The 60,948-nt window shown below is 33.0% G+C and overlaps 4 protein-coding genes and 2 long non-coding RNA genes across 6 annotated transcripts in view; 3 read left to right on the forward strand and 3 right to left on the reverse strand.

Moving 5' to 3' along the window:
* LOC107414482 (heavy metal-associated isoprenylated plant protein 39) overlaps positions 1-693 on the reverse strand; it is a 968-nt gene extending 275 nt beyond the window's left edge. The window contains exons 1-3 of the mRNA XM_016022610.4: positions 579-693; positions 338-416; positions 1-165 (exon numbers count right to left, since the gene is read on the reverse strand). The exon at positions 1-165 is cut by the window's left edge and continues 275 nt beyond it. Coding sequence (XP_015878096.2) covers positions 1-165; positions 338-416; positions 579-587 — 253 coding nt within the window. The 5' untranslated portion in view covers positions 588-693. The remainder of the gene's footprint in view (positions 166-337; positions 417-578) is intronic.
* Positions 694-3,320: 2,627 nt separating this feature from the next.
* LOC107414487 (heavy metal-associated isoprenylated plant protein 31) lies at positions 3,321-4,790 on the reverse strand. The gene is made up of 3 exons (XM_048470490.2): positions 4,607-4,790; positions 4,424-4,502; positions 3,321-3,803 (listed from the first exon to the last, which is right to left on the reverse strand). The coding sequence occupies exons 1-3, from the start codon at positions 4,610-4,612 to the stop codon at positions 3,475-3,477; spliced, it is 414 nt and encodes a 137-aa protein (XP_048326447.1). The 5' UTR covers positions 4,613-4,790; the 3' UTR covers positions 3,321-3,474.
* Positions 4,791-9,095: 4,305 nt separating this feature from the next.
* Positions 9,096-14,461, forward strand: LOC107414489 (uncharacterized). Its single transcript, XM_016022617.4, has 6 exons — positions 9,096-10,114; positions 11,689-12,269; positions 12,645-12,837; positions 13,424-13,488; positions 13,621-13,831; positions 13,941-14,461. The coding sequence occupies exons 1-6, from the start codon at positions 9,923-9,925 to the stop codon at positions 14,301-14,303; spliced, it is 1,605 nt and encodes a 534-aa protein (XP_015878103.3). The 5' UTR covers positions 9,096-9,922; the 3' UTR covers positions 14,304-14,461.
* Positions 13,002-13,478, reverse strand: LOC132805014 (uncharacterized). Its single transcript, XR_009640409.1, has 2 exons — positions 13,357-13,478; positions 13,002-13,295 (listed from the first exon to the last, which is right to left on the reverse strand). It is a non-coding gene; the product is annotated as an uncharacterized LOC132805014 (long non-coding RNA).
* A 17,963-nt stretch (positions 14,462-32,424) lies between the features above and the next one.
* Positions 32,425-36,730, forward strand: LOC125421400 (receptor-like protein EIX2). The gene is made up of 2 exons (XM_048470327.2): positions 32,425-35,691; positions 36,346-36,730. The coding sequence occupies exon 1, from the start codon at positions 32,511-32,513 to the stop codon at positions 35,661-35,663; it is 3,153 nt and encodes a 1,050-aa protein (XP_048326284.2). The 5' UTR covers positions 32,425-32,510; the 3' UTR covers positions 35,664-35,691; positions 36,346-36,730.
* Positions 36,731-57,831: 21,101 nt separating this feature from the next.
* On the forward strand, positions 57,832-58,812 carry LOC132804922 (uncharacterized). The gene is made up of 3 exons (XR_009640115.1): positions 57,832-58,369; positions 58,489-58,617; positions 58,699-58,812. It is a non-coding gene; the product is annotated as an uncharacterized LOC132804922 (long non-coding RNA).
* Positions 58,813-60,948: the final 2,136 nt, after the last annotated feature.

The raw sequence follows: 60,948 nt of genomic DNA on the forward strand, positions 1-60,948 counted from the left end.
TTCCCTCTGCTGGCTTTTCTTCCTTTTTCTCTTCCTTGGCTGGCCCAACTGACAGTATGTCCACTTTACCCACCTTCTTCAACTTCTTTGCTATGGCCACTGAATCCATTTGCCCTATCACTGTTAGCTTCTGATCTTTTAGATCTGCTGCTATTGAATCAACCCCTGTAAACCAAAAATCCCAATCACAAGTTATAAAATTTGCCAATAAATGTGAACAAGATCAGTATCAAATTCAAATGGCATATATAAAACTAGAGTTTAGAGGCATGGAATATTTCTAATTTTTTGAGATATTCAAAGATGTAAGGGAAAGATATTCAACAAAAATATATACCAAAGATATCAGCTGCAGCTTCAATAGCTTTCTGCTTGGTTTTGTCGTCGGTCATGGTCATGATCTTCAATACCACCTTCTGTTATGAAGTAAAAACAAAACAGAATTTCAAAAAAGAAAGGAAACAAGTGTATGTCAATTTTTTTTGGTATGTATTTTTTAATATTCATAACAAAAAATGAATCAAGAACCAGAAAATGAATGAGAAAGAGGATGTAAAAGTTGGAAAAAGTAAAAGTACCTGAGCCATTCTAAGAGAAATAAAGGAAACAGAGAAAGAGTGGGAAAGATAACTAGTTGTGGTGTTATATAATGGGGGTAGATGTGAGGTTGTTCAGGTTTTGGGTGTGTGGGGATAGATGGTACGCGTGTGAGAAGTTACATCAAACAAGCAGATAGTCAAATGGTGTATATGCCCGCATGGCACACTTTTGGGTAGTGAACAGGACAAATGTTTCATTATATATATATGGTGTATATATGGTAATTTATTAAAAAAATGAAAAAGAACATTTAAGTAGTTGGAATTTCTGTTTCCTTGTACAAATAAAGAAACAAAATTGATGAGTCAGTAAGTAAAATTTGCGACTCCATTTGGGTTGATATTGACCGTACGTTTTCGAAATTCAAGAATTCTGACCTCATGTAAATGAATAAGGTGGCGGATGGCTTTTGAGTAACGCAAGGGTGGACAAAATAGAGTCGGTGGGCATGGGTGGCCCAGTTGGCTAATCCATCCGCTGCTCATTGGAAAACAAAATACCTCAAACGGGGTGGTGGTGGTGGGGTATTCCTAGCCTTTTTAAGATTCTTTGCTTTCGAAAAGCTGTAACGGATGGCTTTCTTTCCCCACCAATATATATATATATATATATAAATGAGAAGTGGAAATAATTAGAGATAAGAAAGAATTTTGGATTTTTCAATATATTCCACTCACATGGTCAGAATACTGAATAGCCAACCCAAAGATCTTGTACATGTGAAAGTTGGATGTAGATTGTGATTAAAATTATGCAAAAATTAGATTCGATTTTCATGTGCAAAAACAAACAAAATGAGAAGGAAAAGGAAAACAAAACTCCATTCTTGCACACAACTATTCAGGTACTTCTTAAGAGATCTGGTGGTATTGTTTCTATCCCACCAAAATATATATATACATATATATATATATATATATATCCTTGTGGTAGTGATATATCTTTTTTTAGTGATATATAGTCTGATATGTAAAAAGAATAATGAAGATGAAGAGAAGATGTTAGCAGAGTAACGGTTTACGACGTGATATAGAAGGAAAAATAATGTAAAAGTTCATTACAAGTCAATTAAATGTATGTGGGATCGGTGTGTTTTTACCAAAATAACAAATATATATATATATATATATATATAGAGAGAGAGTGTGATAATAAGAAAAAGAAATCAAAAAATGAATGATGAGGTAAAGATTCGGCTTTCTTTTTCCCTTTTGACGAATAAGAAGGACGGGATGCGACACTCAATGTTTCATCAAACATCATGTTTCTTTGAAAATAAAATTTTCTAGAAGAAAAAAATAAAATAAAAAAAGTTGAAAGATGGGGCTCATAAAATGTAAAATGTTAAACTGCCATCTGAAAATTGGAATATGTCAGATGATGTAAGCATGTTTAGTATTTGCTGGTTGGAAGAGGTAAGAGGTTTAGTACTATATTTACATATCTACAAATACATGGCTTCTTATTCTTAAAATATATATATATAATTTGAAAGCACTAAAAACGACTAGATAAGATGAATAGCATATATGACATCCGTGTGAAACCATTTTTTCTATCAGATTAATTTGAGGTTTTAACAAGGGCAAAAAAATAAATAATAAATACCATATCAGCATGTGGTAAAAGAAAGTCCAAAGATGGTTGTTAAAGTACAAATTTGCCATGTAGTAGCTACTAATCAGCAAACCAGGTTACATATATTATTGTTTAGTATGGTCAAAATGATGACATTCCGGTTGAGATTATTGTATATTATTAGTTGTCACTGGATTTTGTTTAGGAAGATGAGGCAAAGTACATTTGGAGCATATTTATTACTTACCTAAGTGCAATGAAGCTTTGAGAAAGACACCTACAGAGAAAGAAGGCCTAACGCCAAAAGAAGGCATGGGATGTTTGAATTTTGGAAGGCTATAAATATATAGAGCTGGATCACATTCCATATGGATATGGTCAAAAAAGTCATGCATGGCTGCTCTCACCATTTTTCATTTTTTGTTGCGTAGGGATTCATCTTCCTTCTTCCTTCGACTTTTCTCCATTGGTCCACCCACGTTCTTTTTCTTTAAATAGCCTACTCAAATTCAAAAAAAATTAATTTAAAGTTTCTCTTTTAATCAAACATCACATCCAAAACCTAAATATAGGTTAATTATATTTTGACATCTTTAAATTTTAATATTTTGTAATTTAAATTTTTTTATTTTTAAAATTTGTAATTTAGATTTTAAAATTTTTAATTTGTTATAAATTGGTCGAATTTCCAATTTGACTAATCCATTATAAAAATAAGTTCCTTGATAAAATAATTACTAATTTTTTTTAACCAAATTGGAAATTAAATGGACTTGCTAAGAAGTGAAAAATGAAGGTATAAATTGTTATTTTTAAAAATTAAAAATCTAAATTCCAAAATTTTACAAGTCAAAAATATTAAAATGCAATTAACCTTAATATATAACTAAAAAACTATATCCACAAATATATCCAATGCATAACTTCAACAAAAACAACCTTGCATATACTCCCAAGATGATCGTCAGTTTTTTTTTCTTCTTTTTCACGTTAAGAGCGTCAACATTATAGTTTATTAATCTGAGAATTGCTTTAGCAGCGGAGACGTATATGTTATGCACATTCATGTAAAAAGTAAATAAATAACATATTCTAATACAAAGATACTTTTTCAATTAGTTTCAAATTATATAAGAATTAATAATGAAACAGATTATTAAAGAACATGTGTAATAGAACAGATTATAAAGTTTTAAACAAGGCCAAGGGAGCTCAAATAAAGAACAGAGTCGTAAGTCGCTAAAACATTGAATAAAAAATTTTTTTAAAAAAGGAAGATTAAGAAGGAATTAATGGTCACATAATAGTACAAGCATGTGGATTGTCGTCACTAAAAAGTGAAGCAATGGCTTCGTCGGAAGCCACAGCGACAGAATATACAGAGGGTGTGTGGAAGAAAGTGTGTACACCAGATGAAGCACCATTTTTGTGAGTGTCATAATATTGGTTGACAATGTAGGTAGGGTACTTGTAGAATGACGCAAAGTGAGAATATCCTGGAAATGGCCATGGCTCTGCTGCTTTACCAGCACGTTTAATTGCCTTTATCACTTTCTTTTCTTCTAAAGCGTACCCTCTCACTGTTATTTTCTGCGTCTCCATCTCTATTTCCACCTCTTCTGCACCTGGAAATAGCAATATTAAGCTTCTCGGATATAACAAAAATCAAAACGTACAAAATAATAATAATAATGAATAAAAGAAAAAGAAATAAAACAGAGCTTTTGTTTTGTCTGTACATTTATTTTTTTATTCAAGTGGTCAAAATAAAGTCATTGCAAATGGTTTCTTTTTTCACTTCTAACTTGTAGTGTCCGTTCATGCTAATTCTGGAAATAAAGAATTTTGGAAAAGGGTAAATGCCATGAGAATTCTTGAAGATTTTCTACGGAAACAAACGGAATATCCTCTTATTTTCTGTTGACACAATTTATAAAGGCCCAAAATGCTGGTCTTTCAAAATGGGTTTCCCATTTATGGCCTTACACTCCAAGACAGGCTTAAAGCCCATTCTGTAAGCCCATTTCACGAACTCTCGGGCCGCCTCCTATTAGGTGTCCGCAGACATTTGAGACATTGGTTGTGGAGAAGGGATTTCTAACGGTTAAAACATGTACGGTATGCTCAAATCTTTCAACCATACAAACAAGTTGGACAAAGCAGAATCAAAATTGTAAAGAAAAGAGTGGCGTGTATATATATGTATAGTAATAACAAACATATATATATATATATACATGCTGACCTTTGACTTTCAAAAGTGCTTTCTTCAGCTTGGAAGCACAGCCTTGGCAGTCAAGATTTGGAACTCTCACCTCCACCATCTGGAAAAACACTCAGCATTTTCAAAATCTAAATTCATTATATTTACTGCATGCATGAAATATGTGTTTCGATATATGTTTGTATAAGAGATGGAGAGACTTACAGACATAGTTTCTCCAGCGACCAAAGCTCGACAATATGAAGACTAACTAGAGAGAGAGAGAGAAAGAGCGAGCTTGCTTTCTACTTACTAGCTGGACAGCAATATATTATGTTTATAATATTAAAGAGTGGCTCTGTTTTCTGGACCAAAAGAAACAGAGAGGTCTTGCATTGGTGTCTAGAATGATAACTAAACGGTTATACTTATATTGATAGAGATGAGCTGTTTTGGGGTTTTGGAATTCGAGAAAAACATGAGAAGGAGAGGTTCACGCGTGGAATTGGAAAGAGTGACTTTTTAAAAAAAAAAAAAAAAAAAATTGCCTCCAATGTTTGTTATAATCCTCTTCTTCTTCTGCAATTTTTGTACCAAAATTTAATTACAATTTTTGGTCACGCTCTTCGTGGAATGATGAACGACACTCACAATTCAAATTCCATAATTTCATTCCCATTTCTATACGACATGTAGGACCTCTTGCTTATTAAACATACCTATATTTTTTAATTATTTCGAAACCTCCATTGCTTCATGTTTTGTCGGGTTTGCTAAAAGATTATTTTGACCTTCTATCACATCTTTTTGGTGAATTTCATTACTTGATTGTTATGTATTGGGTACGTAAAGTTATTCTAGAGGCTTAGTTACAAAAAGAGAATTAGATTCATACGAAAATATATTAAATATATAAACCAGGCATCAAAACATTTTTTTTTATTTTTTATTATGTCATGCTCATGTCTTAAACTTCGAGCTCTGAAGCGGAGTAGCTTTTGTTTTTCCTGTAATACTTTGCAGGTTGACACAGAAAAAGAAGTTCACGCTTTAAAACTGTAAAAGATTTTCAGAAAAGAAAAAAAAAAAAAAAAAAAAAAAAGGGACAAAGAACTGAATCACTTTAACGAATCTGCTTTCTTGCTGCTTTCAGGAAAAAAAAAAAAAAAAACAAACAAACAAGCTGTTAGGAAAAAAAATCTATGAATTAGTGACAGAAAGATAGTAATTAGTCAAGCGTTGGTCAGAGTATGGTTACTCTATCATGCAAAAGAAACTAACTTTTTTTTCTCCCCCTTACATACAACTAGCTAGGGTTGGTCAATAGATTAGTGGGGCCACTTAATTGAAAAGTCTTGTACATTTTACGAGCGTTGATCATGTTGACTTTCTTTTTCTTTTTTAAGTGCTGAGACCGTTGCTCAAAATTTTAAAGTTTTTGATGGTTTTATGCATTTGTGATGTTCCTGAGAAATTGCATATTAACATATCCTCTCTCTCTGCGGATTGGATATCAAATGATAGATATTCTCTTCAAAAGCTGCGAAAATTGGAAAATTGACATAAAGAAAGAGTACAAGGAAAGAAAGAAGGAAAAGAAACATGTAATTCTCGTCTGTGTTCTGTCTCTTCGAAATGGGCATCAGGAATTATTATGTCATATTTTAAAAATAAAAACAATTATTGGGATAAGAAATAGGGTCATGATTTGTTAGGCTTCTTTGCTAGCACAATGATCACGGTTATAATGATTTTAAGAGAAAAGATTTTAGCGGGGATTCAAACAATATGAGGCTTCTAAAAAAGAAGAGAAAAAATATAAAACAAATATATAAATATATATTCTGAATCAACTTAATAAAAATGTTAAGTAGCAAAAATTAATATTTTAAAGAAGAATGTTAAGGATAAATGGATAATTTGAATAGTTTAAAAAGGTAGCCGATCTTGTGGTTAAAAAATTTACCTAGCTATGCAAAAGTCATCGTAATCATCCAAAAATGGTCAAGCTAGCAATCTTATACTATAGTACTCTAGGTAGGGAGACTCCTACTCTCATTTAATATCTTCTCCTTTTTTTTTTTTTTTTAAGTCAATGATATGTATTGCAATATGCAATACTGGGGGTTAAATGGATATTGTGGCACTTAATTTGTTTAAAACAAGTTGTGGATCTGGAAGCAAAAATAAATAAATCAATAAATAAGATACACTTGTGTTCTTGAGCGATACCATAACAACCATGGTTTTACGGTTAGTTTTGCTCCATGAATTAAAATATATATATTTTTAATATCGATTAAATTCGATTATAATTGGCCTTAGTACATTGCTATATTAAATATTTAATGGACTTCCGTCGATGCAATGGAATTTGACCAGAGTTTATGATCCATTAATTATTATTATTATTATTATTGGAGTGGAGAAATTTGAATGTGGAACAAAAGGGCAATTCATTGCTTTCACCTTAGAGCTGTTTGATTGGTGCCTACTTTTATTTATTTATTTATTTTTTTGTTGACTAAAAAAATCCCTGCTATTGTTTGTTTTTGCAAAATAGTAAATCTTTAAAGGCTTCAAGCAGTGAGTTATAACTTACAATATGCATGTGACACCGCAAAAGTTGAATATTACCACAAGGGTGATTCAATTTATATTAATATTTTATGGGGTCCTTACATCCATGTCGCTCAGGAAACTGGCATATGGATGGTTGGCACTGCGCCACGTCAGTTATCTAGAAATAAAATGTTCCCGAAATTGCGCAAAATATCTACTGTTGTCTCTCGATCATGTGAAAGGCACATGATCAGGAGAATGCAGAGGCAGTCGCTGGTTTGCAATTTTCATCCACGAGTCCCATCAGATTTACACGTTAATTAATAAACGTGTGTGATTTTAATTCTTCGAGGTAGGTAAAGTATAAATAATATTCTTTTTTTAAACAATAAAAATTCAAAAATATTGACAAATTAATTAATGGAACATTGCTTGATCTGAGAAAATGCGTTTACTTTTACTTTCCGTTTACAATGTTTTAATAAATTTTACTATTTATTGTTGTCGGTGATGATAACATTTTAATTAAAATATTTAATCTTATTATTATTTTTTAAAATTTTAAAAATATAGGTTTTAATAATAACATTTGAATTATTTTTTGATATAGAAATTTTATTTATGATTTTTCATAAAAATGATAAATAGTATTTTTTTCTTTTAATGCAGCAAACTTCTTTGTAACAGTTCTAATGTTTATTTCTTTTTCAACTATAGTAACATTAATGTATAATTTGATTTTAAAAATTGAAAATATCAAAGAGAATTGAAGTTCTCCTACCATGTTATTAACAGCTTTTGAAAATATTGGAATTGCTTTCGTTTCCAGAGATTGTAAAGAAAATCTTCTTTTCCTTGCGTCTAAGGTGATTAATTGTAATTCTCCTCTGGAAGCTGAACTTAAAGTTATCGTCAGGGCAGCAAATTTAACAGCAGATTGGAAGCAAAACAAGATTTGCTGGTCTTCTGACTCTTCTTTCGTGGTCAAGGGCATCTCTGATCTGGAGGATCCTGCAGCTTGAACTACCAGAAACGATTTCAGTCTTTTTAGGTCTTATTTTGCCAATTGCAACTGGTCTATCTCTTGGAACTATAGGTCCTCCAATATCGCTGCAGCCTGGCTTTACATGACAACTTGCTGTGTCAATGTTATGGTTGTTTTGATTCTTTCCCAGGAGATCTTTTGAACATTTTGGCCACCGACATGCTTGGAGGTGGCCTCTCTTTGTAATTCCTCCTTATTTGGAGGCTTTTTGTGCCTTTGACAATGAATTTCTATTTACCAAAAAAAAGAATAGGCCCTTGATGTCCAATCCTGTTAAAAATTGGATGCTGAAACTCGTTTATTTAATTTTTTTCCCCATAAATCTTTGTTTTTGCAAACATTTCAAGCAATTAATTAGTCCATCCTAGCTTGGGTATTTGTCACACATATATATTATAAACCACAGAAAAAAGAAAGAAACAACTTGGATTTTTCTTGTGAAAAAAGAGGAAATTAATTAAACTTGGGGAAAGTATGTCCTCACAGGAAGATGGATAAGAAATGACCTTTCTTGTCCCATTTGGTTAGGCCATAGATGCGTCCATGGGTTGCCCTTTCACGATGCACTGTATCTGGTAAACAGCCTAAGCTATAAAGGTTGCTTGTTTATACATTAAAAATCTGTTTACTAACAATAAATTTGATAACTTTTATCTTGTAGATACCCAAAATATGTATTGCCCGAAAATGCATATTCTGCGATAGTAAATGCTCTTAAAATGATATTAAAAAGTCCAACCAAACGCTCATTTAATTTTGTTAATTGCTAGAAATTGACTAAAAAGTTCTATAACTTTCCAGAAGGTTTTCTTTTTCTGTTTTCAAACTTTGCTGAAGGTTTTTGAGGGGGGGAAAAAAAAGTAAAAAAAAAATTTGCCGAAGGATATGTATCAAGAATACCTAAAACCGTGGGGACATTAATTACCATGCACTTAAACGACTCAAATACTTATTTTAGCTTTTTCAATGTCGAGTTTGTTGACTATATTTTTTTTTGATATTTACTATATTTACTTTTTATTAGTCAAAAAAAAAAAAATCAAAAGCCATAATGTTTATGTAACGCATAGCATAATTTCTGCATGGTTATTGATCAATTTCTAAAAGTTGCTGGAGACGGACCAACCACACACGACCAAACCCCCAAAAATGAAACTAAACATTTGTCTAACGATTCACGCAGAAACAGCCCAAAGTGGGGACATTTCTACACTCACTCCCACTTTTGGCTCCCTTCGTTTCCTCATTTCCACCTCATACTGTTCACACCGCCAAAACCTTGACTCTCTGTAATTTCCTTCCTTTCTCTACTATTCTTATCATTCCCGACTAAAAAAATACATTTAATTAATCTAAAAACAAAAAAAGACCAAAAAGGCCAAAAGCAAAACCATACATACATACATACATACATACATACAGACAGACAGTCACAGACATGCTCACAAGATTCAACAAAACCGAAACGTTTCCTCTTGATAGTTGATACTGCTAGTCACCGCTTCTCTCTCTCTCTCTCTCTCTCTCGCCAACCCTTAAACCTCTCCTTTTCCTCCGATCCCTTAACCTTTTTCCAAATCCATCTGGCAAAACCCTGCGATCTGTTTTCCACTCATCTTTTGCTAACTTTTTTTTTTTTTTTTCTGTCCGTATATACCTTCTTTTTCTCTCTGGTTTTAGTATATTCTTATACTCTTATCCCATAAAACAGAGTAAAGAATTGCCAAATCTTGAACCAAAACCCGATTGAGGAAATTGGGATCCGATGATCCAACTGGTGGGATACGCAACAGTGACCCGGTTGATGAAAATCATTGAAATGTGATTTTCCGACAAGGCAGTCACATTTTGTCAGACAAAGTAGAAAGAAAGGCAATTGTCTTTTTTTTTTGGTGAATAAGAAAGCAATTGTCTTGGTTTTTGTCTTTGAAGAAATGAGAGAGACGAACGGCGTGCAGGGATACAAGGGGTACTTGAGATACGGGTCAGGGCTATCTTGTAATTTCACAGACAATATGTGGAAGCAAATTATGAAGTACACTGCCAAGTCCTCTGCTATCTTCTTGTTCTTATTCATCCTCCTGGTCGGCGCGTTTGTCTCCACGCGCTTACTCGGCACCACCACTGTAAGTTTTTAGTTGTTTAATTGTTATTGTTTTTATGTGCATTTAAATGTTTTTCCTCTATTTCTGGGTTATTATAATAAGTTGAGAGTTAAAAATGGAAAACTACTTAGGAGCCAGAAAAGCAGGTTTAAAAACATAATGAAATCCGACGTCGTTGCGTTAAGAAGAAGATTCCTGTCTTAACGTACGCCATGGGCGTCGGCAAACCTCTTTACTTTTTCCTGAGGAAGAGGAAGTCCTGTATGGACACGTGTTGTGCGGCGCTATTCATGCAATCATGCACGTGGGACCCGCCTTTTAGGCCCGCAATTCCTTCTTTAATTTTTTTGGGGAATTATAATAATTTTTAATTTAAAAAGGGGTAGACTTTATTTATGATGTATATAGTGTGGAAAATTAACTTACAGCTGGACAGCCTGGACTAACCTTACATCTGAAATTACATTTTTTCTTTTGCTGATTATTTTACCATTTTAGATAAAATATGTTTTACTCGAGGCTACCGCTTATTCATTGAGTTTTGTCTTCTTCTTCTTCTTCCTTAAAAATGATTTATAAAAATAAAATCATCTTACACCATTTAGAAATTTTAGGGCTTTTAGATAAAATATCTAAAACATTATCAAAGTAAACCTTTTATTACCTGAAACTACCTCTTACTCATTGAATTTAGTAAGGACAAAGATAAGAACATTATAAAATCATTTAGATAATTTAGGGATTTTAGATAAAATATCTAAAACATTATCAATGTAAGCATCTTATTTCCCGAGAGACCACCTCTTATTCATTGAAATTTATCTTCTTCTTTTTTAATTTTTTTTTTCAGGGACAAAAATGAAAGCATAGTAAATCATTTAGATATTTTAGACATTTTAGGGATTTTAGATAAAATATCTGTATCGTTATCAAAGAAAACCGCTTGTTACCCGAGACTCCACCTTTTAATCATTTAGATAAAATATCTAAAAGGGTACATTTAGATTAAGTATGTTTTTATTTTTTATTTCTTTATGTATAATGATTTATAAAAATTAAAATATATATTTGATATAAAAATAAAAATTAGTTTCGATATTTAAAAAAGAAAAAAAGAAAAAAAATTGTGCATGTGGTGTGTGCATATTTTGTGATGTCATGAAAATGAAACAGCTTCAAAATTTTGTTCCTTTAGATAATCTCTGGAAAAATGAATGCATTAATTTAATATTTTTTGAATGAACGTTTTATGTTATACAGGGCAGTATTTTTTGAATGCACGGATTTATTTTAAATGGTAAAATATTTATTTTATTTATATGGAAAAATGAATGCATTAATTTACAGTACTTTTTGAATGAACGATTTAAATTATTGACATTTTTCACATGGAGTGTCAAATCTTGAAACTTCCCGAACAGAGAGGAATTTCTTTATGCTGTGTGACTTTTTTTTTTATTTTTTATTTTTAAGTAGCATGATAAAATTTCTGACTAAAAAGTATAAATTACTTTACCAAAAAAGAGTATTGATTGCGATTAGGCATCGATACGTCGTTTTTGACTTTGCCTCTAAGATTGTGCTCTGTGTCTCAGTCTCTAGGTGGTCCAGCTTCCGGACCAGTTTTAACTACCAAAACACCCCAAGTGTCCACCTCTGAAATCCCTAAAAAGCCTCGTAAGAATATCGAAATTCCACTCAACTGTACTGCATACAACCTCACTCGAACCTGCCCTTCAAGTTACCCAACCACTGTTCTCCCGGATGAAGATCCCAACCGTCCAGCACCCCCAACTTGTCCTGACTACTTCAGATGGATCCACGAAGATCTGAGGCCTTGGACCCACACTGGCATAACAAGGGAGATGTTAGAGAGCGCCAAACGGACGGCTAACTTTAAATTGGTGATCGTAAATGGTAAAGCTTACGTGGAGAAATATCATAGGGCCTTTCAAACCAGAGACGTTTTTACCCTGTGGGGGATTCTACAGTTGCTACGGAGATACCCAGGGAAAGTGCCTGATCTGGAGCTGATGTTTGATTGCGTTGATTGGCCCGTGGTTCTATCAAGGGATTATAGTGGGCCCAATGCCACGGCTCCACCACCATTGTTTCGGTACTGTGGGGATGATAAGACGCTCGATATTGTCTTCCCTGATTGGTCATTTTGGGGCTGGTAAGGCCTAAAACCTTTCCATATCCTCCAAGTAAAGTAACATTATTAGTCTTCTGATACGTTTTGTCAAAGCTTATGATGTGAAAAATTTTCGTACAAATTATATATATATATATATATATATATATTTATTTATTTATTTTTATAACAAAATAATATAAGATTGCGGATTTTATATCTTTGTATTTTTTTAATTAGGAAATATCTTTTGGACCACAATTAAATCTTTTTGACATTTTGAATGGTACAAGTTTGGAAGCATGAATGAAGAAACACATGGAAGACAATTAAAGAAATAATAACCAATAATTTTGTAAAAAAAGTTCAAAATTCCTAAGCAAGTTAATGGTAGACGTTGATTTTCTCCTTTTCTAGGCCTGAGATCAGCATAAAGCCTTGGGAGGAATTACTGAAGGACTTGGAAGAAGGAAATAGGAGGAGAAAATGGGTGGATAGAGAACCTTACGCTTATTGGAAAGGAAATCCAGCCGTTGCTGCAACCAGGAAAGACCTTCTCAAATGTAATGTCTCAGACCAACAGGACTGGAATGCTCGTGTCTATGCGCAGGTACTATTCCTAGTTCTATTTTAATTTTTTAATGAACCACAACTTGCAATTGGACTTCAAAAAAGTTGTAACCAAAAGTTGCTGATTGGTTTGGCACCAACTTTGAGCCATTGCTTTCATTACTTCTAGTTGATGGTGGAATAATCAATAATGTTCCTGTTGAGTAAACAAAAACCATCCTGATACTTTTCCCTGTTATCCAGCTTTATTTTTTATTTTTTTTATTTCTTTTTTAACAGAAAAAAGGTATATAAAGCTGAAAAACAGGAAAAGAATATATAGTCCTTTTTCGAAAAAGCATCAGGAAAGCTGTGCAAAATATTTATACTTTTAAAATTAGTGAATCTTTTCAATTATTTTAGTTTTCATAATTTTTTTTTAGTTATATATAAAACATAGTACTTTTTATTACGAAAAAAGAAAAAAAAGAAAAAAAACATTGTACATTCTTGTTACACCTTTCTAAAAGACTAAAACAACTAAAAATTAAATTAGTAAAATTGTACATTCTTGTTACACCTTTCTAAAAGACTAAAACAACTAAAAATTAAATTAGTAAAACATATAATATTGAATGAAATTTCAGGATTGGTTACGAGAATCTAAGGAAGGGTACAAACGATCAGATTTGGCAAACCAATGCATTCATAGGTAATTTAAAATCATCCTAACTTTCAATGCTTTTCCTTTAGAACTTTTTTCTAATCTCGATTGCCATTTATCTTAATCGGTAATTTTAATCTGCTTTATTAACTAATTGTTTTACACTTCCGATTGATGAAGGTATAAGATCTACATTGAAGGGTCAGCTTGGTCTGTCAGTGAAAAGTACATCCTAGCCTGTGATTCTGTAACGCTTGTAGTAAAGCCCCACTACTATGATTTCTTCACTCGAAGTTTGATGCCAGTTCAGCACTATTGGCCCATAAAAGAGGATGATAAATGCAGATCCATTAAGTTTGCTGTTGACTGGGGCAATTCACACAAGCAAAAGGTAAATAATTTATCAATTAGGCTATTACTATAATCCAAGTAATTATTTTTATTATAAACCTTTTTTCTTAGTGTTCCAATATTATTCACATATATTTTTTTCTTTTCAGGCACAAGCCATGGGAAAAGCTGCGAGCCAGTTCATCCAAGAGGAACTTAAGATGGAGAATGTGTATGATTATATGTTTCATGTTTTAAATGAATATGCTAAGCTCTTGCAGTTCAAGCCTACTGTCCCTCGAAAAGCTATAGGGCTCTGTTCCGAGGCAATGGCTTGCTTTGCGCAAGGACTAACCAAAAAGTTTATGATGGAATCTATGGTAAAGGGTCCTGCAGAAAGTGGTCCTTGCACCATTCCTCCTCCTTATGCTCCTTCATCTCTTAATGCCTTCCTCCGAAAACAAACGAATTCTATTAAACAAGTCGAAATGTGGGAGAAGAATTACTGGGACAACTTAAATAAACAATCTTAAGAGTTTATTTTATTTTATTTTTTTATTTCTTATTTTTGTATACGCATAGAGGTATTTAGTCTTGATTAGTAATTTGCTTTTCAATGTATATTTCATTTTTTTTTTATATTTTCAAAAAAGAAATATTTATCCACTAAATAAATCTATCTTATAATTTAGCGTGTGTACAACAATTAAGGATTTCTTTTTCCATATTATTGATATCTCAGTTTTTGCACCTAATAAAGCTCTGTTTTTAACTCCCAACTATGTATACATTGCTCGATTAACCAGGCCACGGTATAACAGCTGGGCAAATTTGTTATTTCATTTGGTTATTCTACCAATCTTGTCAAATGCCATGGAGCAAAGGCCACTGATACCATTACTGCTTTCCTCTACGGTCCCTAAATTAGACATATGATATAATCTATGGTCTAGCAGAGTAGAAGATATATAATACAATCTTGGCGGCTACTTTTCTTATTGACGATCAATTATATTTATACAGATCCAAGAATATTTTTAAGGTAATAAATGATAAAAGATTACAACATATAAAATCAGATATTTGAGATATTTTAAGATTCATTCCTTATGAAACCTGTTTGCTCTCCAATGTTGTTTGTCGTCCACGAGTGTTTACATTGTATTTTTTGGGTACAATCCCATTTCTTGGTGCTCTCGGGAGCAATGGTCACAGGAGCGAAGTCAGGAATGCTAGGGTGGGGGAGTCTGAAGTTAAATTATTGTTTATAAAAAACAAAATTAATATTTATAATAAACTATTTAAAAAATAAAAATAAAGTGTTTATTTTCTATGAAAGTAAATTAAACAAGCATAAATTATATTACTTAATATATATTGAATATAAGTAACAATATGTTCGAAGAGAAAGAGCAGAGAAATAAAGCTTTTTATTTGTCAATTTGATGATAAAACACTCACAATCTTATATTTTATAAAAATTATTTAGTTTCCGATAAGAGATTATAATGTACATGATTAGTCAACTATATCTATATAACAAACCACTTACAGTGATAGTGTGATAGTGGAGACAGATGCACTTAACAGTTGTAAATGCATTGAAAAGTAGGATAAGAACTCCTTGCATTGGGCTTCCGAAGGCCTGTTGTATTTTTGTTGTGTCAAAAGTTTAAGGGTTTTTTTGAAAAATAACCACCCCACTAATTCATTTTTGAAAAATAGTAATTTTTTTTTTTTTAAAAAAGTAGCCCACTTTTTACTCTCCTAGACGAAAATACCCTTTTATAATGGTTTTTGTTCTTTTTTTTTTTTTTCTCTCTCTATCAAAACACTTCTTTTTTTTTTTTTTTTTTTTTTTTTCTTTCCTCTACCTTCGAATCCATTGACTCATCTAGGGTTTCTTTCTACTTTCCCTTTCTTTCCCTTTTGGAAACTCAATCATTGTTGCCACCCAGAGACAGAGGAGAAACACACCATTGTCAGCTCTACTCCGATCTGTCATTTGTCGCTGCCACCATCGTCGCACCACCGTTGTCGCCACAGTTGATGAGAATTCCAGTTCGAGCGGTTCCTCTCGATGTGTCTCTACCTTCCTAAATGTTGTCATTCTCGACAATGTTATGAGTGAACCTCGTCCTTTTCTACGTTATCACCGCTTTTCTTTTCTACGTTATCACCACTTTTCTGGTTTCTATACCATAAATTATCAATGCTATTTTTTATTTTTATTTTTCTCTCTTAGCTTTGATTCATTTTCGTGTTAGTATAGTAGTTTGGGTGGTTGGCTCTTTATACTTTCAGAGAGCACAGATTGATTCATTAGAATTTGGTTGGATTTGGTTTTCTCTTTTTAATGTATAGATCTTTAAATCTGGTTTGTGTTTGGATCTTTGGCGATGTTGGTTCATGTGGTTAGGATTGATAACTGCTTCGATTTTGAGGTCAGTTCCTCATACAAAATTTATCTTGTTGGCGAGGAACTGAGGACTTGAGAAAGGAAATGGGTCATTGCAGCGGAAGATAGCTTCGAACTTGAGGACATCTTATATTTTCTCTTACTCATTTGATTTCAGAGTTCTTTTTTAGTATTGTTTTGTTTTGTTTTGTTTTGTTTTTTCTTTTTAATTTTCAATTTTTCAGGAATTAAATGTTGTTTCCTTCTGAGATAGTCGGATAGTGCAACTTGTTTTGTTTATTGAATTGTAGACTTGGTCTTCGCATGGAAAATGATATCAAATGGGTCCAACCATTATATCGTGATCTTTTCCCTCTTTTTATAAGTACCAATGCTCGGATTGGTGGTTCTCTGAAACATTGAAGTTTTTTATATATTTTTCCTTATGAACTGTGAAGAGCTATTTGATGATTAGTTTATATTGCAAAGTGTTAAATCTTGACAATTTTATTACACTTTTTGTTCTCTTAACTGTTTGGAGATCCTTATGTATCTTCTTTGAACATTTTTTGGTGCTCATAATGTTCAGGGTGCCGGTAAATCAGTAGTTTTGAACAGTCTAATTGGACATCCTGTTTTGGTACGTTGAATTTGTATTTTAAGAGTGGGATCCTTTTTAATTATTTTTTCTATTTGATAGGACTGTGTAGAAGTTTCTTCTTTATTCTGAAGTTTTATTTCTCATTTACTTTCAACCAACTGGTGAAAATGGTGCAACTCAGGCTCCCATAAGCATTGATTTATAGAGGGATTGTTCTTTGAGCAGCGAATTATACAAGGAGTGGACTTTGGTTGGTGCATTGACTGCATCAGGACAAGGAAGTTACTTCCAAGATCCCAAATGATGAAAACAAGCATCATTTCTTTTATGAGGTGGTTTTGGCTGTAGAGTCTAGATGGGATTTCAATACAAGATGGATGATTTACATAAATACTTAAATTATTGAGTACTGATATAACCTTAGATTATTGGCTTAACTTCATTACAATTTTTTTTTTTTTAATTTTTATGTAAGCAACTAGGTGCTATATTGCAAGAAGTGAACTTTGTTTTTTTTTTTTTTCCTAGATTTATATAAATCTTTTGATTTATATTTTTCATAAACAATATTAAAGCTCATTTACCAATTGAATCAGATTGAATTGCTTCTTTTTTTCCCCCAGCCTTGGTTTCAAAAAGAGTTGTAGGATAGAAAGTCTAGCATTAGTTCCCAAAAGAATCAGGTAAATGTCAAATTATATTTATTGCTTTTATTTCTGCTTCTTCTTCTCCCTCTCTAACCAAGTTTATAATATGGTAATTCGGAAACTTAATTTGAAAATGATATTTGCTTAAACATAATTCTAACATGTACGATATTTTGTGACTTATCATGATGATTGCTTATTTGTGATCTATAGTTTGGAGGTGGGGATGGTTTTATATTTATATTATTTATGTATTTGTGTTTATTGCAAAGAAAATGAAATCCATTGATGCGTTTAGTGGCACATATTTCTGCATTTAGGCTAATGTTATTTGTTAGTCGTCTTATGCATATGCTAGTGTCTTATATTTGTTATGATCCTTTTCCAAACAATTTTATGCCCAGTTGGCTTTGCAAACCAATCTCAACAAAGTTAGCATGCAAATTATTCTTAGAGTTTAAGATTATGGATAAATAAGTGCTTCCCCTTTAATGAATCATGTGATCCTCTATTAATGATAATCCTATGCTAGACCTACTATGGCTTGGGCTCGCAAAAATTTTTTTTATATCAAAACTGAAAGAGGAATTATTGATAAGTTAGATATATTGAGAGAATAGGCGAGTTACATTATAAGACCTACCCATTATACAAGAATAAAATTAACTCATTTTAGTTTAATTAAGAAATATATAAATATTTAAGTTTTTTACTAATATTGATTTTTTATTTTTTTAGCACTAAAGGAGCAAGTGATGAACCAAGCAGAAAATTGAAGCACAAAATTTAAGATCGTATAGTTGCAAATGACTGCTGAGAAAATTAAAAAAATAAGGATTTGAAGCTCTCACAAACACACACACACATACATACTCACAAAAATAAAGAAAGAGAGAGAGGGAGAGATAAAGAGATAGAGAAGCATTGGTGATGGTTTGTTTTCCATTAATGTAAGTTGCTATTTTGAACAAAATAGAAAATGTTATGCATGTTGATGCTACATTAATGCATTAATATTGAATACGGTACGATTTGAAGGTACAGAGTCACTCCCAGAATGAAGCCATTATAGGAATAAGTGATCTGCAATGCAAGTGATCTAAGCATTAGAAAATAAATGACCGACATTAAAAAATGGAGTTTTTAAAAAATTTGCATTGTAAAGCATAATGTAATCCTTAATATATTTCTGTATGAATTGTTTTGTTGCAGTGGTGATTGTGGTATTTTTACGCTCAAGTCCATGGAGTTTTTACATGCTAGATTACTATTGACTTTCACACAAGATGACATAGAGTTCTTCAGGAACAAGTATGCTCATGAGGCTTACAACAAAGAACTAAGCATATGAGCTAAGTGGTGATGCATTTTTCTTTCCTTTTGTCATGTTTATAGATGCATATTCTTTATTACATTAGACTTTTAATTGTAAAGATAATGGTGGCTTATAATGTTCATTTAACAAAGATAACGATGTGATATTGATGTAAGGATAAGTAATTGACCTTATAGGAAATGTGCCATGTTTATTTATTAGAATTCCGTTATGCACAAATGTCTTACGAGCTTAATTGCAAATTTTAAAAAATTTTCCGCTAGTCGGAAAATATTTCCTCTAGACTGAAAAAATTTCCTCCTAGAGGAAAAATTTTCCTCCAGTCGGAAATCCCATATAGGGATCAATTGAAGCCTCTGGATAAATTTCCACCAGGCGGAAAATTTTTCCTCCGAGCGGAAATAGTTTTCCTCCTGTTGAAAAAAATTTCCTCCAAGCGGAAATCGTTGAATAATTTTTATTCCTATCAGAAATTAATTTCCTCCACTTGGAAAATCAATTTCTAATAGATTATTTAAGTTAATAGTGTGGTAAAAAAATTGAGAGTGGAGACAAATATTATATAAGATGAAGATGGAATTAACAAAAAAATGTATTGACATTTAAAATCAATAACCATTTTAAATAAAAGAAAAAATGATATATGTTTGTTTTTCTTTTCAAAATCATTTGGACATTTCATAAAATGATATGTAAACTAAAGATTTAAAATCAACTCCAGAAAGCCTCTTTTCATTTGGTTTAAATTCAAAAAAAAAAAAGATTGCTAATAAATTTTCCACCGTAGAGTAGAAAATATTATATCCAATATATGAAATAATTATCAAAACATATTAAACCATAACACTAAATTAAAACTTTCTAATTCGAAGCATAAGACAATGGATTCGTACATCTTTGCCTATAATGTCCAACACCATCGCATCGGCTACATCTACGTCTAATAACATCTTCACCTTCGGATGGTATGCGTTGCATCTTCGGTCTACCGGCTCGCCTACGTGTCCATCTTGGTGGAAGAACAATACAACTTGCCACGTCATCCGGGGCATGCCACTGTTTTTCATCTAACAAAGGGTAAATGGACTCAACATAAGCTGCACGATATACATCCGCGGTGTAATAATGAGAACACATGCCATAAGGAGCAATTTTGTGGTCTCTGCAAGCAGCAATACAATGATCACAAGGATATTGATCAAGATCGAAGACTTTGCATGAGCATGTTTTTGATTGGAGATTAACTGTACCCCTTAAACTCCCACCTTCCACAAGAAATTCATGCATATTAATGGCTTTCACACGTAGTCCGATGGACTCCAAATTTCGTAGTTTGAGTTGCTCTTCCATATGGTCAGTCACAGGTTTCGTCAATTTTGCACATGCAGTACGTCGCTCATAAAACCACCTTTGCAGTAAATCCCATATGTGCTCTATTAATGCTACTATTGGCATCTCTCTAGCATCTAGCGAAATGTCATTCAAGCTTTCTGCAATATTGGTGCTCATGATAGTGTACTTCTATATGGACAAAGAGAACGTGCCCACCTTGTAGGGTCACATGATCGAATGTACTGGGTAACCCTACTGTTTTTTACCTCAATTTGCCCCATATAAAACTCAAAATCTTCAACCAAATATGCACTAGCTGTGAGCATGAAACATTGTATTATTGATTCATCTTTCGCATGTCCATTTACTTTAATATTTCTGCTTATATGGTACGTGCACAACGCATGGTATGCATTGGAAAAAACTTTGCGTAATGCCCTTTCAATAGCGGGATGTCTATCACTCATAAACACCAAATCCGGAAAATCTTCAATGGCATCCTTGAGGTTTTGGAAAAACCATGTATATGCTTGCTCGTTCTCTCCATCTTCAATACCGAAAGCCAAAGGATATATTTGCTTATTGCCATCCATGTCCGATGCTATATACATGTATCCTATGTATTTCCCTTTCAATGTAGTTGCATCAACAGCCAACATGGGTCTTATGTGGGATTTAAATCCCCTAATGCTTGCTCCAGTCGCCATAAAGAAATATACAAAATTGTTATTGTCATTTGTTTTGATACGTGTAATAGTCTCAGGGTTCTTCGACACTAACTCATAACAGTAGGCAGGTAACTTAGCAAAATTCTCTTCTAGAAATCTCCTAACACTGTTAAGTGCATACTCTTTACCTCTCCATGCTTTGTTGTAGCTTATATTCACCCCATATTTCTGCAAAAAATCATGTTGAATTTCTTTGGGTTTGTAAACAGGTGCAATACCTTCATATTTAGATTTGATACATTACCCGATAACCTGGCTACTGGCCTGCTTATGTTCTTGATGCACGATATCTAACGAGCAACTGTGTACATTATCAAAAATTCTCACAACAAATATTTCTCCATTTTTAAATGTGGTTGCACGTAGTCACCATTTACAAGTATTTTCCAAGCATACAACCTCATACCGTTGTGTAGTTGACCGTGTCACCTTGAACTCTTTATTTTCTCGCATGCAATAGATACTCAGTTTATTCTGTAAGTCATGTTTGTTGCGAAATAATTGTCCAACTACTATGCTCTCACAGCCAGTGAACTTTGACGAAAATATAGCCATAGAACCACTTCTGTTGCTCGATGATATGTGGTCATTTGTAGCACGATGAACCCTAACATCATCAACTCCTTCATTGTTCATTTCAGGATGCATATCATTATCATTGTCCGACAATTCATGATCAAAATCTACATCATTATGATCAACATCATCCCCGGCTGCATTGTAATTCTCATCATGATCAATATTATGCAACTGCTCATACTCCTCATCGTTAGGAAACCGTTCAGCATAGTCACCTCCAACATCAACTTCTTCGTAGATGTTAAATGATGTCCAGGCCCCACAAACATCAACTTGATCTCTAAACTGAGTTTCTTGAACCATAATTTCCTGAGATGTAGCTTGAATAGGTTCAGTACCGGAAACTTGTGGTAGACGAACGCCAATTGAAGGACAAGAAAAAGAATGAAGATTACTCCCACTATCCGAAGCAAATGCTGTTTGATGAACATTTCTACATACATGTTCAACTTTCGAAATCACCTCAACATACAATAGAGGCCGCATCATTGTCATCCTTCCATTCATCACTTATTGAAAAAAGCATTTCACATCCCTATCACATCGTATTTTTATAGGATCCAACTTTTCTTCACATCATCCATATATCCATTTTAGCTTTAGCAAATATTCATTTTGATCTATCTCAATAGAATTGAAAATCTCATCCTCTAACTCTGATTTTGTGCATCTCTTGCCGACGGAAACCATTATATTTTTACCATTTCGATATTCCCAATTATCATCATCATTTTGTACCAATGTTCCATTGTATAAAACCGCAATTATAATATCATCGTCTTCCATTTTACTATAAAATTAAATGAATAATGTTAAACTAAATCAATAAATATATAAAATTTTGAATAATACTAAACAAACATAGTAACTGTATTAAAAAAGTTGATTCTGTTTTTTTTTTTGGCCAAATATAGCTTTTTCCTAGTGATGGAAAACTGGCGGAAAATTGACGAAAAATTAGCGGAAAACTTGCGAAAACTGACAAACTGGAGGAAAATGGCAGAAGTTCATCTTTTTCGCCAAATTTCCTCCGTTTTTACTGTTTTTCGCAATTTTTCAGTTTTACACAAAATTTTCCCCATTTTCAAACCATATGCCACCTAAGTATCTTTAAAATCACATATAACAGCTCATAAATTAATTTCTTGCATATCCATATTAAATAAAAAGCTTAAAAATTCCAAAACTAACAAAAAATACAAGAAAAAAGAGAAAGAGAAAAAAGAAAAAAAAACACATATTTTCTTACTTTCATCTAATAAGAAAAAAGATAAAAATTTTACCTGACTTTAGTTTCAGATATGAGAAAATACAAAAAAATGAGAGTGAGAGGAGATGAGATGCAAAGAGTGGCCTGTTAGAAAAACCCTAACGGCTGTGTAGAGGAAGAAGGAAAGGGTAAAAAAAGTCTTTTTCCGGAATTTTCAATTTTATCAAAAATATTTTTATCCCAAAATGATTATTTTATAAAAAATAAAAAATAAAAAAATTGCTATTCTTCAACAATCATGTTACAAGATGGCTCTTTTTCAAAATAACCCAAAGTTTTAATGATGTTGGGTTTAATTGGGCCCTTAGAACAGCTAACAAGCAAGCCAATGTTTTTTAGGTCCAGTGGATCTGAGTTGACTGTGGACCCTCGTGTATCGATTGCGTGATACAAGATAATGTACTTTAGTCAATCTCTTAAATTTAGGTATTTTGTGTTGCCATTGTTTTTTTGTTTCAATAAATTCCAGTTTTAAGCTTAAAAAATAATTTAATTTAGTTTTTTATATAATTAATTTATTATTTTAATGATAATTAATAAATAATTATGAATTCTATATATTAATATTTAATTGATAAGGAAAATTAATAAAACATAAACGGCCAATATATGTAAAATACTAAAGTAAATCTAAAATATAATAAAATATATATGGCAAAAATAAAATAAAAAAGGCAGGAAGCATGGCTCCGCCACCGATTGTTCGATCTCCCACTGATAGCCGAATCGTTCTGTAGCTTCAACTGCTGCTGAATTGTGTGGGTTCGCAATGATAACGTCATTGGCTGATCATGTGATGTAGCGACCTAAAAATACTCGTGGGGCTATTTGTGATAACATAACTGGCCAGCCATGTCCACAAAGGTCTTCTATAAATTTAAAAGTTATAAATTTGACAGTGGATTTTAAAATTAGAAACCTAAATTACAACATTGTAAAAAGAGGGTATCGAAGTAGATTTAACTCTTTATAACAAAAAAAAAAAAAAAAGAAGAAGAAAAAGTTCCTAATGCTCAAATACTTAAACAAGGATTAGACGATATTCAATTGGTTATGAGAACACCCTTTGATCAAAGATTGAAAAAAAAAAAAAAACTATATATATACATATATTTCCAACGATTTTTGCCAAATATTTTTGTTTTCAAAATAACATACTTTTGTTAATGACCTTATGACATAATTCTGCCAAACTAACCTAATTCTGAAAACCCATCAACGAAAATAAGCATAAAATAGTCAAGAGAAAATTGATAAAATTGGAATTAATTAAATGGTAAATATCACTGTAGACCTTCTATTTTGTTATTTTTCAATAGTACATTGATATTATGAAAAATATCAGTGTAACCCTTTTCGCATTTCATATTTGTTTCAATATAATATTATTTTTTAAAATTCTTAACAATAAAATTAAAAATTGATTTATTTATCCTTTATTTAATAAAATTCTTTTACTCTTTTTAAAAAATAAAAATAATAAAAATTAATGAATAATAATATGTTTAAACTCATAATTAACTATTTTTTCTTTCTGAAAAAATAAATAATTTTGAATGTTTTTACTTTGGATAAATTTAACTTTTGAAGTTTTGTTTGAAACAACCAAGATTATTATATATAATTTGTCACTTTTTTTATAAATTGGAAATGGAAATTTTAGCATCACTATTTTTAAGAATATAGCAATTTTAAAAGAAGTGTGTATTTGTAGTTTGTATTTGTGTCTGTGTTTGTGTTTTTTTCTTTTTTTTTTTTTTAAATTAAGTTCTTAGATATGAGAAAAAAAGTAAAAAACTATAGAAGTAAAATAAAATCTGGTTAAGTAAATAGTAAATAGATTAAATTGTAACCACATTAGTAAGAGTTTTAAAAATAAATGCTATACCACAAAAATAAAATAAAATATAAAAAACTGTAATAGTATTTTCATAAGAAAAATATATAATTGAAAAATAATAAATTAAAAAGTGTTTTTAGTGATATTTACCCTCAATTTAAAGATAATAGTAATTATTATTATTATTATTATAATGTTATTTCTCTTCTCTCTCATGAGGAGTCCCTTTTGAGGCAGGTAAACAAATCCTTATCTTCTACTAACTTTTTCAAGCCGCGACTTTGCTATAACGCGTCGTCATTGTCCATTAGTCAGAGTCTATGACAGTCGTTCCAGACTACAAATTCAACCACGGAAGAAAACGCACGCCATGTACTGCTTTTCTTCCGCGCTGTATCTGTAAAATTTTGCAAGTTTAAATGCCCTGCCAGCACGGCTCAATAGTCAAAAAATCCCGTCTCCTTTTTTTTTATTTTTTTCAAACAGCAGTTTGATTTCAAATTTTTCCATCATATTTATATCAACGATCCTAAAGTGACTAAATTATTTGTTAAACAATTTGGCAAATATCGTTTAGCTTGTTTTTGGAATTATTATTGATTTAATTTTAAAATTTACTTATTCATATCTATTTATTTGTTCTTAAAAATTCACTTAGTTATTCATATTTATATTATATTACTATATTATGTTATTTTTGATAACTATTTTTTTGGTAAGAGTTTCTAATTGTTACCATTAATGATAATTATCAGTAGGACTCATATTTTTAAAATAAATATTAATTTGATGCATTTATTTTTGTATTGATTTTTATTTTAAAGATCTAATATAAATAAATAAACTTTTTTTAAAATAGTCAGTGTTATATATATTAAATTACTGTATAATATATAAATCTCATTAGTATATTAAATTACTATATAATATATAAATCTCATTATTGATCAATTATCAATAATAAAAAATAATATTTTTTTCATTAATAATTTAATTTTTTTGGGTAAATATATTAGTGCATGTAGCACTATTGTATTTATATACAATTACACTTATTATATTGTATGGGCAACACCATGAACCATTAATAATCAAATAGTCAATAAATATTTTATCATGTAAGATTCATCAGTTTAATAATAATCATGATAACCTATGTCCTAGTTTGGATTAGCTAGGTCTAGAGCTAAAATTCCCTATCCCAAATTTTACCCCCAAAAAGAAAAAAAAGAAAAAAAAAGAAAAAAATTGTTTAAGGTCTCTACGAAGTTTGCATTACCTAGCCAATACTTTTCATTGGACTGAATAGTCAAAATACTTGCACTTCCTGTCAGACGCTGCAATTTCCACACTAATTCTAATAGTACCCTGTGCATGTTCGTGCGAAGACATGTATCCGTATATTCCATGTTTTTATGCCAAAGCTACTCTGCGCAATTGTACACGTTTTGCATCGGCATTAGGTGTTCACTTAGAATGGCTAGTGCTCTCTACTTTGGGTTCTTCTTCCTAGTCCTATGCATTAACGATTCAAGGTTTTCCAGTGGAACCTCCACATACAATGTGAGTTGCATAGAAAGGGTGAAAGGAGCTCTTCTAAAGTTCAAACAAGACCTTCGTGGTCTTTCCAATCGCTTGGCCTCGTGGGTTGATGGTGCAGACTGCTGTAAATGGAGTAGGCTTAAACTTGGAATAACTTGTCTAGGATTTCTGGACAGGAGAAAAATTAAATTGTTGTTTATGTATTTTAAAAAACATTTGAGAAAGAGGTTGAGTTGGATTTTTAGGTTAAAGAAAAAAAAAAAAAAAAGACAAACGACTGTAGAAACACATTTGGAAAAAGGAATGAATTACGAAAATAAAAATTGTCAAATAAAAAGGTCGATATTATGAATTTGTATGAGCTATTTCATCCCAAAAAAAAAAAAAAAAAGATTTTGTATGTGCTATTTTGTTTAGTATTTCAATCAATTATTAACTTAAAGATCCAAAAAAAAATCAATTATTAATTTATATATTCGTTAGATCAACAAATGATTTTATAAAAAAAAAATATTTTATACATTTAACAAGGTTTATACACCATCATATAATCATTCTTATATGTGTGATGTAGTGCAACACGAACCATAATCATAAGTTTACCTTTTGTTGTTTTATGTTTTTATTGCCGTTGTATAGATATATACCATGTTGTACATATGTAAATATTTCGTTAATATGTATTTAACATGATTTACAGTCGCTTGTTAGCCAAAATAATAATAATAATATTAAGAAAAGTGCTATGGTATCGTAGTAGGATCCTGATAATAATAATAAGATTTATGGTCTCTGCGAAGTATGCATTACGCTTCATTATACCGAAGAGTCAAAGTCTTCCAGTTCTGGTCCTGCTGAAGCTGCAACTTCCAGACTAAGTAATAAATGTTGTTGATGAGTACCCTGCTTTTCTTCTAAAGCTATCAAATTCTAAAGTTTTTCTCTTCTATTCGATCAGATGTCAAATATTTCTTGAAAGAAGTAATTTTGCAGTCTAGCAACAATTTTGCAGTCTAAAATGTTTTCGTGAAAGAAGATCCACACTATGAATAAGCCGAATAAATATTTCTATTTATACTGCTATATATGATCGGTAACAAGTATATATGTCATATAGTGATAATTTCAGCTTCTTAATCTCTCAGCCTTTTTTTTTTTTTTTTTTTTTTTTTTTAGAGAAAAAATAATTGCTCTGGCCAATATATAAGATGTCTTTCGCCATCAACTGAACCATTGAATTGATAACCCATAGCTGGATTGAAAAACACACATAAACAAAGACTAAAAAAACAAAGGATCCTTATTTGGAACAATATTGTTATTAATTATAATACCCATAAGCCCATACCATTTGGATCTTCTGCTTGTTTTTGCTGTATATTTGTGTATGTTTTATTTTTTTTTAGTACTCGATGAAAGTGGTGATCACACATAATCCTGTGAAAGCGATAATTATATATCATCAATTGGATAGATAAAAAATAAAGAAAAGTAAACGATCCAAATTTGGCCCAAACACAATTTGTTGTAGATGAAAGCATGGGGGATAAGGTATGTAGATTTAGGATTTTTTTATTATTTTTTTTTCTCTCTTTTAATCCATGTTTACATTTGTTTTACAATTTTAACCCTGGATTTGTCACTCCAATGATTACTATTAAACTATTTTAACCGTCAATAGATCTAGGATCTTCTTTTTTTTTTTTTTAAACTCTTTTAAGTCCTTGTCTTTGCTTCCTTTTTAATCTTGACCATGGATTGTCAATCCAATTGTTACATTTAAAATATTTTACCAATGAAAAATTTAAAAAGAAAATGAACTTCAAAATAAACCATGTGTTAAAATACGTTTAAAGTAAAAAAAACCAACCGTAAAAGAATTTAAAGACACGCAAGTAGAGGATATAAGTCCAGGTCGGTAAGGGTGAGGATGACTAAAATAATGACGCTTGTGAATTAGAAAAGGTAGTTGAGGAAGGTCACGAAATTAAATGGAGATAAGAAAAACCTAGTCAAGAATTGTGAATAGAAACAGAAAAGTAGGGCATCTTCGATGGTTTTATGCATTCCTAATTTTTTTTTTTTTTTTCACATCAAGATACTGACATTCATTTAACCCCTTTAGAAATTGTTCAGCATGTTAAACGGTATAACTCACCAAAACAATCATAATCAAGAGTATAATCTTAAAAAATAAAAATAAAAAAATACATGGATTCATCGTTATCATTTATTATCATTGTTCAAAGGGAAAAAATAGATGTACACATCATTAATTAACAAGGACTCAGACAAAACCATTGAAATTCAATTTTTATGTTGAATGTTTATTAAATATATATTAATATCACTACATTTTTTTTCGAACTTATGTGCCGCATAGATAGCAATACATAAAGTCAAAGATGCTCTCAGGTAATCAATTGGAGATCGAACCATGGCATGTGGAGGATAAAAGGCAGAGCTAACAAACGAGAAATAAATAAACGAATAAATAAATAAAAATAACGAAAAGGTGTTGACAACAAATATGGTCCCACCTTGCTCTCTGTATGACAATTCAATTTATGGTCCCAACCAAGATGCATATATACCACTTATAAGCATGCCTATGAATGGTGATTATGATTCAAATGACAATACATTGTGGTTACCAATTGTTTTTCCAAAATAGATCTTTCACATTTAGTAATTTGTAGTCAAGTTAGGATGATCTATTTGATAAATCACCTACATTTACAATTAAAAGATTATAAATTTGAAACATAAAAAAAAAAAAAATTTATTGTAAACGATAAAAATAAAAAATCTACAGTAGTTTGTAGGCTTTATACTGGTAATAGAATGAACCGCAGATATAAATTTGATCAAGATTCCTATTAAGAGATAAACTAAATTGTGGTCTATGTATTTTAAAAAATTAAGATAGAAGTTGAGTTCCATTTTTTACAAAGAAATACACAAATTATTATTATTATTATTATTATTAGTAGTAGTATTATAGAAACATACTTTGATAAAGACTGAAATGAGAGAATAAAAATTGTCAAATAAAGAGGTCTTTAATATGTCTTATGAATTTGTATATGCAATTTTCTTTATTTATTAATTTAGCACACTGGACCATGTGGCCTGGCCTGGTGGTCGAGCAGCCACTACTTGCGCCATTGATGCGCGAGTTCGGGGCTGGGGTGGGGGGGCATAAGGGTCAGCAAAAAAAAAAAAAAAATTAGCACACCGATTTTATTATTTAAACAAGATTGGTAATTTGTTGATCATTCACTTATGAGATTTTACTGTCCCTACATATAATGATCATTATTTGAAAATTAAAAAAATAAATAAATAAAGGCTCCTTATAATGTATATTAAGATTGATCAACAAATTTCATAGTCCATGCCTTCTATTAATTGTTTCAGCCACGACTTAGCCATCATACCATAGCTATCACGCATCCTTGACTATCATACATAGTTCGGACTACAAAATTCCATACGGAAGTAAATGCACGCCATAGACTACTTTTGTTTTTCCATACAAATATTCAGAGACAATAAAATTGTATTTATATATCATCAAATCATTATTGTATGGGTGATGTAGCACAAGATGAACCATTAAACATCAAATATTCAACAATTATTTTGTTGGGTGTAGGGCTTGTTTATTTTGACTTTTGATATTCCATAACTCAAAATAAAAAAATAAAAAAATGAAAAGAAAAGAAAAAAAAATTTTGATATTTTATGTTTGTATTGTTGCCGTTGTATATATTCCATGTTGTATGTAAATTTTTCGTTCATATTGGATGTTCAATTAATTAAAATAGCTTTTTTTTTATTTGTAAGGAAATTACAATATTTCATGGTTCATACTGCTCTATATATATTTTTAGGGTAAATCCAATCACAATTAACTTTGCAACATAACATGTATTTAACTTGATTTATGGTCTCATTACCCCAAATAATAATAATAATAATGATGATGATGATGATGATTAGAATAATAATAATAATAAAACGCTTCATTATTGATGAGTCAAAGTCTTCCAATTGTAGTCCAGACTCCGCAATTTCCACGCAAATTCTAGTAATAAAACTTAGGGAATTATGGTGCCAAATCTAAATGTGGTCAAGGGGTGATAGTGCATATTTAAAATCCAAAAGGATCAATTATTAATCTATAAAGTTATTAGATCATCAAATGCTTTTTATAAAAATAAAAAATAAAAGAATTATGCATTTAACAAAGGTTTATTAATTTTTATATTGATTTCATTATTCAAATAAGGTTATTAATTTATTGATTATTCACGTATGAGATTTTACTGTACTTATGCGTCTTTTTTTTTTTTTTTTTTAAATGTCCCTAGAATTTATATTAAGACCGATCAACACATTCCGTACTTACTATCAGTTATTTCAAGTTGAAATTTTCAACCAACTTAGCTGTCACGCATCCTTACGACGATCATACATGGACTACACACCACAAATTCCACACGGAACGGAAGTACACGCACGACGATCATACATAGACCACACACTGCAAATTCCACACGGAACGGAAGTAAACGCACGCCATTTACTACTTTTCTTTTTTTCTTTTTTTTCTTTTTTTCCTGCTGACGGCACAATATTTTTTTTTTTCGTTTTTTTTGTTTTTTTCTTGCTGGGGGCTCAAATCCAGCCCGCATGTTTGAGTTTGGTGCTACTTTTACCATCAGAGCTACCACGCGGCAGCGTCATTTACTACTTTTCTTGTATGTCCAAATATTTAGTGAAAAATATAAAATTGTATCCATATACCATCATAATCATTCTTGTATGGATGATACAGTGCAAGAGGAAGTATTAAATATCAAACATTCAATAACTGTTTTGTAGGGTGTAGGGCTCATATATATGTTTAATTTTTGATGTTCTATGTTTTTATTGCCGTTGCATAGATACTGCGTTGTATGTAAATTTTTCGTTTATATTGGATGGTTCAATTAATCACAACAGCTTCTTCCTTTTTCTTTTCTTTTTTTTCCTTTAAGACATTAAAATACTTCATATCTACTCTTTTCTTAGAATATTAAGAATTCAATCTCTTTTCTTAAAGTATTAAGACATCAATAAAAAAATTAAAATAAAAAAGAAGTGATAGTAATTAAATAAGTTCAATGATAAAAATATCAATATTGATGAAAATGTTAGTATTGATGAAAATGTTAAAAGTATGATTTTATAAAAATATTGATAAAACTATAAAGTATTTTAACTTAATTCAGTAATAAAAATATTGGAATTTATAAAAATATCTCATGTATGATTTTATGGAAATGTTCAAAAAATTACAAAAACTATAAATATTTAATATAAAATATATACTTTTATATATGAGATATCTAATGCAGTGAAATAAAATTAAAAAAATATAATAATTAGAAAATCGATATTAAAATAGTTCATAAAAATTAAATGTTATTTGATATAAAAAATATATATGTTATAATACTTGAGCAATCATAATTATAAATTTGAAATGTTAATTAAAAATAATAATAATTAAATGTTATCCTTTTTTTTTTTTTTTCTAAATTACAACTTAGGCGAAGAGGAATTTTTATCCAGATCAATATTTGAAACTTAAGAAATATGATAAATATTATCTAAAATACATAAATTCTTAACTACGGTGATTAATTATTGTTCTTGTTAAAAATGGAGAAGAATTTCAAATAATTGGTTATCAAATATTGAATATCAGCATCAACAATATGTCTACTAATAATTATTAATAAAATCAATATTTTCATAAAATCTACATTTCTTCTTCAATTTTTATTGATAATTATCGACATCATCTACAACTACCAATAAATTTGATATTTCCATTAATATGAGTAATAGACAAATTTTATACCCTTATCAGTATCAAATATTTTGATGAATATTTTTTTACCCTTCTTATCGTTGTCAAATATGAAAAAATATAGAAATATCAACAATATCATTGATATTTGTATCCATCCTTTATAATAAATAAATAAAAATAAAATTTATGGAGTGAGCTTGGTCTAATAGTAAATTCCTCATATCAAGATGGGTAAATACATTTCAATATCTATATTTTGGTTAGATTGTATAATTTTTAAAAAAAATTTAGTTTTTTCATTAATCAATTGATATATATATATATATATATATATTCATCTTGTTTGTATGGCAAAACTATTTAATTTTTTTAACTTTTAAATTAATTTGGGAATTAATTAATTTTTAAATTATCCGAAGTATTCATTATGCTCGCCGATGAGTCAAAGTCTCTAGTTCTTGTCCATATGCTGCAACTTCCAAACTAATTCTAATTATAAATATCGTTCATAAGTGCGCACATATGTCCATATATTGCCACTTTTTCTTCCAAAGCTACTCTACAATAGTCTACTCGTTTGGCCATTGGGTGTGTAATTAGAATGGCTAGTGCTTTTTCCTTTGGGTTCTTCTTCTTCCTAGTTTTATGCATTAACAATTCAAGTTTTTGCAATGGAAGCTCCAATTCCAATATGAGTTGCATAGAAAGCGAGAGAGAAGCTCTTCTAAAGTTCAAAAAAGACCTTCATGATCCTTCCAACCGCTTGGGCTCGTGGGATGATGCTGCAGATTGCTGTAAATGGAGTGGGATTATTTGTGATAGCATAACAGGTCATATCCACAAGCTCCTCCTTAGAGGTCCTCCCAATCCTCTTAATTTTGAAGCTGATGATGAAATTGATGACCAGGCCATATCTTTCAATGAATTACATGCATTCAAGAGGGCGTTGTTGGGTGGTAAAGTAAACCCCTCGCTGGTCGAGTTGAAGCATTTGCGTCACTTGGACTTGAGCAACAATGATTTTGGAGCAACCCCTATCCCTAAATTCTTTGGTTCTTTAAGGAGCTTAAGATATCTCAATCTTTCTTATGCTAAATTCAGCGGTGTCATTCCTCATCAACTCGGAAACCTCACACATTTACGAGTTCTTGATCTCCATCTTTTTGACGTTACTTTGGGTGGATTTGCAAAGAATCTTCAATGGCTTTCTCATCTTTCATCATTGCGATTCCTAGACATGAGTTATGTTGACCTTTCCCAAGCATCTGATTGGCTAGAGGTAACTAATTCACTCCCTTCTTTGACAGTCTTGCACTTGTCCTCTTGCCTACTTAACTTCAATGTTCCTCTGCCATATCATGTCAATTTTTCTTCTCTAGCCGTTCTTGACCTTTCACTTAACTATTTTTATGGGGGATCCCGATCCCCCATTCGTCAAGGTATTCCAGAATGGATTTCCAATTTGAGAAGTTTGGCTTCTCTTGATCTTAGGCAGGCTGCAAATGGAAGTCCAATCCCTGAAGGTATTCAGAACCTGACTTCTCTTGTGCACCTAGATCTTTCATATAACTATTTTAGCAATACCTCATCAATACCCAGTTGGTTGTATAAGATGAGTGGTTTAAATTTTCTCCACCTTGGTTATAATTATCTGGGAGGCACAATATCAAGTCGCATAACAAACCTGACATCTATCATTATGCTTGACCTCAGTTACAATCACTTTGAAGGGAAGTTGCCAACATCGATGGGCAGTCAACTTTGCAACTTAAAGCAAATTTATTTGCCCTTTAACGAATGGAACCAATCGATATCCCAAATACTAGATAGTTTGCACGGATGTGTTTCTAGTAATCTAGAGGTTTTGGATATCATGGATGGTCAAATTTATGGTCAGTTAACCGATCAAATTGGGCAATTCAAGTCTCTGACCAAGCTTGCTCTAACATTTAATATGATTTCTGGTCCTATTCCAGTATCACTGGGAAACCTTTTGTCTTTGAGATATCTGAGCCTTGGGCATAATCATTTTAATGGAACTTTACCCGAACCATTTGGGCAACTTGCCAAATTAGAATACTTGGATATTTACGGAAATGAGTATATGGAGGGTGTTGTTTCAGAGGCTCACTTTGCCAATTCAACGAGATTGAGACAATTAGAAGCAGGTAGAACCCCATTAACTTTGGATGTACGTCCTAGTTGGCTTCCTCCTTTTCAACTTGTTTCATTAGACATGGAATCATGGCATTTAGGACCGTCATTTCCATTGTGGTTACGTTCACAGGAGAATCTTTCTGTCTTGATCTTATCAAACACGAGTCTTGAAGATGTCATTCCCTCTTGGTTTTGGGACTCTTTTGTATTCTCATATTTGGATCTTTCTCATAATCAAATGCATGGAAGAATTAAGAAACTTTCTGTGGATTCAGGAATTGACCTTAGACACAACGGCTTTGAGGGACCATTACCAAGTATATCTTCCAATGTGGCTACTTTATATCTTTCAAACAATATGTTTTCTGGTTCCATTTCTCAGTTCTTGTGCAACAGGCCGAGTGAGCAAATGAATTTGGTGATTCTCCATCTGCAAAACAATCAATTATCAGGAGCAATATCCAATTGTTGGTCAACAAAGTGGAAGAATTTGATGATCTTGAAATTAAGCGACAACAAATTTAATAGTACTATTCCATCTTCTCTGGGTTCATTGGTTTTGCTTCAGTCATTGCACCTACGAAACAACAACCTTTCAGGAGAATTACCTTTGTCTTTACGGAATTGTACAGAACTAATTACTCTAGACCTTGGTGGGAATATGTTAAGGGGAAGGCTTCCTGCTTGGATTGGAACAAGGCTCTTAAATTTACAGATTCTTAGCCTTCGTTCGAACAAGTTCCAAGGTCGTATACCCGAACAACTATGTGCTCTTAGTGCTCTTCAACTTTTGGACGTTGCACATAACAACTTGTCAGGTTTTATACCAAAATGCGTTTACAATTTCTCTTCTATGGTTGGAGGGGATGATTACCGTGCCTTTTGGTATAAAGCGAATGGAACAATAACATCCTTCGAAGAGGATGCATTACTTGTAATGAAAGGTCAAGAGATGGAATACATCGAAAATCTCGTATATGTTAATAGCATTGACCTGTCTGGTAATTTTTTGTCAGGAGAAATTCCCACAGAAATTACTAGTCTTGCGAAGTTGGTATCATTGAACTTGTCAAATAACCTTTTAACAGGAGAAATCCCTCATGGAATGGGTAAAATGGGAGCATTGGAGTCGGTTGATTTTTCTGTGAACAAGCTCTCAGGGGAAATCCCTCCAAGTATGTCCAATTTGAGTTTTTTGAGCCATTTGAACTTGTCCTACAACAAACTGAGGGGAAGGATCCCATTAGGCACTCAACTCCAAAGCTTTGAAGCATCCAGCTATATCTGGAATAGTCTGTGCGGTCCTCCACTCACCCAGAACTGTAGTGGAGATGATCTAAATCCCACAGCTGAGAACAAAACGAGTAATGGAGATGAGGATAATGATGACAATGAATTGTCATGGTTTTACTTGGGCATGGGAATGGGATTTGCTATAGGATTTTGGGGAGTCTGTGGATGCATCTTCTTCAACAGAAGATGGAGGCACAATTACTTTTGGTTTCTTGACCGCATGAAGGACAACATCTATGTGGCTTCAAGCTTAAAGGTGAGATGGCTCAAAGAAAAGTTAGGGGACTGCTTTCATAATGCTTGAACGCCTCAAATGCGTCATCTTTTACAAGGTACAAAAATATTTGCTCAAGACATTCTTCTTCTTCTTCATTTTTTTTTTCCCATGTTCTTGATCATTACATTAGCAATGGTGTTCGTGTATTAATTGATAATTTGGCATGCGGATACTATGGATTCAAACCTACGAGCGTATGCTGTTTTTGACAGAACATCTGAGCCATATAAAAACAGAGGAACTACTTTCACAAACAAGTCTGTAGACTTACTTACTAGCCAAGTAATTCATGTAAAAGTTATTTTCTTGCATCTTTAGCGAAACATACATGAAATTAGAATATACATACATACATACATACATACATACATATATATATATATACGAGGGTTGTATAATGGATTATCACCTTTGACCTTTGTGGAAATAGATAATTGAGAGTGCAGACATTTTATAACCAGAATTTAAGCTTTCCTCCATGCTTATTGTATGTATCTATCCCTGAAAATATATAACGTGAATGGAAAACACAATATACGTTGAACTGACGATTTCGTTGTATTAGAAGATGTATGATCGATGACTATGTTATAACGACAAGAGGTTAAGCTAAATACAACATATATCAGAAATAACAAAATAACTTTTGATAATGTACTGTTTTATCACGAGTATAATGGATTACTTATCCTAAGATTGCTGATTGCAGGTTCTGATCGTATCTATTCTGGTTCCTGAAAGATGAAGAGTTGCAGAACTTGAGTCCAGTAGGCGACTCAAACTTTATGTTGCTTTTACTTTTAAATTGCAGATAGATCAAATTTCAAATGCTTGGGAATTGCATATCTGCATTTGAATTTTGAAGGAAACTATTAGTGTAATAAAGGCAGTTACTTTCAATTTGGCCAAAATAATTGTTGAGCACGTCTTTACTTATTTTGATTTGGACTGGAGTATAAGCCTAATATTTGAAGTATGTATTTTTAAAAGTTTAGAAGCTGTCTGTTCTAATTAGGAAATGTATCATCGTTTGAAGGTATATTTCCGAAATGATGTACTAATTAAGAACGGTTTCTTTCCCTTTTGATGTGAAATTTTAGTTTTATGCATATTTAATTACTCAGATATATCAAATAGTATTAGAGTCGTGAAATATTGATCCTAAGCCTCATTTCCACATGCTGTATTTGTGGAGCCTCATTAGTTTCTCTAAAAAAATCCACAAAAGCAAAACTACTGGCTCAAAATGGCTACCGTTAAGCATTTGGCGTCTTCAAAACTCGTTTGGCTTTATTATCACTTCCTTTTTTCCTTCAGAAGCTGCACCCACATTGAGCTCAGCAATCCAAATTGTAAGGTTTTTGTTCTTTATTCAGTTAGAATGTCAAATATTTCTGTCAATGAACTCCCACATACAATTTTGCAGTCTAAAAAGTATTCTTGAAAGAGGATCCACACAATTGATAAGCCGAATAAATTGTTCTATTTATACTGCTCTGGTGAATATACATGGTGTCTTTGGCCTTCGACGGTAGATGCAAAGCGCAAGATCGACACAATCAGGACATGCTCTTAGTAATTAGAAGCCTAATTCTGTTTCTTTTCGTGTGTATAGTTGTATAGCTCTGTTTATTTTTTTCCAAATTTTATTGTCTTATATTCCTTCCTAGCTTTTCATCTATAATAGCTCTTAGATAGTATCTTTCTTTTATTTTATTTTTTTCATTATTTATAATATCCATTCATTAGTTTTTTATTGAAAGATGTTTTACTAAAGAAGCCCATCATAATTTAGCATGCGCACAGAAATTAATAGGATTTTTTTTTTTCTGTTCAATTATCTAAATTATGGAATTTCACCAATATCGTTTAATTCATTTTGGAATTCTTTTTTTTTTTCTTTTTATATTTTTTATTAAAGTTGGTAAGTATTTTTTTTAAGCTGCACATATCCTGGTTCGAACCCATGACCTGGCCTCAATTTACTTCTGACTTTTTTTTGGGCTGAGAAAATTTTCTTGTTCTTTTGACTTATTGTGAAATAAAGAGATTTGAAACATGTATGCATCTTTCACACATAGACGCACGAAGCTATTCATCATTTTGAAACCTTTTTCTTTTTCTTGTTAAGTAATTCGTAATGAAAATTTCATTATATCTTTTGAAATATTTTTATCATTAAAAACTCAAAAAAAAAAAAAAAAAAAGAAATTGACAATAAGTTTCATGGAAATTCCATTCCCCTAGTGATGCACACTGTTCAGCAACTCCTCCTCAGTCTCCACTGTACAAAAAAGTTGGGATCCTATGTTTGCTTTTTTAAGTGTTCTTTAAATGTATTTTAACAGGTTTTTATTTTAACGCATTTGAATAGTCTGTTTATTTTTGTTGTATGCTTATTTTTTAAATACTTGATTAAAGAGGTGATTACATATAATTTTGTGGAAACAATGCTTAAATGTACTCAGATAAAAAGAAATAATCACATATTATCCATTCGATTAACAATCAACAGTTAAGTTCCAAAGTCAAATATAGAAAAACATAGGAAAAGACAAGCAAAGCATCCTAATTTGACCCAAGCACAATTTGTTGTAAATGAAAACATATATAGGAGGATGATTGGTAGAATAATGATTATTTTCTTGTTTTTCTTAAGTCCTTCTTTGTGCTTCTTTTTCAACCCCGCCATGAATTGTCAATTCAAGGTTGCCAAACTATTTTATTAATAAAATTTTGAAAAAGAAAACAAAATTCAAAATAGCAATGCTTGTGGATCAAGAAAAGATAGTTGAGGAAAGTAAGTAATTAAATGGGGATTAAAAAAAAAAAAAACTAATCACGAACAGTTAACAGAAAAAAAAAAAAAAAGATTAGAACGTTTCCAATGGTTTTGTATATTGTTAATTTTTTTATTTTATTTTTTGTCATATCAAAAGTCTTGACATTTCTTTAAAAATAATACTTTTAGATGAAAAATCTCATATACTTTTAACAGATTTGTTAGACAATATGATTTAGTAAATCAATCTTTTAACAGATTTGTTAGACAATATGATTTAGTAAATCAACCTTTATCAAAAATATAATTTTTTTTAAAAAGGAAAAAAAAAATTGATAGATACATCATTAACAATTATTATTATTTTTTTAAAGGAAAAATAAATGTAAATATCATTAATTAATGGAGATTTAAACAAAATCATTGGAGTTCAATATTTAGGTTAAGTGTCTATTAAGTAAATATTAGTGTCATATAGAATGCTTCAATTTCTATGTAGCATAGATAGCAATTTATAAAGCTAGAGATGCTTTTAGGTGTCAAGTGGAATTGATTTAGTTAGTATGCCATTTAAATATGCAACATGAGGTTGTGAGTTTGAAACACTGAAATAGAAAAAAATTGTTGCAAATAATATATATACGTATATATACATATAGAAAAAGAATTGCTTCAGACCACCTTTCTCTACATGGTTCTTTCATTATAATTTTGACAAAGGATTGTCAAAATCGGTTGATGTGGATTTTAAAATAGCCAAATTCAAAATAGAAAAATCATTTTATTGGAAAAATTATTTTTAGATTAGGGAAAAATTATTTTTAGGCGATAAAAATATAAAAAAAATAAAATAAAAGATTAAATTGGGGAAAAAATTTAAACAGAGAGGAATTTTTTTATAGCAAAATGGGGATTAAAAAAATTCCAAACATTTAACTTGGCAAAATTTTTAATGCAAGAAATTTTTAAGTGGCAAAAATAAACAAAAAAAAGAGCATAAATTGGAAAAAATTGATTTGGCTATTTTAAAAATCCAAACCAATCCTTTCAGCCACTTGTCAAGTTCTCAATGGAAGAATCATATAGAGAAAGGTGGTCGACCACCTGATTTTTTTGGGGCAAGAAGCATTGTGTGGGAGGATAAGGCAGAACTAACGCAGGAAAAAACACATGCCCAAAAAAAATGGACAACAAATATGGTCCCACCTTCCTCTCTATATGGCAATTAAATTTATGGTCCCAACCATGATGCAGATACCACTTATAAAAATGCCTATCTATCGTAATCATGATTCAAATGACACTTGCAGTTTACTAATTGTTTTTCCAAAATAGATCTTTCACACCGTAGTAATTTTTAGGCTTTATCATCGGTAATAAAATGAATTGTGAGCATAAATTTACTTAGGATTTCCTATTAAGAGAAAAACTAAATTATGGTGTATGTATTTTAAAAAAAATTAAGAAATAAGTTAGAGTTTGAATTAGGTACAAAAAAAGACAGAAATTATAATAGAAACATATTTTGAAAAAGGACCAAATTGAGAAGTTAAAAATTGTAAAACAAAGTGGTCTTTAATATATCTTATGAATTTGTTTATGCTATTTTCTTTATTTATTAAGTTTGCACACTCATTTTATTATTTATTTATTTAAACAATATTGTTAATTTATTGATTATTCACTTATGAGATTTTACTGTACGTATCTATGATGTTTGAAAAAAAAAAATTCCGTATAATGTATATTAAGATTGATCAACGAATTCCATGCCTTCTATTAATTATTTCAGCCACAACTTGGTTATCACACATCCTGACGCTGCAATTTCCACACTAAATCCAATAATAAATCATGCATGAGCTAGTGCACATACATATATATCCATTCTCCGTTTTTCTTCCAATTCTAGTGCTATTTGTATTGTACACATTATTTACGTGGGCATTGGGTGTTTAATTAGAATGGGTAGTGCTCTTTACTTTGGGTTCTTAGTTAGTTCTATGCATTATCAGTTCAATATTTTGCAGTGGCGGCAGCTCCAAATCCCATGTGGGTTGCATAAAAAGTGAGAGAGAAACTCTTCTAAAGTTCAAACATGACCTTCGTGACCCTTCCAATCGCTTGGCTTCGTGGGTTGATGGTTCGGACTGCTGTGATCACCGGTCATGTCCAAAAGTTCCTTCTTAGACGTCCCTATCCTCTTTCAGAAAATTATTTTGGTGTACCCAAGATGGCATCGTTGGTTGATTTTTCTATGAACAAGCTCTCAGGTGAAATCCCTCCAAGTATGTCGAATTTGAGTTTCTTGAGCCATTTGAACTTGTCCTACAAAAAGCTAAAAGGCAGGATCCCATTAGGCACTCAACTCCAGAGCTTTGGTGCATCGCGCTTTATCGGGAATAGTCTATGCGGTCCTCCACTCACCCAGACCTGCAGCGGAGATGGCATAACCCCCCAAAGTTGAGAACAAAACCAGAAATGAAGATGATGACAATGGTATGTCATGGTTTTATTTGGGCATGGGAGTGGGATTTGCTATGGGATTTTGGGGTGTCTGTCGTACCCTCTTCTTCAACAGAACATGGAGGCACAATTGCTCTCAGTTTCTTGACCTCGTGAAAGACAGCATCTACGTGGCTTCAAGCTTAAATATGAGATGGTTCAGTGAAAAGTTAGAAAACTACTTTGACCATGATCTGTGAAACCCTCAATGGCATCATCATTTACAAGGTACAAAAATTTTGCTTAATATATAATGTCCTTATGTTATTTTTTTGTCCTTGATTATATCTTTGCAATGGTGTCCTTGTACTAATGGATAGTTTGACATGTGCATACACCATGGGTTCAACACCTATGAGCATTTGCAGTCCTCGGCAGAACACCCGAGGCATATAAAAGCAGAGCAATTACTTTTCAACTTGCAAATAGACTTAAGCACAAGTAATTCATGTAAAAGTTACCTTCTTGCATCTTTAGCCGAGTATACATCAAATCAGGATACAAGAGTTGGTATAATGGATTATCACCATTGGCCATTGTGTCAATAGAAAATTGAGAGTGGAGATGTTTACAACCATATTTCAAGCATTCCTTCATGCTTACGGTATCATTGTTGATTGGAGGTTCTGATCGTATCTATGCTAGTTCTAGAACAATGTCGAAGAGCTGCAGAACTTGACTCAAAGACTTTATGTTGCTTTTACTTTAAAGTGCAGATAGATCAAATTCCAAATGCTTGGGGAATGTGTTTCTGCATTTGAATTTTGAAGGAAACGATTTGCGTATCAAAGGCAGTTACGATCACTTTGAACAAAATAATTGTCGAACGAGTCTTTACTAAGTAATATATATTGTTGATGAGTACCCTGCTTTTCTTCCAAAGCTACCAAATTCTAAGGTTTTTCTCCTTATTTAATCAGATGTTAAATATTTCTGTCCATAACAATTATGAACTCCCAAAAACAATTTTGCAGTCTACAAAGCTTTATGGTCCACACTATTAATAATCCGAATAAATATTTATATTTATACTGCTATATGTGATCTGTAAGAAGCATATCATATAGTGATATTTTCAGCTTCTTAATATCTGAGCTTTTATTTGTTTATTTTTTTTGAAGAAAAAATAATTGTTCTCTTTGGCCATCGACTGAACCATAGTTACAAACATAAACAAGGATTAAGGAAACAGAGGATCATAATTTGGAACAATATAGTTTTTCAATAATAATGCCTACAAGCCCACACCATTTGGAGCTTCTGCTTATTTTTGTTGTATATTACATGTAATCTTGTAATCTTGTGAAAGGCGACAATTATATATCATTAATTGGATAGACAATTAATGATTGAGATATAAAGTTAAACATAGGGGTAAGGTCGGTAGATTTATAATATATATACATATATATTCTCTATCAATCCATGTCTACATTTGTTTTTCAATCTTGAACGTGAATTATCAATCCAATGATTACTATTAAACTATTTTACCAATGAAAAATTTAAAAAGAAAAAAAAAGTGAAAAAAAAATATATGTTAATATACGTTTGAAGTGTTAAAAAAACCAAGCGTACACAAGTATTGAAAAATAAGCAAGCAGAGGATACAAATCCAAGGTGTAAGGGTGAAGATGACTAAAATAGTGGTGCTTATGGATCAAGAAAAGGTAGTTGAGGAAAGTCAGGAAATTAAATGGGGATAAGAAAAACCTAGTAAGACTAAGGAATAAAAATAGAATATTAGAGAATTTCCAATGATTTTATGCATTTTTAATTTTTTTAACACGTCAAAAATATTGATATTCATTTATAAATAATCGCTTGTAAAAGGCAGAGATTATTTAATTTGAAAAGATTTATTAGACAATATGACTCAGTAAAATAATTATATCAAAAATATAATTTTTGTAAAAAAAAAAATATATATATATATATATATATATATAGATTCATCATTATCAATTATTATTTTTTGGGGAGAAAAATAAATATATACATCATTAATTAATAAAAATTTAGAAATAACCATTAGAGTTCAACCTTTGAATTGAATGTCTTTTAAATAAATATTAATATCACATAAACTAGAAGCTTTTCAACTTATATATCGTATTGATAGCAATTTATAAAGTCAAACATACTCTCACGTAGTTGATTGGAGAAGAGGCATAGTTTGCGCGGAAAATAAAAGGCAGAGATAAGAAACGGAAAAAAAAAAAAAAAAATGAATGTGGACAACAAATATCGTCCCACCGTCCTCTCTATGCAGCAATTCAATTTGTGGTCCGAACGAGGGAAAATATTTCTGTTACATTGTATATTTTTCCCCAACCAAGATGCATATAACTCTTATAAACATGCCTATCAATGGTGATCATGATTTAAATGACAATTACAGTCCAAAACAGATTTTTCACGCTGTAATAATTTATAGGCTTTATTATTGGTAATAGAATGAATCCTGGACATAAATTTATTCAAGATTTTTCAATTAGGGGAAAAACTAAATTGTGATCTATGTATTTTAAAAAATTAATAAAGATGCTGAGTCCCATTTAGGTAGAATAAAAGAGACAAATTATTATTATGAAAACATAGTTTGAAAAGGACTAAATTGAAAAAAGAAAATGTCAAATCAAAAGGTCTTTGAAACATCTTATGAATTTGTATGTGCTATTTTCTTTATTTGTTAATTTAACAGACTGATTTTATTATTTAAAAAGGATTGGTAATTTATTGATTATTCACTTATGAGATTTTACTGTACGTACCTATAATGTTCATTATTAAAAAATTAGGAAAAAAAATAGTCCCTATTATGTATATTAAGATTGATCGACAAATTTCATAGTCCATGCGTTCTATTAATTATTTCAGCCACAAATTAACTGTATCACATCCTTGACTATTATGCATGGTTCGGGCTAGAAAATTCCACATGGAAGTAAACGCACGCCATATACTACTTTTCTTTTACGTCCAAATATTCAGAGAAAATAAAATTGTATTTATATACCATCAAATCATTCTTGTATGGGTGATGTAGTGGAAGATGAACTATTAAATATCAAACATTCAATAATTATTTTGAGCGTAACCATTATTTTGAAGGTGTAAGGCTCGTATGTGTAATGTTTGATATTTCATGTTTGTATTGTTGTCGTTGCATAGGTGCTGCCTTGTATGTAAATTTTTCGTTGGTATCGGATGTTCAATTAATTAAAATAGCCACTGTTTTTCTGTGAAGTCCAGCCGCACCACACTGTACCAACAGTGTGAAACCAGTAGCTCACCATTTTTGACAATGGCCATTGTTGCATTTAACATCAAACTCCAACTTGCTCAATAGTTGTGGGCAATGTCAGAAGGCCGGTGATGAACGTCAGAAGAGGTTGAAAATGGAGGACATGCACCGACTTTGTGAGCCTATAAATAGGCTCCATCCCGTTGCATGCAAGCCAAGCCAAGCGATGCAACCCTAATATCACCCAAGTGAGGAGTGTTGAGAGTAGTGTTTAAGTTCCAGAGAGAGCTTGAGAGAAGAGTGAGCAATTCCAGAGAGAATTTGACAGTGTAGAGAGAGGTTTCATGTGAGAATCCTCCACGAGAGAAGTTTTTATTTTTGTAATCTATTTCCAAGCGAGTAATAGAATTAATTTTTATTTTTCTTCTCACATTTCTTCTCTAACGTGGTCAGAGAACCACAACAAGTGGTATCAGATCTCCAGGTCGAGAGCTTGCGTTCAAAATTTGAAGAAACAGAGTCTCTGTTCTTCAAGTTGGTGTTTCGAAAAGTTGCTCAAATAAATAATTTGACAATACCAGGTGAAATTAGTCGACGGGAGGGGAACAACCAAGTTCGTTAGAGAGAAACGACGATCCTAACACGCCCTCATACGCCGCCTGAAATTTTTTGCAGCAGATCACTCGCCTCACGCGCTGCACGCGCCGTCTGGAGGTTGAAGACGACCACATCAGCAGACACGTCATCGCACACTGCCACGCGACCCGACACATCGTCAGCCATGCAATTGCCACATCATCTGACACGTGTTGACACGTCAACACAATCTGCCATGTCATCAGAAGTTTCTAAAATTATAGAAAAGCTCCTGAATTGTTGGAAATTATAGATTAAACCCTGTAGTTTTTGTATTCACAGGTTGACCCAGAATTTTTGGAAAATTACATTTTTGCCCTACAAAATTCTTGTTTTGACCTCGGAAGAGTCAAGTCCACCATTTTCGGCCGTTCCGGACGCAAGATTAACTCCATTTTGCCAAATTCAGCTCCATTTTTGGTCAAGCCATAATGTCAATGGAAGAATCATGTTCAGGAGCTATGGTTAAGCTCACTGCCACAAATTATACACTTTGGAGACCTCGGATGGAAGATCTCCTTAATTGTAAGGATTTGTTTGATCCTATAGAAGCTAATGAAGAAAACCCCAATCCCAGCAAAGAAGCAGAATGGAAGAAATTAAACAAGAAAAATGATCGGTTAGATCAGGCAATGGATCGACCACAGTGTCTTCCATCATGTAGCTAAGGAAACGGATGCATATGCCCTCTGGACAAAATTGGAGGACATGTATCAGACCAAGACTGCTCGGAACAAAGCCCTATTACTTAAGCGATTGGTAAATCTAAAATTACAGGGTGGAACTTCTATAGCCGAGCATACCAGTGACTTCCAGAGCTTCGTAAATCAATTATCTGCTGTGGATTACCAACTAGGGGATCAAGATCAAGCTCTCCTACTTTTAAGCTCTCTTCCAGACAGTCGGGAGACATTGGTAGTCTCTCTCAGCAATTCAGCCCCGAATGGCAAACTTACTATGTCTATGGTTAAGGATGCCCTATTTAATGAAGAGGCCAGGAGAAAGGATATTAACATCGATCAATCACATGTCTTCGTCACAGAGAGAGGAAGACAACAAAGAGGTGGTCGAGATAGGGGAAGAGGCAGGAGCAAGAGCAGAGACAGATCTACAGATGGTAGAAAATCATCATATAAGTGCTATCATTGTGGCTTTGAGGGTCACATGAAGAAGAACTGCAGAAAGTTGTTAAGAGAGCAGAGACTCCAAGGTAATCAGCCGAAGAAGGATGGAGAGACACTAGTCACTGTTATAGGAGAAGTGGCGCTTTGCTCCACCGAAGAAGAGACATGCCTTCATATATCAATTCAAGATGTTGAGTGGGTAGTTGATACTGCAGCATCCTACCATGTCACTTCACCTAGAGATTTCTTCAAAACGTACAAAGCAAGAGACTTTGGTACAGTAAAGATGGGAAATTCCAGTTTTGTAAAGATTATGGGAACTGGTGATAGTCAGGTAAAAACGAATGTTGGTTGTACAATCACTTTGAAGGATTTCCGTCATGTTCCAGATCTTCGGCTTAATCTACTTTCGGGAGCAGCCTTAGACAAGCAAGGCTATGACAACTACTTCAGCAAAGACACATGGAAAATGAAAAAAGGTGCCATAGTTGTCACCCGAGGACATATTTGTGGAACGCTGTACAAAACTCATGTGAAGATATGTGTAGATAGCTTCAATATTGCAGAAGAAGAGGCGTCTCAAAATCTGTGGCACCAGAGACTCGGTCACATGAGTGAAAAAGGATTGTCCACATTGGTAAGGAAGAAGCTTATCACTGTTTGTAAGGATGCTGCGCTAGATCCTTGTAGTCACTGCTTGTTTGGTAAGTAACATAGAGTCTCCTTCAGTTCCTCTGCATCGAGAATATCAGAGTTGCTTAGTCTGGTGCACTCTGATGTTTATGGTCCCATGGAAGTGGAATCATTAGGTGGCAACAAGTATTTCCTGACCTTCATTGATGATGCTTCTCGGAAGGTGTGGGTATATTTCTTGAAGACAACGGACCAGGTATTGGATTACTTCAAACTGTTTCATACCATGGTAGAGTGTGAAACTAGAAAGAAGCTGAAATGTCTTCATTCAGATAATGGAGGCGAGTATACTTCCAAGGAGTTCAATGCCTACTGTAGAAGACATGGCATTCGACATGAGAAGACGGTCCCTCGTACCCCACAACATAACGGAGTAGCCGAAAGAATAAACCGAACCATTATGGAAAATATCAGAAGTATGATCAGTATGGTTAAGCTGCCAAAGCCATTCTATGAAGAAGTTGTTTGTGCCGCCTGCTTTTTAATCAACAGATCACCGTCAGTACCGTTGAATTTTGAAATTCCGGAGAAAGTGTGGTTGGGTAAGATTCCCTCCTACTTTCATTTAAGAGTGTTCGGTTGTTTAGCTTATGTACATGTATCCAAAGAGCTCAGACAGAAACTCGATGCAAGATCTACTCCATGCATCTTTATAGGATATGGAGATGAAGAATTCAGATACAAGTTATGAGACCCGAAAACAAAGAAGGTTATTAGAAGAGGGGATGTAGTATTCCATTAAAACCAGACAATGGAAGACATTGAAAAGCCTAGAATGTCTCCTAATTGTAGTTCTAGTGCCGAGAATTTTAGTTCTAATCCAGCACCAGCACAAATAGCCACAGAGGATAATGAGGTGCATGAAGATATACCAGAAGCAGACTAGGAGGAAGAAGGGGATATTGAGCAGGGGGAGACTCAATCCTCTCAAGTAGCTGCAGGGCCATCACAGCGGTCAGATGACGGTACACCTCCTGAAATTAGTGGTTTACAAGTTCGAAGATCTGAGCGAGGCCAAATTCCATCAAAGAGATTTCTAGAATCTGAGTATATTCTGCTTACTGAAGAGGGGGAGCCAGAGAGTTTCCAGGAAGCTGCTCATCAAGACAAGGAAAAGTGGCTGCAAGCAATGCAAGATGAGATGGAATCCTTGCAGAAAAATCATACTTATGAGTTGGTTGAGCTTCCAACAGGAAAGAAGGCACTAAAACATAAATGAGTGTTCAAGCTCAAGAAAGATGACAGCGGAAGGGTGGTAAAACACAAAGCCCGATTGGTGGTCAAAGGATTTCTTCAGAAGAAAGGAATTGACTTTGATGAGATTTTTTTACTAGTGGTAAAAACGACTTCAATTCGAGTCATTTTTGGTTTAGTAGCAAGTCTAAACCTAGAGCTTGAACAGATGGATGTGAAGACAGCATTTTTTCACGGTGATTTACATGAGGAAATCTACATGGAACAGCCAGAAGGATTTAAGGTTTCAAGGAAAGAAAACCTCGTATGCAAGCTGAAGAAGAGTTTGTATGGCCTTAAGCAAGTACCAAGACAATGGTACAAGAAGTTTGACTCGCTTATGGTGAGTCAAGGCTATAAAAGGACTACAGCAGACTAGTGTGTTTATATTCAAAAATTTTCAGGTGGAAACTTCATTGCACTTTTGCTATATGTGGACGACATGTTGATCGTTGGACAAGATGCAATGAAGATTAGTCAGCTGAAGAAAGAGTTGTCTAAGTCCTTTGATATGAAAGACTTAGGACCATCTCAACAAATTTTGGGAATGCAAATAATCCGAGACAGGAATAACAGAAGGTTATGGCTATCTCAAGAGAAGTATGTTGAACGGGTGATAAAGAGATTCAACATGGATAAAGCCAAACCGGTTAGCATTCCACTTGCAAATCATTTCAAGTTGAGCAAGAGATTGTGCCCCTCATCCAAAGAAGAGATAGAGGAGATGGCTTCAGTACCATATTCTTCAGCGGTAAGAAGCCTGATGTATGCAATGGTGTGTACTAGACCAGACATTGCTCACGCAGTAGGTGTTATGAGCAGATTTCTTTCAAATCCTAGAAAGAAACACTGGGAAGCAGTCAAATGGATTCTCAGGTATCTTAAAGGTACACCGAAGCTGTGTTTGTGCTACGGAGGAGGTGATCCAATCTTAGAAGGCTATATAGATGCAGATATGGTCGGAGACCTTGATAATAGAAAGTCTACATCAGGTTATCTCTACACTTTTGTGGGGGGAGCTGTATCATGGCAGTCAAAATTGCAGAAGTGTGTTTCTTTATCCACTACTGAAGCAGAGTACATTGCCGCAGCGGAAGCGGGTAAGGAAATGTTGTGGTTAAAGTGTTTTCTCACAGAATTGGGCATCAAGCAAGAAGACTATAAGATACATTGTGATAACCAAAGTGCCATGGATTTGAGCAAAAACTCAATGTATCATTCCCGTACAAAGCATATTGACATCCGTTATCATTGGATACGTGAAGTAATAGATCAACAGTTGCTGAAACTGATGAAGATTCACACAAAGGAGAATCCAGCAGACATGTTAACAAAAGTTGTTACTTAAGAGAAGCTAAAGCTGTCCAGAGACATAGTTGGAATGGATGGCAGATGACCATCAGTTTAAATGCGGCTGAAGGGGGAGAATTGTGAAGTCCAGCTGCATCACACTGCACTGACAGTGTGAAACCAGTAGCTCACCATTTTTGACAATGGCCATTGCTGCATTTAACATCGAACTCCAACTTGCTCAACAATTGTGGGCAATGTCAGAAGGCCGGTGCTGAACATCAGAAGAGGTTGAAAATGGAGGACATGCACCAAATTTGTGAGCCTATAAATAGGCTCCATCCCGTTGCATGCAAGCCAAGCCAAGTGGTGCAACCTCAATATCACCCAAATGAGGAGTGTTGAGAGTAGTGTTTAAGTTCCAAAGAGAGCTTGAGAGAAAAGTGAGCAATTCCAGAGAGAATTTGACATTCCAGAGAGAATTTGACAGTGTAGAGAGAGGTTTCACGTGAGAATCTTCCACGAGAGAAGTTTTTATTTTTTAATTTATTTCCAAGTGAGTAATAGAATTAATTTTTATTTTTCTTCTCACATTTCTTCTCTAACGTGGTCAGAGAACCACAACATTTTCTTTTTCTTTTTCTTTTTTTTTCCTTTTTGGAAAAGAAATTACAATACTTGATAATTCATATGGTATTAAATATAACTTGATTTAAGGTCAAGAAGTATGCGTTCCACTTCATTACCGATTAGTCAAAGTCTTCCAATTTTAGTCCAGACGCTGCAACCCCTATCCCTGAATTCTTTGGCTCTTTAAGGAGCTTAAGAAATCTCAATCTTTCTCATGCCAAATTCGGGGGTGTCATTCCTCATCAACTCAGAAACCTCACACATTTACGGGTTCTTAATCTCAGAAGGGTAGCAGCTGATGTAACTTATGACGCATTTGGTGAGCACTTGGATGGATACGAAAGAATCTTCAATGGCTGTCTCATCTTTCTTCATTGCAAGTACTAGACATGAATTATGTCAACCATTCACAAGCATCTGATTGGCTAGAGGTAACTAACTCACTTCCTTCTTTGACAGTTTTGCACTTGTCCTCTTGCCTACTCTCCACCATATCATGTCAACTTTTTGTCTCTAGTCATACTTGACCTTTCGAATAATTATTTTTATTCGAGATTCCCCAGTCATCAAAGTATTCCAAAATGGGTTTCCAATTTGAGAAGTTTGGTTTCTCTAGATCTTAGACAGGCTACATATGGAAGTCTAATCCCTGAAGGTATTTAGAACCTGACTTCTCTCGTGCACCTCGATCTTTCTGATAACTATTTTAGCAATACCTCATCAACACCTAGTTGGTTGTATGAGATAAGTCATTTAAATTTTCTCAACCTTGGTTATAATTACCTGGGAGGTACAAAATCAAGTCACATGGCAAACCTGACATCTATCATTATGCTTGACCTCACTGGCAATGACTTTGAAGGGAAGTTGCCAACATCAATGGGTACTTAACTTTGCAACTTAAAGGAAATTCATTTGTCGGCGAACAAATGGAACCAATCGATATCCCAAATGCTATATAGTTTGTCCAGATGTGTTTCTAGTAATCTAGAGGTTTTGAATATTTTCGATGGTCAAATTTATGGTCAGCTAACCAATTAAATCTATCATATAATATGATTTCCGACCCAATTCCAGTATCATCGAGAAACCTTTTGTCTTTGAGATATCTGAGCCTTGAGCATAGTCATTTTAATGAAACTTTACCTGAATCATTTGGGCAGCTTGCCAAATTAGAGTACTTATCTATTGACAGAAATTAGCTTATGGAGGGTGTTGTTTCCGAGGCTTACTTTGCGAATTCCACAAGTTTGACACAATTAGAAGCAAGTGGAACCCCATTAACTTTGGATGTACATCCTAGTTGGGTTCCTCCTTTTCAGCTTGTTTCATTAGACATGAACTCATGGCATCTAGGACCATTATTTCCATTGTGGTTACATTCACAGGAGAATCTTTCTATATTGATCTTATCAAACACGAGTCTTGAAGATGTCATTCCCTCTTGGTTTTGGGACTCTTTTTGTATTCTCATATTTTGATCTTGCTCATGATCAAATGCATGGAAGAATTAAGAAACTGTCTGGGGACTTAGTGATTGACCTTAGCCACAACCGCTTTGAGGGGCCATTACCTAGTATATCTTCCAATACGCTTCCTTTATATCTTTCGAATAATATGTTTTCTGGTTCCATTTCTCAGTTCTTGTGCAACAGACCGAGTGACAAAATGAATTTGGAGATTCTCAATCTCCAAAACAATCAATTATCAGGAGTAATATCCAATTGTTGGTCAACAATGTGGAAGAATTTGGTGATCTTGAAAGTAAGCGACAACAAATTTAATAGTACTATTCCATATTCTTTAGGTTCATTGGTTTTGCTTTGGTTATTGCACCTACGAAACAACAACCTTTCAGGAGAATTACTTGTAATGAAAGGTCAAGAGATGGAATACATCGAAAATCTCGGATACGTTAGTAGCATTGACCTATCTGGTAATTTTTTGTCAGGACACATTCCAACAGAAATTACCAGTCTCGCAAATTTGCTATCATTGAACTTGTCAAATAACCTTTTAACAGGAGAGATTCCTCATGGAATGGGTAAAATGGGAGCATTGTAGTCGGTTTATTTTTCTAGGAACAAGCTTTTAGGTGAAATCCCTCCAAGTATGTCCAATTGGAGTTTTTTGAGCCATTTGAACTTTGAGTTTTTTGAGCCATCTGAATTTGTCCTACAACAAACTGAGGGGAAGGATCCCATTAGGCACTCAACTCCAAATTTTTTATGCATCCAGCTATATCTGGAATAGTCTACGCGGTCCTCCACTCACCCCAAACTGTAGCGGAGATGTTGTAACCCCTATAGTTGAGAACAAGAATAGAAATGACGATAATGACAATGGCATGTCATGGTTTTACTTAGGCATGGTAGTTGGATTTGCTATAGGATTTTAGGGAGTTTGTGTAACACCCCGTCCCGAAATATACCGGAAATTTCTCAAATTTGACTAAATTGGGTTTGACCGTCGTTGACTGAGAAAGGGTCAAATGTTGATTTTTTGTTCCTGTCGGAATTTCACATTGACCGAGGTACCGTTAAAAAGTACACGTTGTCACCAGTTCATAAACTAGTAGCATGTTGAAAACGGAGCTACGGTTTGAAAGTTACGAGCAAAACAAGTTGAGGTCCAAACTGTCCAAGGGGTGCCGGAGTTGACTTTTTATTCATGCAAAGTTAAGCTTTGACACATGCATGGTTGTGAAGTACTCGTTGATACAAGTTCATAGACTAGCAGTACGTCCGATTTGGACATGTGGTTCGAAAGTTATGGACCTGTAGAATTTTTCAAATACAATATTATTTTAATATTATTTTTAAATATGTGAACCATGTGCCACGTGTGACTTAATAAAAGGTGCCATGTGTCAAAACAATGAGATACCACATGTCAACTATGGTTAAATACCATATTATTTTATTATTATTTTATACAATAATATTATTTTAATATTATTTAATTATTTTCTTTTATTTTCTTTTTCTTTCTTTTTCTTTTCTTTTTTTTTTCTTTTTTTTCCCTTCCCCCACGTGGGAAAAAGACCCCAGCCCCCCGAATTCCTTCTTCTTCCTCCTTCTTCTTCCTTTCCTTTCCTTTTCTTCCTCTCGCGTCCTTGCCGTTTCTTAAATTTCGGCCATCGGACGGTCACACGTGCCGGCCAGGGAGGGAGCCCAGTCCCTGGTGACACCACCCTCCAAATTTCCCGGCCAGACGCAGCTGAACGAGCCCAGATCGGGCCGGTGAAGTCGACAGCGGCGGGTTGAGTTTTCCGGCGATTCTCGCCGTTTCCAACCAACCCAGTCTGGTCTTCCACCCCTTTCCCCTTATTTTGGGTCCTCTGAGTTCAAATATGGTCTCCAATTGTTTAAATTCGAAGTGGTTCGCGAGTTATGAGGAAGTGAAGTTCAGCCGGTGCTTCCCGGGCAAATTCTAACCACCACCGGTGGAATTGGGGTCAATGGAGGCCGATAATGCGATCCTCGTTCCACAAGCTTTGATTCAGTATATTACTTGTCAATTTTAGTTAACGTTTGTGTTAAACCCCTCGGGTACGGGATATTATTTACCCGAATAAAATATTAATTTATTTGAGTTGTGTAATATTGTTGTTCTAGGAGTACGTGTGCGTCGTGGAATTGATCCCATGGAGGATCTTGGATTAATTGCATGCTCGAGGTGAGTGACCCACCTTCAAAATTATTTTGGGTGATTAATCATATATTTTGTGTTAATTGATTATTTGGAAATTATGTTTTATGTATTTGACATTAAAAGAATTTCCATACAAATTATATTGCCAATGCATGTTGTTTTAATATATATTTGGGTGCCAAATATATATTTGGGAATTAAAAAAAATTGTGATTTCAATTTCCTTTTATAATTATTAAGTTTATCATGTGATTTAATTATATTTTGAATTTTGAAGAATTGAAGGAATATTTATTTTAAATTATTGTTGGTTTCATTGATAGATTTGAAATTGATGGAATTTGTATCGAAGTATTCATGCTGGTGATATTAAAGGAAAAATGTGGGATGTGAATTTGAAAAGTGGTATAATTTCCACGGTGAATTTTGGAAAATTTGGTATTTTAATAATAATTTATTTATTTGTTTTAGACGCACTCATACAGTACTGGTGTTCTGTACTGTATATGTGGATGAGCGCGCAAGTTATAATGTCTCCCGTGAGTTGCCATTGGACCGAGGGTAGGCAAGTTTGATATTGGCCATAAACCGCCCCCCTCCGTGGCCGGGATGACGGTTTAAGCAGCGGTGCTGTCGGGATGCCGAAGCGACTGTATGCAAGTTTCTCTCTTTAACCTCCCGTTACAAGGTGTTCGGGATGCTGGGTATCGTGGGACATCACTGGTATATAGTGTGGTGCGTCAAGTAATTATTTTTCTGATATAAATTTCAATTCCTAAAGTTGTAAGATAGTATTTAAATTAGAATGTATTTAATGTTGTTTTTAATATTTATTTAAATTTAAAGCTTTACACAAATTTTATGAAATTGATATCGTGATTTTATTACCTATTCTCATTAATGTTTAAAAGTTATTTGCCTTGATTTTATCATTTAAATCGATTGGTATTTTAAAATAAATTCTATTATATTTTTATCATTTGTTTTCTATCGATGTTTAAATTGATTTAAAATGTTTCTTTGATTATTTCATTGGTTTACTTAATAAATTTTATAATTTATACATTGAGTTTATTTTTGTTCTTATGCCAAATTTCTTTAATATAAGTTTATTTATGATTTTATTTATTGTATCCAATGATGTCTTATTCTATATTTTCCCTTATAAATTTGGATCCTTAAATTCTTGTATTTTATTTGAAAGTTATTTGATTAATTATTCCTTGATTTTTGGGGCATAAAAGATTGGATTTTGCGAAAATGTTTTAAAAGGGGAACCTTTCCAACCGAGTGAATCGTGAGTGTTTTAAGAGAAAATATTATCTTCAATTAATTATTATTTATTTATTTATTTATTCTTAATTAACCAAATGTGCTATAATTATTATTACTATTATAATTATACAGTAGATATGGTCACTCACTGAGATGATTAGCATCTCATATTTTTAAATTCCGTTCCCCTAGATCCAGGTTGGGAGACGTTGATCGTCCGGGGCGAACTTGATGTCTCAGTTTATTGCCGAAAGTCCAAGAAGCATTTCTTTCCTTTTTTCCTCTCCATCTTGTAGTGCTTCTTTATCTGACATTGTATTAATTCAACATTTATTTGTATAATGTTCTGTATACTGTATTGGACATTTATTTATTAATTATGCACTGATTTCCTGTTATTCATTTGGAGTGCTATAAATTTGTGGAATTAAATTGTAGTAATGTAGGATGAATAAGGGAATGTATATAGAAGTGTGTTTTCAGTACAGGAAATTTGTGGTAAGTCCAACCCTTAGAGGAGGTAATGCCGGATTTTCCATTGGAGGGTCTGGTAGGATTTCTCTGGGATCAGGGCTTGTCTAGGGTTCCGGTGAGGAATTTTGGACGGGTCCTGACAGTTTGTGGTGGCCGTTTCTTCAATAGAACATGGAGGCACAAATGTTTTCGGTTTCTTAGACCGCATGAAGACAGCATCTATGTGAAAACTTCAGAAACTACCTTCAAAATCAGTAAAAGCCTGAAAGGCATCATCTTCAACAAGGTGCAAAAATATTATTGCTTAACGCATTATGTCCTGTTGTTATTTTATGTCCTTGATCATATATTTGCAATGGTCTTCATGTACTAATGGAGAGTTTGACATGCGCATTCTAGGGATTCAACAACTAGAAGCATTCGTAGTCTTTAGTAGTACATCTGAGGTATACAAAAATAGAGGAACTACTTACTAGCACAAGTTCTTTTTTCTTTTTCTTTTTTTCTTTTTTTTTAATGGCTAATACTTACAAGCAAAAGTTATTCATTTAAATGTTTTTTTATTGCATCTTTAGCAGTTAGCCAAACATACATCAAATTATCACCTTTGGCCATTGAGGCAATAGAAAACTGAGAGTGGAATTCAAGCTTTCCTCCATGCTCACGGTATAATTGCTGATTGCAGGTTCTGGTTGTATCTATGCTAGTTCCAGAACAATGTTGAAGAGATGCAGAACTTGACTCAAAGTTTATCTTGCTTTTACTTTAAAGGGCAGGCAGATCAAATTCCAAATGCTTGGGAAATGTGGTTCTGCATTTGAATTTTGAAGAGAACTATTTGTTTATTAAAGGCAGTTACTTTCAATTTGAACAACATTATAGTTGAACAAGTCTTTGCTTTGTTTTGTTTAAACACTGGAGTATAAGCCAGTTAATGTTGAAAATGTGTTTCCGTGAATGTAAGAGCATCCGGCTATTTATTCTTTATTTACTCCATATTCTGCATTGTTAGTTGTCCTGTTCCTATTCTTTTTTGGGGATATATTCATGGACAGGTACGGTCTTGGTTATTCTCTTGCTAAATTTTTTTCATCAAGAAAACTACTCAAAGTGTCAATATCTCACCAAGTTTTACATTTCTTGCTAAAACGTAAATATGTTATGGAGAGAATCATGTGTAAATAGAAGGAAATGAGAAAGTTCAAATAGCTCAAGCTTTTTACAATATCAAAGCTCATTTCACGGGACTCAACTTGAATCTCATCCAAATCCCTCTTGAATCTGTCTTTGGAGGTTGCATACACCTTCTTACTCCTCAATTTTGATGTATCTGGAGCCCTGTTTTCATAAAACACTACTTGCTTTCATTTCAAATTTATCAAACAAAATCCCTCCAAACAACTACGGCTGTAGACTTTGTTTAGGCATTTGTACTTGCTCTAGGCTTTTGGGGATTTTGTGCTGCCATATTCTTCGACAAAACATGCAGGCATAATTACTTTCAGCTTCTTGATCAAATGAAAGACACCATCTATGTATTGCTTAAAACGTTATGTCCTATTCTTTGTTTATGAAGATAATCATATAGTATTTGCAATGTCACTAAGTCATGTAGCATCATTTGCTGTTTGGAGCAAAACATTATGGGTTACATGAAGCAGGGGGGCTACTTTTACAAGAAGAATTGAGTAGTAGCATGTTGTTGTGTGGCGTTATTTATGCAAGGGGAATTTGGCCCTTTACCCTCCTTGGCAAGGCGGTAACGAAATATACCCCCTCTCTTTCATTTTTTTTCTCTACCCTTTAATATCAATTATAACCTTAAAATAATTTTAAAAGACATTCATATCCTGTTATATTAATTTCCAATCTATTTCTACAAAAAACTTTTACTTCACCCCATTCCACATCATATCCCACATCCCACACCACGAAAAATCCTTTTAACTTTTAAACTAAAAAAGAAAAATCTATTTTTTTTCTATTTTTTAATCCACTTATAAGCATCATCAGTTAATTTTTTTTTTTTATTGCCGTGTGTGATGTATATATATTGTGGATTTCATATTTACATCAAACACTTGGAATTTTAAGAATATATAACATTTTTTAAGTACAATGTGATATGTTTAGGAATGTGAATTGCTTTATTGATGTTTAAAACCGCTTAAAAATTTATGTTAGATTAAGGTTTTTATATGGAAGTTATTAAAATCTAAGTTTTAGGATAGATTGACACTGGGTATCAGTAGGAAATGAAGAGACGAAAAAAATGGGACCGGTTTGGCCTGAAACGGTGGTCGGAGGTGGGAGAAAATTCCAGGTCGTAATTCGGGTACGAGACCCGGTTCGGGCGGGTTCGGGTCGACCGGCTGGAGGTTGAAGGAGAAGAGAACGATGTGTCGTCTTTTACTAACGACATGTCGTTCGGTCGGCCAGCCCTACGACACGTCGTCCTATTAATACGACATGTCGTTAATTAGAAACGACGTGTCGTTTTTGTGCATGTGTAATGGATTACTTGCCGTTTTGCTGATGTAATCGATGACATAAGCCTTTTTTGTTTTTTTTTTAATAAAGAGTTTTGGGGTTCAAAAGGAGAAAAAAATATGGAGTTGATTAAGGTTTATAGTTTGGCACAAGCTTAAAAATTAAAACTGATATAAATTAATTTTGGAAGTGATAAAAAATGTGGAAGTGGTTGGATAAATAAATGTGTTTGATCAAATTTTATGTTATTTTAAGTTGTTTATACGTAGTTATATATATATATATATATATACACACATATATATACACTTTAAATGTAGATGAAAATGAGCAGCATTGGCAATTTAAATTGAAATGGTTATTTTGTATTGTTTAGAATTATATAAATTATGTATTCGTAATTTAGGATTATGGTTATTTATATATGCATACATGGTTGACTATGTGGTTAAAGGTAGTTAAAAAGTTATTAATGTTGTCAAGTTACATTTATAGGTTGTATTTTATAATGGCACCAAAAAGGAATTTGCGATCTCAATCGAAGAAGGGAGTTAAGAAGATGCAAACTAAGAGACGCGGTGGCAGCATATCAGCACCTAACTCTAAGCGTCGACAAACTACTAGGCAACAATCCAAAGCTGAGAAAGAAACCACCAAACTTCCAGGGCACGTTCCACTCTCCTCTTCCTCATCTGAGATGGTAAGTTTTATATTCATTTATGTAGTTTGGTACGGTAAGTGATAATACATCTGTCGGTATTTATTCATGAATGTTATATTGATGACATTTTATATTGTATCTATTTAATTATTTGGCAGTCATCCATCAAAGGCCGTTATCCCATATGGGAGGCATCTCGAAGCACATATTCATGTGATTCGACACTTCGTAGCTATGTGCGTGGGAAGTCACCCAAACTTAGCGTGCCGTGATGGAGATGTGATTATGTAAGTCTATACATATATTTAAAAAAATTCTGACTAAGTTTCCCAATTTGTGGATAATGACGTTACGTTCTAATTTTCAAGTGTACATCCCTGTCAACAATGGAGGTGCCCATTGGTTGGCAGCATGTGTGGACTTGAAAGCTCGACATATTGATTTATACGATCCAAATATGGGAAATAAATATGTCTAGAATAAAGAGTTGGACAATGCCAAATGCCTTAAGTATATGCTGCCTTACCTATTGATGTATGGGGGATATTACGAGAAGAATTGGGAAGTGCTTCCCACTTTAGAGCCATTCACGATGACCATGATCAAAGATGCACCCTGCCAAGATAATGGGTATGAATGTGTTGTCATTTGCAACCACTTCTATTGCTGCTGTTTAATTGTGCTTACGTGTGGAAATTCACGTGGTTGGTTTTCATTAATTCTATTCATTAATGCTATTCTGTAGGGGTGATTGTGGCGTCTTCGCTTTGAAATTTATTGAATACAAGAGCAGTGAGGAGAACCTTTTATTTGGCCCGGAAGACATTAGCTTGTTTAGAAAAAAATATGCTGTTGACTTGTGCTTTAATAAATTTTCAATGTAGATCGTATATTTAATATTATGACATCCTACATTAATGGTATCTTAATATGCAGAATCTAGCTTTAGTAATGATAACTGTTGACAAAATAAGAGAAAAGACGACCCTTGGTAGTGATAAAAATTCAAACAAAGATGATTACCGATACGCTTTCAGTAGCATCAATTCACATTTTTTTGACTCCAAAGAGTCCACTAATGCGTGTTTCCGACAACAACATGCCCCTAAACAGAAAAAACCCCAAAAGTTTGGAAAAAGTTCTCAAATTGGCAAAAAAATTTGATTACCGTAGGTTTCATCAGTAATTACTGAAACCCCAGTGTTAATCGCATTTTATCAATTTTTTGGCCCCCAAAAGTCCCCTAATGAGTGTCAAATGCAACAACATGCAAAATATACGTTCTTCAATGATTCTCAGGAGAAAAAATCCCAAACGTTAGGAAAAAGTTCTCAAATTGGCAAAAAATACTTGATTACCGTAGGGCCTTCGGTAATTACGGATGAAACCTACGGTAATCCGTTTAAACTGGCTAGAAAATTTACCAAAGATTTTATCGGTAATTACCGAAGGCTCTATGGTACATTTGACAACTTTTTTGGCCCCCACAAGTCTCCTAATGTGTGTTAAATGCAAAAACATGCAAAATATATATTCTTCAATGATTCTAAGGAGAAAAAACCCCAAACGTTAGAAAAAAGTTTTCAAATTGGCAAAAAAACATGATTACCGTAGGGCCTTCGGTAATTACCGATGAAACCTACGGTAATCAGTTTAAACTTGCTGGAAAAATTACCGACGATTTCATCGGTAATTACCGAAGGCCCTACAGTAATCACATTTGACAACTTTTTTGGCCCCCACAAGTCCCTTAATGTGTGTTAAATGCAACAACATGCAAAATATACATTTTTCAATGATACCAAGAAGAAAAAATCCCAAACGTTAGGAAAAAGTTCTCAAATTGGCAAAAAATACTTGATTACCGTAGGGCCTTCGATAATTATCAATGAAACCATCGGTAATATTTCCAGAAAGTATAAATCTATTACAGTAGGTTTCATTACCGAAGGCCCTACGGTAATCAAGTTTTTTTGCCAATTTGGGAACTTTTTCATAATTTTTGGGGTTTTTTCTTCTTGGTATCATTGAAAAATGTATATTTTGCATGTTGTTGCATTTAACATACATTAAGGGACTTGTGGGGGCCAAAAAATTTGTCAAATGTGATTACTGTAGGGCCTTCGGTAATTACCGATGAAATCGTCGGTAATTTTTCCAGCAAGTTTAAACTGATTACCATAGGTTTCATCGGTAATTACCGAAGGCCCTACGGTAATCATGTTTTTTTGCCAATTTGAAAACTTTTTCCTAACGTTTGGGGTTTTTTCTTCTTAGAATCATTGAAGAATATATATTTTGCATGTTTTTGCATTTAACACACATTAGGAGACTTGTGAGGGCCAAAAAAGTTGTCAAATGTGATTACTGTAGAGCCTTCGGTAATTACCGATGAAATCGTCGGTAATTTTTCCAGCAAGCTTAAACTGATTACTGTCGGTTTCATCGGTAATTACCGAAGGTCCTACGGTAATCAAGTTTTTTTGCCAATTTGAAAACTTTTTCATAACGTTTGGGGTTTTTTCTTCTTGTATCATTGAAAAATGTATATTTTGCATGTTGTTGCATTTAACACACATTAAGGGACTTGTGGGGGCCAAAAATTTGGCAAAATATGA

Source organism: Ziziphus jujuba, chromosome 8, assembly GCF_031755915.1.
Source record: "Ziziphus jujuba cultivar Dongzao chromosome 8, ASM3175591v1".
In the NCBI taxonomy this organism is placed as follows: Eukaryota; Viridiplantae; Streptophyta; class Magnoliopsida; order Rosales; family Rhamnaceae; genus Ziziphus; species Ziziphus jujuba.

Coding starts and splice junctions, on each gene's coding strand:
- LOC107414487 (XM_048470490.2), bottom strand. Junction 3,804..4,423: donor AGCACTTTTGAAAGTCAAAG/GTCAGCATGTAT, acceptor TGCTATTTCCAG/GTGCAGAAGAGGTGGAAATA.
- LOC107414489 (XM_016022617.4), top strand. CDS start 9,923: ATGAGAGAGACGAACGGCGTGCAGGGATACAAGGGGTACTTGAGATAC. Junction 10,115..11,688: donor GCTTACTCGGCACCACCACT/GTAAGTTTTTAG, acceptor TCTGTGTCTCAG/TCTCTAGGTGGTCCAGCTTC. Junction 12,270..12,644: donor GATTGGTCATTTTGGGGCTG/GTAAGGCCTAAA, acceptor CTCCTTTTCTAG/GCCTGAGATCAGCATAAAGC.
- LOC125421400 (XM_048470327.2), top strand. CDS start 32,511: ATGGCTAGTGCTTTTTCCTTTGGGTTCTTCTTCTTCCTAGTTTTATGC.